The 72,089-nt window shown below is 39.3% G+C and overlaps 1 protein-coding gene across 1 annotated transcript; it reads right to left on the bottom strand.

The window, feature by feature from the left end:
* Positions 1 to 19,628: 19,628 nt before the first annotated feature.
* LOC149192340 (uncharacterized) lies at positions 19,629 to 68,502 on the bottom strand. The gene is given in 4 exon segments (XM_089404552.1): positions 19,629 to 20,551; positions 20,554 to 23,076; positions 25,345 to 25,395; positions 68,319 to 68,502. Coding segments are annotated over 4 exon segments (2,769 nt in total). The 5' UTR covers positions 68,380 to 68,502; the 3' UTR covers positions 19,629 to 20,417.
* Between the last annotated feature and the right edge of the window lie 3,587 nt (positions 68,503 to 72,089).

Genomic DNA, 72,089 nt, shown 5'->3' with positions numbered 1-72,089 from the left:
CAAGGAACTCCAGGTATGAAAGTAATGCAACTGCCAGTCAATCTAAATATATCCTTATTTCTGCCCTTTCTAGTTCTTCCCCTTCGGATTCGTATGATAGTTGGATGGTAGATAGAGGGGGTTCTTCTCCAGATATAAGGAAGTCCTCTCAAATCTAGTTGAGGGGGAGACAAGTTTGAAGATCATTCTTGGGGACAACTCTACATATCCAGTGAAGGGCTTTCATTTTGTCAAATTTAATTTGGACTCTGGGGAATCCGTTCTTCATGAAGTAACGTATGTTCCGGAACTCAAGAAGAATTTGGTATTAATTTCTACCTTATGAGACAAAAGGATGACAATATCCTTCATAAGAGGAAAAGGACTCACCTGACCTTCGAATTCTCGAATGAGGGATGCTTTTACTTTGGGATCTAAAGTTGAAGGACTCTATAGAATCATTGGAAGACCTCTGCCAGCAACAGTCCACGACTCTAATCACCAAAGTGAATTGTGGCAATGAAGATCAGCACATTATGAAGCTCTACTAAAATTGAAGAAGTTAGTCTTTGGGATTCCTAATGTTCAAGCTAGACAAGATAGTGTATGTTCAGGATGTGTAAGTGGAAAGAAGACAAGGGGGCCATTCCCCTCTAGCAAGAACAAGACTAATGACATTCTCCAACTCATCCCTTATGACCTATGTGGACCTATGCTTGTGCATTCTCTTGGTGGTCATCTCTACTACATAACTTTTATTGATGATTACTCCAGGATGACATGGATATACTACTTGAAGCATAAGGATGAGGCCTTTGATATGTTCAAAGACTCCAAGGCATTGATCGAAAATCAAACACGAAAGAAAATCAAGGTCTTTGGGTCTGACAATGGTGGAGAATATACATCAAATGAGTTCGTTGACTTTTGCAAGCAAGCTAGGATTAAGAAGGAAATTATTGTGCCCTATAATCTCGAACAAAATGGAGTGGTTGAAAGAAAGAATAGGTCCATTGTGAAAGTTGCCTGAGCTATGCTCCATGATCAAAAGTTGTCGAAGTTCTTTTGGGGAGAAGCAAAAAATAAAACAGTATATGTTCAAAATTGGGTTCCTCATCAAGCTTTGGACAACAAGACTCCCGAAGAAGTATTCGCACACGTCAAAATTGGGTTCCTCATCAAGCTTTGGACAACAAGACTCCCGAAGAAGTATTCGCACACGTGAAGCCCGACATTGGACATCCATGTGCCGAAGGACAAGAGGAGAAAACTAGAAGCCACTAGAAAGAAAGGTACATTTGTTGGATACTGTGAAAATTCTAAAACTTTTAGAATATATATATTTGGTTAAAGGAAGATTGAGTTTAGAAGGGATGTAACTTTTGATGAAGATGTTGCCCTTGGAAAAGAAAGGGACCTTCCTATGCCTCCTCTTCCCGAGAAGAAGGATGATGATTTGGATCTCCCAGAAGGGCCTTCTATTTTGGAATCTAAGAAGGGAATTGTTGATGATCCCATGGAACATATGGACCCTTTGGATCCTCCTCCAAGTGATCTTGCTGCTAGGAAGAGGCAACTATGGCTTCGAGATACATTACAGGATGCTAAGAGACATATCCCCTCCAAAGGAAACTTTAGAGAAAGCAAGAAGCCATGTCGGTACCAGGGATATGTTGTAGCCATGAGTACGACCATTCAAGTTGATCCCTCCACCTTTGAAGAAGCTATGAGAGAACAAGTTTGAAAGGATGTCATGGTCGAAGATTATGAATCATGTATGAAAAATGATGCATGGGATGTTGTTCCAACACTGAAAGGAAAATCTGAGGTGACTTCAAAATGACTATATAAAATCAAACATAGGGTTGATGGAAGCATTGAGAAGTAAAAAGCAAAGTTTGGCTTGAGGTTTCTCCCAAAAAGAGGGAGAAGACTATGATGACATATTTTCTCTCATTGCTTGCTACACTATTATTTGTTCTATTGTTGCCCTTGTTGCTAATCAAGGATGGACTCTTCACCAGATGGATGTGAAGACAACATTTCTTCATGGCATACTACATGAAGAAGTATATGTTGAGCAACCTCAAGGATTTGAAGTGAAAGACAGGAAGACTCACTTCTACAGGTTGAAGAAAGCTTATATGGCTTGAAGCAAGGCCTCAACGCTCGGTATGCCTGCATTGATAGTTACCTGGTGAAGATTGGATTCACAAGAAATAGGGTTGACCCAAACCTCTATTTCAAAGTGGTCCAAGGTATGCCTTTGATTTTGGTTTTATATGTTGACGATCTATTCTTAACAGGTAGTGAGCCTCTCATGTTCAAGTGTAAGAGGGAGTTGACTTTTGAATTCGAGATGAAGGATCTTGGACTCATGCACTGCTTCCTAGGCCTTGAGGTGTGGCAAGGTATGCCTTTGATTTTGGTTTTATATGTTGACGATCTATTCTTAACAGGTAGTGAGCCTCTCATGTTCAAGTGTAAGAGGGAATTGACTTTTGAATTCGAGATGAAGGATCTTGGACTCATGCACTGCTTCCTAGGCCTTGAGGTGTGGCAAAGGCCTGGTGAAATTTTCCTGTCACAAGGAAAATATGTTGTGAAGTTGTTAGAAAGATTCAAGATGGTAGAATGCAAATCCCTAGCCACACCCATGGAGATGAATTTCAAGAAGTTATGCGGAGAAGTTGTTGGACCCGATCTAGCGAATCCTTCCGAGTATAGACAGTTGATTGGGGCTCTGATGTTCCTCATGAACACCCGTTTGGACATATGCTTTGCAGTGAACACTTGAGTCAATTCATGACCGAGCCTCTACATGCACATCGGGTCGTTGTCAAACATGTGTTGAGGTATCTTCATGGGACGATCAATCTTGGTTTGAGGTACTCTGTCGGAGATGTAAGACTTCATGGATATATTGATGTTGACTGGGGCGGAAATGTTATTGATAGAAAGAGCACTTCTAGGTGCTACTTTAATTTTGGGTCTACCATGATATCTTGGATGAGCAACAAGCATAAGTCTGTAGCTTTGATGAGTACGGCTAAGGCAGAATACATTGTTGCCAGTATGGCTAGTTGCGAGGTAGTTTGGTTGAGAAGCTCTTTAGAGAGTTGTTTGAGTAAGTCTTGGATACGACCACGGTTTATTGCGACAACAAGAGTGGGATCCGATTGGTAGAGAATTTTGTACTTCCTGACAAGTCCAACCACATTGAAATCAAATATCACTACATTCGAGACATGGCGCAGAGAGGAGACTCCATCATATATTGACTTACGAGCAGATAGCATACATACTCACCAAGGCTTTGCCGAAAGGAAAGGTCTTGGTCTTCAAAGCACAGCGTGCACTGATGGATGTGACCCTCCCAGGTAGGGGTCCAGGTTAATCAAGGACATTGAGCTATGCTCTTCCCCCTTGTCTAAGCCCCCATGGTGAGGAATTGAGTCGGAGAGCTCTTGGGGTTGAGGGATCTCTAGAAAATAGGATAGATTGTGATCCTTACCTTTCTGTAAGTTGTATCCCACGTAATATTGAGCAATAAGATGAAGTGTGATCCTTACCTCTCGGTAAGTTGTATCCTACCTATTGTCTCTCTTTGGTTGTGACAAAGTATACTCCAGTTGGCATCTAGTCTTCTCACCCATCTAGCCAATGGGTGTTGGAAACTTAAGTTAGGCATGATCCTTACCATTTATGGTAAGTGGCATCCCACTCAAGCTAAAGATGCAGGTGTTCTACCACCGACTCTTGAGGGTCAAGTTGGGAAGATCAACAGACAATAGGATAGAGTTTGATCCTTACCTCACGGTAAGTAGTATCCTACATATTGTCACAGGTCAACGAGATAGAGTGTGATCCTTGCCTCACACTAAGTGGTATCCTGCGCATTGTCCTTGGATAGTGGATGTTAGCCTCAACTCCCCCTGATGTCAAATTATTCTTCTTTTAGATTCGAGAGTGTTTAGCAAATGTGCAGTGACAAGCAGAGATGAGCGGAGATGATATTTTGGACGACAGGACATCCGAGATGAGATACATGATGCAGTCATAAATTTCTCCCTCGCTACGAGCGAGTATTAATTTGGCAGCACAGGGATAAATTCCCTTCATTGGACCATATTACTCATTCAGAGAGACCTAAAATTTCCCCTAGAAACACTCAATTTGGTTAAGGAAAAATGTATTTTTAATGTAAAAACCCTGTTAAAATTGGAAACTACGGCGAAACTCCATGTGGGTCGTCTTATTTATGGCAGCTGATATTTTTCTTGGATTCCTCTCGTCGAGAGGTGTAGGATTTATCTAAAGATCATTCGATTATGACATGTATTCATGGAGATATTAATTTATTTGTGTTATGTGACAAATCGTCAAGGTCCGCTAACAACCAAATTACCCCAACCTATCCTCTACGTTTTATTATAAATAGAAGAGGACTTCAAGTCATTTTGTACACACTCATCTCTTGTGATCTCTATCTTCATTTGTTTGGGTTTTGGTGAAAGAGAGATCTAGAGGGAGTGCCCTAGCCAAAGTCATGGAGGAATCTTATACATTGCCATGAAAGAGTCTTATACGCTGCCTTAAAGATCCCTAATCACAGTCATGAAGGAGACTTATACGCTATCCAAGTAATATTGCCCTAGCCACAGTCAAATGAATGAATTCTAGGAGCAGAGATCATGCCCTAGCCGCAATCCTAAAGTGCCCTAGCTGCAGGTCTACAAGAGACCCTAATCCGTTGTAAGGAGAAGCCCTAAACACAGCTAAAGAAGAGACTTCTATCCGATGTTCTAAGAGGACTAAATCCGCAGTCTATTAGACCCTAATACGCAGCTTCAGGAGGAGACATAATCTGTTTTCAAGAGAGTCACATACGCAGTTTAGAAAGGCTTCTATTTTTTGTCATAAAAAGGCCTTACACAGCTCACCTAGCCACAATTTGGGAGGCCCTAAAAGGAGGCCTAAAACTGCAATTAGAAGAGCCCTAATCTCAGCTTGAAAGGGACCCTAAGTAACAGCTAGCAGGTTGGACCTAGCTACAGAAAAGTAGTTATAATACAGCGTGAAGGATCTTTGTTAATGCCACGTAGCTGTAGGTGACAGCGTGGCTGTTTGGGCATGTTAATGTTGTTCTTGAGCACGATTTGAAGAGAAGAAGAAGCCGCTGAAAGGAGGAGCAATGGACAGTAGTTTAAGAGTTGATTGGGTCAATGTTTGAAGGGATCAAAGTTACAATCCACTGTTGGGCTAGGCGATAGCTAGAAGTTGGAGACCCTTTTAGGAGTTGTGTTCCTAAGGTAAGTAGTCCTATAATGCAGTGTTTCATTGGAGAACTGTATGAAGGCTAGTCACTGTTTATATGTGGACTGTGGGGTGTATTGTAGCTGTTGTAGCAAACTGAGTTTGTGCTCTAACCAGTGATCAGGTTTGCCAAGATATGCTTCAGTCCTTACAGTGTATATAAGTTCCCAAATGGGCAGCCTTATCATGATCAGTGAAGCAGCAAAGGAAGGAGAGCCTTATGGAAGGAAAGCTTCAATGTTTTGGGGTAATTGGTTAAGTTGTTCTAGGCCTATCATCTGCTGCATATCTTCGGTCTTTGCCATTAGATCTGCAGCCTCATTGTGTCATCTTCATGGTGAACATCTCTGATGTCTAATCTCCTATTTAGAAAGTCAAGTATTGACTTCAAATCATTGTACTCTATCTCTCTCCCTACTGAACTATTGAAGAATATAAGAAGAATTGATCAAGGGTTTCCCCACATTGGGGTTTGTCCCTGGCTGGTGCCACAACTTGTGTCCTCTTCTTAGCTTGTCTTTTGATGTTTATGTTTATGTTCTATCTGCACTTTACTATCATGGTAATGTGATTGCTAATCTGAACATTGTCATTGGGCAAATATGAAAAATTGAAGTAAATTGCTCTAAGCATAGAACATACCAAAAATTAACACGGTATCAAAGTTGAGGTGAAGACAAAGCCCAAGCAAGAGTGAAAACCGAAGACAGTTGGACAAGGTCAAAGGCTCAATGGGTTCCTCATCCCACTTCCCAGCTGAATTGGAAGAGCAAAAAGTGTTGGATTACGTGAAGGGTAAAATCCTCGAGCCTCCATCAAATGCACCAGCGGCTCCAAAGATCAAATACACCAAGGGTGAATTCGAAGCGAAAAACATTATCGGAGATTCCATTGACAAGTGTCTGGTGGCCTACCTAAAGGTCACTTCAATGGAAAGTCTGGATCTAAGGGTGGAAGGAAGGGCAGATGCCTTGCTTGCAATAAGTTTGGCCATTATGCGAGAGAGTGTCCAAAGAGAAGGGACACATCACATGACGATAATCATTCTAATGGCAACTTCAATCGAAGGAATGATCGGTACAATGGCAAAGGAAAAAGGAATGCAAGACATCAAGGAAATGGTCGAACCTCCAAGAAAGCAAGGAACTCTCGGTATGAAGAATCAAATGTTATTTCTGATAAGCAAAAAGGAGTATTATCTTATATCATCCCTCTCCTCTACCTCTCCTCCGGACTCGTTGGGAAATTGGCTTATTGATAGTGGTGCCTCAAGGCACTTCACCGGGTACAAGGAAGTGCTCTCTAATCTAATAGAGAAGGAAACAATCTTGGAGATTATTCTTGGAGACGATGCCACCTATCTCGTAAAGGGTGTAGGGAATGTTACTCTTCAATCGGAGCGGGGTAACTCAATTCATTTGCAAGAAGTTCTTTATGTACCTGATCTCAAGAAGAACCTGGTGTCCATTTCGACAATGGAAGACAAAGGTTACAAGGTGGCATTCATCGATGGAAAGGTACGTGTTTGGAAAAGGAATTTTAAAGATGCTTTTACTCTTGGGTTCAGGATTGGCAATTTGTATCAAGTTGCAGGAAGTCCATTGGGGACCATGTCGTGTGACACATCTCTTCTATGGCACCGGAGGTCTGCCCATCTTCAATGTAAGGCCCTACCCGATGTGAGACAGATGGTGACAGGGATGCCTGAATTCAAAGAAGAGCATGAAGGTACATGTCTGAGATGTACTAAAGGAAAACTTACAAGGGGACCATTCCCCTCATGTAATAGCAAGACCACAGATGTGGAACAACCCGAGGGGTTTGAGATTCATGATCGGGAATCTCATGTATGCAGGTTGAAGAAAGCTTTCTATAGTTTGAAGCAAGCACCCCAGGCTTGCTATGAGAGGATTGATAGCTATCTGATGAAGCTGAGATTCACTATGAGTAAATCCAATCCAAATCATTGCTTTAAGGTTGTGGATGATAGACCTCTCATGCTGGTACCTTATGAGGACGACCTCTTTCTGATAGGTACAGACCCTCTCATTTGAAAAAGCAAGAGGGAGTTGGATTCCGAATTTGGAATGGTGGACTGCAAACCTGTGACTACCTTGATGGAGCTTAGCTTTAAGAAATTATGCGGTAGTGTTATCGGACCTGAATTAGGAAATGTCTCTGAGTTTCGTCAACTCATAGTCTTAGTGAACTCCTATCCAGATATATGTTTTGCAGTTAGCATGATGAGCCAACATATGTCTAAGCCTCTTCACTCACATTAGATTGGTGCCAAGAATCTTCTGAGATATCTTCGGGGCACAATCACTCATGTACTGAGATACACTGCTGGCGCTGTGACGCTGCAGTGTTATTCTGACGTTGATTGGGCAAGCAATATGGAGGACCGTAAGAGCACTTCTGAGTGTTGTTTCTCCTTGGGTTCTGCTTTGATATCCTGGATGAGCAGGAAACATAAGTCGGTTGCTTTGAGCACTGCTAAGGCCGGATACATAGTTGCAAATATGGTCTCGTGTGAAGTTGTCTGGTTGGGGAAGCTCTTCAATAAGTTGTTTGGACACGTGTTGGATACTACCATGATCCTCTGTGACAACCAGAGTGGGATTCCATTGTTGAGGAATCTCGTGTTCTATTATCGCTCCAAGCATATAGACATTCGGTACCACTTTATCGGGGATATGGTACAACGAGGAGCAATAAGGCTTCATCACATTGGGATTGATGTGCAGGGCGCCGATATTCAGATGAAGCCCTGGGAAAAATCAAATTCTTGACTTTTCAAGAATGACTAGGAGTCGTGGAGAGACCCTCCCCTGAGGGTCATGTATGATATATCGAGCTCTGGGAACTCCAAGGGGCATGGGGTACTTCTTGGAGTCATAAGCAACCATAGAGTGAGTGGTTCAGTGTTCCCCTAGTGGTTTGCTATGTAGGCAAGATGAATGGTTCATCCTTCTCCTGCTAAGGCACTATCATAGGGTGAGTGGTTCAGCCTTGCCCTAGTGATTTGTTGTGTACAGGGTGAGTGGTTTAGCCTTCTCTTGGGATACCCCATGTAGACATCCTACCCATGAAGTCTGGGACTCATGGGAAGTGCCTCTCATCTGGCCAATGAGTAGGGAAATGAGGATAGGGACCATAGTACTACCGATGGACGCATCGTGTACTACCGTACTACCTATGCTAGGATGATATTGATCTAGGATCAATTGGAACTGACTTTGGGTCAGTAAGAGTGGTATGAGACACTCTCTTTATTTGGAACTGATTTCGGATCAATAAGAGTGGTATGAGACACTCTCTTTATTTGGAACAGATTTCGGATCAGTAAGAGTGGTATGAAACACTCTCTTTATTTGGAATTGATTTCGAATCAGTCATAGTGGTATGAAACACTCTTTATTTGGCACTGATTTCGGATCAGTCAAAGTGGTATGAGACACTCTTTATTTGGAACTCATTTCAGATCAGTAGGAGTGGTATGACACACTCTCTTTATTGGAACTGACTTCAGGTCAGTAAGAGTGGTAAGAGACACTCTCTTTTATCTGGGACTGACTTCGAATCAGTAGAGAATGGTATGATACATTCTCGATCACTCCTTCATAGTTCAGCAGAGTAGAGCAGTGCAGGGCACCGCATTGATGGCAGAGATAATACGGACTCGCAGATGGATTAGCAAATGGAGTTCTCCCTAGTTGAGAGGGAGTGTTAAAATTGGAAACTAGGGCCAAACTCCATGTGGGTCTTCTTATTTATGGCAGCTGATATTTTTCTTGGATTCCTCTCATCAAGAGGTGTAGGATTGATCTAAAGATCATTCGATTCCGACATGTATTCATGGAGATATGAATTTATTTGTGTTATGTGACAATTCGTCAAAGTCAACCTGCAACCAAATTACCCCAACCTACCCTCTACGTTTTATTATAAATAGAAGAGAACTTAAAGTCATTTTTTACACGCTCATCTCTTGTGATCTCTCTCTTCATTTTTTTGGGTTTTGGTGAAAGAGAGATCTAGAGGGAGTGCCCTAACCACAGTCATGGAGGAATCTTATACGCTGCCATGAAGGAATCTTATATGCTGCCCTAAAGAGCCCTAATCACAGTTATGAAGGAGACTTATACGTTGTCCAAGTAATGTTGCCCTAGTCGCAATCAAATGAAGGAAATCTAGCCGCAAAGATCATGCCCTAGCCGCAGTCCTAAAGTGCCCTAGCCGCAGGTCTAGAAGAGACCCTAATCCGCTGTAAGGAGAAGCCCTAAACGCAGCTAAAGAAGAGACTTCTATCCGTTGTTCTAAGAGGACTAAATCTGCAGTCTATTAGACCCTAATACGCAGCTTCAGGAGGAGACATAATTTGTTGTCAAGAGAGTCACATACACAGTTTAGAAAGGCTTCTATTTGTTGTCATAAAAAGGCCTTACACAACTCACCTAGCCGCAATTTGTGAGGCCCTAAGAGGAGGCCTAAAACCGCAGTTAGAAGAGCCCTAATCTCAGCTTGAAAGGGACCCTAAGTAACAGCTAGAAGGTTGGACCTAGCCGCAGCAAAGTAGTTATACTACAGCGTGAAGGATCTGTGTTAATGCCACGTAGTTGTAGGTGACAGCGTGGTTGTTTGGGCATGTTAATGTTGTTCTTGAGCACGATTTGAAGAGCAGAAGAAGTCGCTGAAAGGAGGAGCAATGGACTGTAGTTTAAGAGTTGATTGGGTCACTGTTTGAAGGGATCAAAGTTACAGTCCACTGTTGGGCTAGGCCGCAGGTCATAGCCAACGGTTGGAGACCTTTTTAGGAGTTGCGTTCATAAGGTAAGCAGTCCTATAATGCAGTGTTTCATTGGAGGACTGTATGAAGGCTAGTCATTGTCTATAGGTGGATTGTGGGGTGCATTGTAGGTGTTGTAGCACACTGAGTTTGTGCCCTAACCAATAATCAGGTTTGCCAAGATATGCTTCAGTCCTTACAGTGTATACAAGTTGCCAGATGGGCAGCCTTGTCATGATCAATGAAGCAGCAAAGGAAGGAGAGTCTTATGGAAGGAAAGCTTCAGTGTTTTGGGGTAATTGGTTGCGTTGTTCTAAGCCTATCATCTGTTGCATATCTTCAGTGGTTGTCATCAGATCTACAACCTCATTATGTCATCTTCATGGTGAAGATCTCTCATCTCTGATCTCGTATTTAGCAAGTCAAGTATTGACTTCAAATCATTGTACTCTATCTCTCTCTCTACTGAACTATTAAAGAATATAAGAAGAATTGATCAAGGGTTTCCCCACATTGGGGTTTGTCCCTGGCTGGTGCCACATCTTGTGTCCTCTTGTCTTGGCTTGTCTTCTGTTGTTTATGTTTATGTTCTATTTGCGCTTTACTATCATGTTGATGTGATTGCTGATCTGAACATAGTGATTGGGCTAATATGAAAAATTGAAGTAAATTGCTCTAAGCATAGAACATACCAAAAACTAACGAACCCACAATGGCACAATTGTCCAGGTCGGCCTAGAAACAAAATTGGCACCTCTCCCACACAAATAAAAGTCAAGTCTCATCTCATTTGACATCACATCAACTCAACACATCTTCTCTCTCCACATCTGATTGGTTCGTACAAGTTTGAGGTAGCATCTTCTCTTCACACGTGCGAGGGTCTTTGGGCGGCTCTAAAATTTTTGTGTTGACTTTTTGTGCAAGAAACTTTGACCAACGTTGACCTTGGTATTTTTGTCATGGTTTGACTTCGTTTTTGCTTGGGAAAACTTTGTTCTGCTAAGCCGCATTGATTGGCACAAAAACAAAGCATATATGGGCACTTTGACCTGCGTTGACCGCAAGCTCGATTGCAGACTTTGATCGCAGGGACTCTCTCTCCATTGACCAAGCTTGACTGCTTTGTTTGGGACTGTTTTGACCTCCATTTGACAAGCAAAAGAGGTCGAGTCTGCGACCATTTGATCGAGCTTCATTGGAAGAGTTGATCGTTGGCTTTATGGATTGTTTAGGGCTCATTTTATTGTTGTTGACTTGGACAGAATTGCAGATTTCAAGCATTGGCCATAATTGACTTATTTAGGCTCATCATTGGTTAGATATTGGAACTTTGTCTATTTGGATAGTCAATGGTTGACTTGATTAGTTGTTGGATCTTTGTACTCTCTCTACTGAACATTTTAACAATCTAATAAGAAGAAGAATTTGAAAAGGGTTTTCCCCTAGTCTTTGACCAAATATTGTGTCTCCTATTGCTCTTGATTGTCTTCTATTGTTTACTGCATTTATTGTTCTGTCTGCAATTACTGGATATTGCATTGGAAGATTGAATTGTTTTGAAAGATTTCTAATTGAGAAAGATGTTGATTTTTGGGTAGCATCAGATGTGCTCTCGCTCCGAAATTTTGAAGTAGGGCTAGAACACATGAGATCTCCAAGATCCAGAAATTGTTTGGTGAAATTCCACTCGGATTGTATTTATTAAAATAATTAATATTTTTAATGGGGTTCCTAACTCTAAACTTAGGAAAATTAAAATATTAATGGGTATTTACTATTAATGAAAATATGGGTGAGAAGCTTCTAAGAGACGAGGATCAAGTCTAATTTAATCTTAGTCGTTGATTAGAGATTAGATCATGGCCGTTGATTTCTCAACAGAAAAAAGTATAAATGGAGACTTGGGGTCAGTTGGAGAATACACACGGAAAGATTGAGAAAATCGATTTTCTGAGGTGAGAAGTTCTCAGGAGGAAAATCGATTGGAGAGATCTTGCAGCTGAGGAGCAGGGATAGTTCAGGAATATAGACAGAGAGGCGGAGAGAAGCTTGTGAACGCAGCGCAGTAGCTAGGAGAGTTGACACTAGGCTAGTCTGGGCCCACGCAGCCTTGATGCAGAGCCAGAAGGGCCAGCACAGATGGAGAAGTTGCCTTCCATGCAGAGAATCGGAACTGTTGGAACAGCGGGGAAAGTTGATGCAGTGGGCAGAAGAGCTGACACGGAGCCTCAAAGAGCTCCACGCAAGCCCACGCAGTGACTACGAAGGGGTAGCGTAGTTGTAGCCAGTGACAGCCAATTTTGTTGTCGGATCAGCCGGAATCTGCCAGGTAAAGTGAGGTAAAACTCACTCAGGTTTTCCGCCATTGTATTTCTTTGTCACTGGTTTGTCGAGAGGGCAACAGCGTTTGTATTCAGAATTACTGCTTAATAATAGAAAACCCTCAGAGCTGTTGCACCAGTTTTCTTTGCATTGGGATTTTTCGGGGACGTTTAGTCCAAAAATAAGTGTGTCCTTTGTGTGATTGTCTCATTTATTTTTCAGTACTTGATTTGTATATTGGTGTAGGCTATAGTGTATTTGCATTAATATTTTCTGAATAATTTTGAATATAACTTGTTAAACTAAAGAACACAAGTAGGTAATGCAAATCAGTTTACTAAAGTAGGATTTCTGACTTGTTCAATTCAGAAATTTTCACATGGTATCAAAGTGATTGCAAATCAAGGAGCACTGAAGCCATCATAGAAAGGACAGAGGAAAATTTGTGCTGAAGAAGTTGCCCTAAGAGAGCGCAGTTTCAGGCCACGAGAGCAGAGGAGGGGTGACGCAGTCACCAAGGGAGGCTCACACAGACCCTATGTAAGCCTGATTGGGTGAGGTTATTGCTACAAAGGGCAGCGCGATGATTACCGGGCTAGCGCAGAGACTGTTGAGTCTCGTTTTTCCAGTTGTCGAGGCTAGAGCTACAGTGCAGACTTCATCTGGAGTTGATGGTGGGGTGTTGATTTTTGTAGGTGCAGAACAGTACCTAGTGGGGCAGAAGCAAAGTAGAGGGAACCAATTCCTCAGAAGATTTCTTGCCAAGAAATCTAGACCTAGCTCTGAGCAGCAGCAAAGAGAGATCAGAGAGGAGTGATTCGACAGTGGTTGATCCATGAAGGAAATCGAAATTCAGAGGGAGCTTGTTCCTTAGAGGATTTCTAGCGCCAAAGAAATCAAGATCCGAGTTTTGTTGGGGCAGCAGGGAAAGAGGGAGAAGAGAACCAGTTTGACATTCTTTTGAGCAAAGATGGTCGTTAACGAACTGAGGGATCAAGACAGGTTGGATGGAGGATCCAACTTCGTCATCTAGAAGGCCAGGATCCTGGTAGTTTTTGGACAAAAATCGCATCAAGGAATATGCCTTGAAGACGGTTGTTGTTCTGATTGATGTTGATCCTCTTAAGAAGAACGAGGAGGCTCAAGCAAAAGCAAAGTGCATGATCTTGGACAGGGTCAAGGATCATGTGATCCCACATATTGCTGAGAAAGATACAGCAAGGGAAATGTGGGAGGCCTTGACCACTTTGTACGAGGGAACTTCCGTTCAACGGAAGATGTTTCTTGAGAGTCAATTGAGACAGTTTCAGATGCATAAGCGAGAAGAAATCAATCCCTACCTTCTCATATTGTAAGGGATCCGTGACCAGCTAACTTCCGTAGGGGCTACACCAGATCCTGAATTTATGGTTAGGAATGCCCTGAATGCAGTCACCAAAGACCGGGAAAACTTTGTCCAAAGCATCTTGGGCAAGTCTTCTCTTCCCAGTTGGGAGGAGATGGGGGCAGCTCTTCGATAAGAAGAGATCAGACGATTGACCAAGGCAGGAAGTAGCAGCAAAGGGATCATAGTCAAGGAGGAAGAGGAGGATGCATCTCTCACATCAGTGGGACAACGAGGGCAACAGAAGAGAAAGAAAAACGACATATCCAAAGTCAGATGCTTTAGATGTGGAGAAATTAGTCATTTCGCCACACAATGCCCTCAAAAGAAGGGCAAAGAAGAGAAATCGAACTCAAAGGTTGCTCCAGCGCAAGCTAACAAAGAGCGTGATGATGATGATTGCGCCATGAGTACTCATGCACCTCTAGAGAAGATGTGGGGTGTACTGTAGTCGGGGGGACTACAGTGAAGGGGTAGGATCCTTGAGGTGACCAAACTCTTGGATCACATACGGCTACGGGAGCCCTTAATGATAGTAGCATAATGACGCAAGTCAATTGGTGCAAGGGATGATGGAGCGACAGTCGCAGAGCTAGAGTGCCAAAGTCTAAAGCAGCACAGTAGAGTGTTGCAGCAGTGTGGGAGGCACAAAGCAGATACAACAGTGGTGCAGTAGCATCAGAGAGCCAGCACATATTAGCAGCAGAGGTAGCTTCAGCATCAAGGGGCATCCAGACTGACCAGCATGTCAGCTTTGGTTGGCTCTTTCAATTGGTTACTTCTCAGCAACAGAGTTGCAGTGCAGCGGTTAACAGTGGCAGTGCTATGGGCAGCATGATACAACATATTGAGAGGGAGTTGCAATACAGAAGCAACAGTGACAGTGGCAGTGTCATGGGCAGCAGGACAAATTTCAGCAGCATAGTGGATGAAGGGCAGCAGGTCGAGCATCAGTAGCGTAGAGGATCAATGTCGTGGATCAGTGTGATACTTCTGCTGAGAAGTATTGCTAGAGCCCATTCCTCACTAATAGGGAGTGTTGATTTTTGGGGAGCATTGGATGTGCTTTAACTCCGAAATTTTGAGGGAATGCTAGAACACATGAGATCTCCAAGACCCAGAAATCGTTTGGAGAAATTCCACCCATATTGTATTTTATCAAAATAATTAATATTTTTATTGGGGTTCCTAAGTCTAAACTAAGGAGAATTAAAATATTAATTGATATTAATTAAAATATGGGTGAGAAGCTTCTAAGAGACAAAAATCAAGTCTAATTTAATCTTAGTTGTTGATTAGAGATTAGATCACGACCGTTGATTTCTCAACAGGAAAAGTATAAATGGAGGCTTGGGGTCAATTGGAGAATACACAGAGAGATTGAGGAAATCGGTTTTCTGGGGTGAGAAGTTCTCAGGAGGAAAATCGATTGGGAGAATCTTGCAGCTGAGGGGCAGGAATAGTTTGGGAATACAGACAAAGAGGCAAAGAGAAGCTTATGGAGGCAGCACAGTAGCCAGTAGAGCTGACTTTGGGTCAATCTGAGCCCACACAGCCTTGACGCAAAGCCAGAAGGGCCAACGCAGAGGAAGAAAGTTGCCTTCCACGCAGAGGGCCGGAACAGTCGGGAACGTTGACGCAGTGGGCAAAAGAGTTGACGCGAAGCCTCAGAGAGCTCCACGCAGGCCCACACAGTCACTGTGAAGGGGCAGCGCAATTGTAGCCAGTGACAGCCAGTTTTGTTGCCGGAATCTGCCGGGTGAAGTGAGGTAAAACTCACTCAGGTTTTCCGCCATTGTATTTCTTTGTCACTGGCTTGCCGAGAGGGCAACCAGCGTTTGTATTCAGAACTACTGCTTAACAATAGAAAACCCTCAAAACTACTACACCGGTTTTCCCTCATTGGGTTTTTCCAAGGACGTTTAGTCCAAAAATAAGTGTCCTTTGTGTGATTGTCTCATTTATTTTTCAGTACTCGATTTGTATATTGGTGTAGACTACAGTGTATTTGCATTAATATTTTTTGAATAATTCTGAAAATAACTTGTTAAACTAAAGAACGCAAGTAGGTAATGCAAATCAATTTACTACAGTAGGATTTCTGACTTGTTCGATTCAGAAATTTTCACAAAAGATAATTGGGCTAAAAGTGATTGTTATAGCATAGAAAAATGGAAATTTAACACTTGTGTTTGGCTATCTCTTCTTGGTCTCATTTTCATTATTGTTTACTATTGAAGATTTTCCATTAGTAATTGCTTAAAAATGAGTGTGATACAAGATATTCTAATAATAAAATTATTGGAAGTAATTACCTATTACTGGAAATCTAGATAATTCAACAATATAAATGGAGGACAACCTTATTTACTTATTCATCATCATTCATTATCACATGTTTCTTTCTTTGGAAGTGCGCACTAGCTCTGTCTCTTTTCTACTTTGCCACTATGTGATCCTATGGTGTGAATTGCTCTTTGAGGATTTTTGCTTGAAATGAGTTTCTTGGGATTATTGAAGAGATTCTTGTGGAGATTTTGTAAGTTTATTGCTCATTTTCTATCTTTTGCATGATATAATGTGTAGATTAGGGTTTCTACATGTGCCATGGTTAAAATTGTTGCATTTATCTTGAAATCTTGATTCCTTATGACATGCAAGATTGTTTTCCTTGAATCCTTCAAGATAACTCGTGTTGTGCATCTCTTGAATTTAAAATCTCTTTGTTAAAGAAGCTCAGGTTTGTAAAAAGAGGCTTTATCCTCTCACCCTCTTCATCAAGGCCACCCCTAACAAATTTTCCCAAGGCAACTCTGTTGCCCATTTTAATCAAGGCACTGGTCTAGGTGTTGGTGATCAATCTCTCTACTTTAACTATTTTCTCTCCTCTCTAAAATTCTAGATACCTAGGGTTAGGGTTTCTTTGAAATATTGCCAAAAGTAATTTCGATTGATGTGTTATTTCCCTTTAAATAAAAATGCATTAAATAACTGATAAAAAGAAAAACCCGACATTTATTGCATTTTAAAACCCTATTTCTAGGGTTGACATCATCATTAAAAACCTATTTCTAGGGTTGATCTCTAGAAAAATCTCATTGTCTGCCTCTACCAAAACATGCAAGTCTTCATTGTCCAATGGGTCTGGCTTCAGATCTAGCCTCTGTAATCGACTATCCTTGCCAGATTCTATCCCTCTTATGAATATCTTAGCTCCGCTTTCTTGCTCCATTCTTGAATGTGTATTACCACGGGGTCCAATGCAACAATAACATTTCCAGTCTGAAGTCCCTTTTTGATAATAAAGAGCTTCATACTTAGTTCCTGGACTTCAGGATCTGCACCAGTTAACTCCATAAAATCTGGTAGTTTTATTTATGCTAGCTTTGAAATTTCCGGTTCTTTTGTAGCCCATCTTGATCTCTTCTTCTTACCACTACATTCACCTTCATTTGTTACTCCTCCCTCCTCGCGCATAGTATCCTATTTGCTGCACCTCCTTTTGCCAGAGCTTCCACCACCTTAATGTCTCCGAGTTGCCTCTCCACAATTGTGCTGATTTGCTGCTTCATTACACAATTCTGAAGCATATGCACTCTCTAAATCTCCTTTTCCATTATTGACATCTCTGAAACATTTTCTTATCTTTGTGGGTGTTTCCAATGCATGAGGTGCAGCTTGATTGAAGGATTGCCAGTTTCCCGTAGACTGGCTATGTCTTCACTCTTCGAATGATAGTTCTGTTGCTGTTTTTCTGAACCATCATCCAAATGGGATGGATATTCTTCCATGTTTCTTCATTTCAGTCATAGCTTTTGGAACTGTGATGCTGCATATTTCAGTTAATGGCATCTAATTAATGAGAAAAAACGAATTTTCTCCAATATCAGCAAAGCAGAAAATATAAGATGCAAACCGGTCTTGTCTAATAAAAGATTGGGTGTGCACATACTTTTTCTAGTCAAAGGAAAAATCATTGCACTCTGGCTCAAAGCCGCTAAAAAATATAACACTGAAAAAAAACTTTACCTGCGATATAAATCCAAACTTTCAACAACCCAACAATAGTGCTATGAGAATAACAGGGAGGAGACAAAGGGGCAGGGGAGAAATGACCAATGCAAAACAATTACAAACATCCTTACAGAACATGATTAGGCAATACTAAAGCTCTGCCTGGTTTTATCCTTTAGAGTCATTGGCTAACCAGAAATAAACTGATTTTCAAGAACAAAACCATCCCTATTCGTCAAGAAGCCCAAAAGATAAGAATTTCTTTCAAGGAAGCTGGAAATCTTCCTCAATAAAATCCCAAAAGGTCATCAGAGAAGTTCACATAAATCAGAAGTTTTCTTCGGGTTACTTCAATGGGGGCTAGCCAAGGAACCCCAGGTATCTGTGCTGCAGGGGCTCTCCTTTTTCTCAATTCCCGTAATTATTTCCACTGGAAATTAAGTGTTGGCCATGCTTCCAATAATAGATTTAAATTCTCTGCTCTTTGGCTGCTTTTAAAACAAGCAGTAGACAGACGATTGGAGAAGCTCAAAGTCTTGCGAGATTCCAAAATGATCATAGACTGGGCCAACAGGAACTGTAGAATCCAAAATATAGCGTCATATCCTATTATGAGCAGAGTCACAGAGGGAATAAGTCCATTTTTAGAACTCCCTTTTGGCCACGTCTACAGAGAATTAAATTCCAAGGCTAATAAGCTGTCAATAGATGCCCTTTCATTGCAGGAAATCACCCTCATTGAGCAGGAATTTAAAGACAATGTGCGGATCTCAGAACTGACAAAGTCATCTTTTAATTATTTCTGATATAGGGGGCCGGACTAAGGACACAGGTCATCATTTTTCTGATTTACAGAATCTCCGAAGGCTGTTTGTAACAAAAGATTGTACTTATTGAGCTGTAAAGGGCTACCCTGTTTGTTCTATTATGCTTAATGATGGCAGAAGACTGTAACTATGTCAAACAAGATTTTTGAAGGGAGGCTTCTGGCTACCAGTTTTGGGCTGTAGTTGTTTGGCCAATTCTATGTATATTCTGGTTTATTTTTTTTTTAGAAAAAAAAAGGTGCTCATAAGTCCCATATAGTTGTACAAACAAACTATGATTAAAAAAAGGGTGCGACTAACAAAAATTTGCATGCATAATCTGCCTAAGTTATTAACGTAAGTTTTCAGGAATTTCTCTTGGAAAAGCAGATAAACAGCAGAAGAAGAAGAATTGCAAGCAAAACAATTGGATCAATCATTCTGAAAAAAAAATCAATGAATTCGGTCAACCATCAAACTTAGTTTCAATCAATCAATAAAATGTTTTACTCAAAATAGAAACCTAATACTTTTGACAATGCCTTATGGCTAAAGGAAAAACTTTAATTGTAGGGGATGTGAGCCTAAAAATCTACACCAAATCCGCTAAAATTTTGATATGTTAGCCTAATATCTCCTCCTCCTAGCAAATCAGGTTTCATTGAATGTGGATTTGTCTAGAAAAAGCTATGGATGCGTGATCACCATTCCTAAAAGTGACAATCCAAGAATCTACTCGTTATAACACCACTTGGTATGACCCAAGTTATCTAAAACAGCCAGAGAAGAACTATGCCAAATATAGGTGAGAAGCACAGCTCCAACAATGATGAGTTGCACAACCCCAGAGAAATAAGAAAATAACTCTAAATAACCCATATAGATAGCAGTTTGAAAAAATCACAGCATTTGTGCGACTAATAATGTATACTAATTTATCAGTGATTAATTGGCCAACCTACATGATTTATGTATTAGGTTCAGCTCAAAACAGCATGTTCTTCTAACTCCACAGTAAACAATAAGATAAAATTATCTTTGTTGAAACAATTTCTTAAAACAAAGCATTTTGAGACCGGGATGAACACTTAGTCACATGACAAGTGGACACAGGTCATGGAGGACACATGGATACGAGCATCCAACACATGACTCGTCAACCCCAGAAATAGGATACATCACACAGAAGACATGTTTGGACTCTCAAAAAGGTGATGAGATTCCCATTGTAACCATTATGCATTTCAAGAAACTGGCCAATTATCTCAGGTTACAAAATAGGATCAACATATTATTCATAAGTAGCACAGATATTCACCTTCAAGAAGAGAGAATAAAAAGGGAATGAAAAGGCAATGGACAGCTGAGTGCCAAGACACTCAATGTTGTAATTCCAGAAACATGAATTCAACATGATACAAAGCAACTCTGTGCGTATATTATAACTGCAGAAACATCAGAACAACTTTGTTGGTAAGTAGTGTAGTTCCAAGATGTATTGAATGTAACTGGAGGAATCTTTCCAAACACTGCCAAGTATCTGGCCTTCATCAATAACCTTAGATGCCGTTTTCTCTAGTACCTCAAAGGTGTTGCTGAACTTCCCTTGGAACAAAGTGCGTATCCTGGTTGAACTAAATCACGGCTTTCTTATCAACAATTTGCTCGCAAAAATTCAGAAGCAGACAGTGAAGGTAATTTACTTTGTAAAAATTCAATCAGAGATTAATTACTTCTGTTTGATATAGATTCTCAAATTTTAGTCTTCGAATGAAATATTATATATCCCTAAAATGTTCTCATGTCACAGCCCCATTTCAGATATAAAGCTTTCGTATTCCAATTCCACAGATTTCTTCTCATGTCCAGAAGGAAAAAGGTTAGAAGGCCATGGAGTAGTACCCAAACCTCTCATTAATGAAGCTTGTGATCGTGACTGGAATATGCACTGCCCGATGGAACTGATGGAGGTGCATAGTATGTAGAAATCCTGGATTGGTTTGGAGAAAAATGGATCATGGCATCAGCTGAATGGGCATTTATTTTTGACATCACGGAATCATGGACATTGCCTAACACTGGTTGAGATCTAGGTGGCCCATGCATGCCACTAGATGATTCTGCTGAACAGAGTGGTATCTCATATAGATCATATGCACGATGTGAAGTAGCTGGCAGACTGTTGAAAGTACCTCCTTGCAAAGGATTGACTCTATGGTGTGGCATGCCAGAACCATTGTTATTAGAATAAAGGTTATAAGGAGATGATGATACAGGCCTAGTTGAAGGATTCCATGATATGTGTGCATAATCACCCTTGCTTATATCTGGTCCTATTCCAGCACTTCCCTTTTCTGTGTGTTCGAAACCTCCAGCTAACCATGACCAATAATTGTCTCTAAGACCCAGTGGTTGAGTAACCTGTCTTGCAATCCCAGACCCACTCTTTTCCAAAGAAACCTTATTTATCTCTGGTGCTCTTCCATCTTTCCCACTTTCTGGGTGTTGCAAGCCTCCAGTTAACCATGACATATAATTGTCTGTAAGACCCAGTGATTGAGTGGACTGCCATGGAAGCCCAGACCCACTCTTTTCAATAGATACCTTCCTTATCTCAGGTCCTACTCCAGTATTTACCTCTTCTGGGCGTTCCAAGCCTCCAGATAACCATGTCATATAATTGTCTGTAAGCCCCAGTGGCTGAGTGGACTGTCTTGGAATCCCAGACACACTCTTTTCCACAGACACTTCACTCTTTTCCACAAACACTTTCCCAGATACTATTCCAGGATTTACACTTTCTGGGTGTTCCAAGCCTCCAGCTAACCATGCCATATAACTGTCTGTAAAACCTATTGGTTGAGAGGACTGGATTGGAACCTCAGACCCCCTCTTTTCTGTCGATACCCTCATTACCTCAGGTCCTATTCGAGCATTTCCATTTTGTGGGTGTTCCAGTCCTCCAGTTTGATCTAAAGATGACATATAATTGCCTGTGGGACCCTGTGGTTGAATGGACTGTCTTGGAAACCCAGACCCACTCCTTCCCATTGATGCTGCCAATTTCCCTGTTCCAAGTTCAAAGCATAAATCATGGTCATTAGTAATATCCACTTGTGTGCCCTGTGATGATACCTTATCTAGACTTTTCTTCCTCACTGGACAACCGGCTAGCACATGACCTTCCTGCCCACAAAATCCACAAATATAAATTTTGGCAATGCCTCTAATTTTTGCCAATTCCAATAGTTGAGCCCGTTTGAGTTCATTGCTTCCTTCTTCTACAGGCACAAGCAATTTTTCAACCATAGTGCAAGCCTTCTCCAGAGCAGTCTCATCATCTGCCTCTACAAGAACATGCAAATCTTCATAATCTGATGGCTCTGGCTTTAGATCTTTCTTCCCTGGTCCTTCCTTTCTGGATCCTCTCCCTCTTAGTAATATCTTAGCCCCAGTTTCTTGCTCCATTCTTTTCAGGTTATTACCACGGGGCCCTATGATAAGCCCAATGAAGTTGTACCCAGGGTATTCCTTAACAGGTACGTAAATTTTTTTGTGTGGCTTTTTTTTGTCTGGCTTTTCTTTGTGTGGCTCAACAATGACAGTTTTCTTAGAATCTGCAGGTAGCTTTAAGGCAGGGTTTTTTGCATTCAAACTTGCAATTGTCATATCTCTTTCCCGTATGAGCTTTTCTCTGGCTCTAACCTCTCTTGTATTGATTCTCATCCCCAAATTATTATATATAGGATCTGGGGACGGAGATCTTTTCCCATTGCTTGACGCAACAATAACATTTCCAGTCCGAAGTCTCCAGTTGATCATGTAGAGCTTCAGATTTAGTTCCTGCACTTCAGGATCTAAACCACTTAACTCCTTCATAAAATCTGGAAGTTTGCTTTGCCCTAGCATTGACATTTTTGGTTCCTCTGTATCCCATCTTGATCTCTTCTTCTTACCACTTAACTCCATAACATCTGGGAGTTTTGTTTGCCCTAGCATTGAAATTTTAGGTTCTTCTGTAGCCCATCTTGATTTCTTCTTCTTACCACTACATTCACCTTCATTTGTTACTAGTCCCTCTTCGGGCATAGAATTCCATCTGCTGTGCCTTTTTTTACCAGAGCTTCCACCACTTTCATGCATCTGAGTTGCCTGTCCGTAATTTTGCCGGTTTGCTGCTTCATCAGAGGACAATAAAGAGCCTGCACTCTCTAAAGCTCCTTTTCCATTATTGACATTTTCTGGAACATTTTCTGCCTTTGATTTACTTGACGGTGTTTCCAACGCATGAGGTGAAGCTTGATTGAAGGATGGGCATTTGTTCTGCAGACTGGCAATGTCTTCACTCTCATCAGAATAACTGCTCTGTTGCTGCTTTTCTGAACCATCATCTGAATGGGAAGGACTTATTCCTCCGTCTTGGTCCATTTCGGTCATAGCTTTTGGAACTGTGGCGCTGCCTACTTCAGTCAAAGGCATCCAATGAATGAGGAAATCAAATTTTATCCAAAATGAGCAACCAGAAAATATAATAAAAGAAAGAAAGTATTAGATGCAAGCCACAATCACGTCTGATAAAAGATTGGGTGTGCACAGACATTTTCTAGTTTAGTGAAATAGCATTGGACTTGGCCTCAAAGGCACTAAAAAATATAGTGGCGAAAAAGAATTTTACCTGTTATAAAAAGCCAAACTTTCAATGACCCAACAATAGTGCAGTGGGAATCAAAAGGAGGAGTCAACAGAGATGGGAGGAAATGATCAATGCAAAACAATTACAAACATCCTCATATGTAGAACAGGATTAAGCAATATTAAAACTCCACCCTGTTTTGCACTTTGGGGTTGTTCACTAACCATGAATAAAACAAATTTAAAGGAAAAAATCATCCCTATTTGTCAAGCAGCCCACAAGATAAGCATTTCTTTTCAAAGAAGCTGGAAACCACCCTCAATAAAAGCCCAAAGGGTCATCAGAGAAGTTCACATAAATCAGGAGTTTGCTTGGGGTTACTTTGATGAGGGTAGGCAAGGAACCCCAGGTATCTGTGTTGCAGGAGCTCTCCTTTTTCTCAATTCTCATAATTATTCCGCTGGAAATTATGTGCTGGTGATGCTTCCAATGATAGAGCTGAATTTTATAGTCAATTGATGCTTTTAAAAGATTCAGTAGACAGAGGTTTGGAAAAACTCCAAGTCTTGGGAGATTCCAAAATAATCATAGATTAGGCCAACAGGAACTGTAGAATCCAAAATATAGCCTCATCTCCTATTATGAGCAGGGTCACAGAGGCAAGAAGTCAGTTTTCAGAAGACTCGTTTAGCCACATCTACAGAGAATTAAATTCCAAGGCTGATAAGCTGTCAAAAGATTATCATTTTTCTGATGTTTACAGAATCTCTTAAAGTTGTTTGTAACAGAAGATTGATCTTATTGAGCTGTAAACTGTTATCCTACTTGATCTTTTTTGCTTAGTGATGGTGGAAGACTGTAACCATGTTGATCAGGACTGTGTGTGGAGGCTTATGGCCCTCTTTTTGGCTGTAGCATTCAGGCTAAGTTTATGTATATTCTGATTATTTTCTTCTTTGGCAAACAAAAAAACAGGATTAGGCACTGATACGTCTCTCATGCAGCTGTACAAACCAGTGTTTTAAAAACCGGCCGGTCTGAACCGGTAACCGGTCAAACCGGCCGGTTAGCAAGCCCACCAGGTCAAACCGGCAGAAAAAACCCGGTTTGACCCACCATTTCGCGTAAAAATTGCCATAACTGGCCAGTTAGCTGCCACGGCTGCGGAGGACCCACGCAGCACTTTTTCCAATTTTTAGGCTAATTTGGAGGGAAAGTAAGGGTTCTTTCCCTCCAAAAACACCCTCTCATTTGTCTCACACGTCTCATTTGGAGTATTTGTGAGTTTGATTGGGAGCTGTTGAGTTTTTGCTGAAGTAATGGAACAGCAGAGAGTTTAAGCTAAGTAGTAGTCGTCATGCCTCCAAAAGCCAAGGATACTGCATGGGCTCATTGTGATATGATTGATGGCAAAATGATCTGCAAATATTGCCAAAAATCTATTAGGTATTAAGAGGTTCAAGCAACACTTGGCTGGGATAGGAGGCCATGTAAAGCCATGCAGAGCACCAAATGAAGTAATAGGGTAGAATACCTTCAGAAGTTTGAGACTCAAGTCATTGAACCAATAGAGAAGTTTGTGACTCAAGCAGTTGCAAAGTTTGGGAGTTGAGACTCAACCAACTAAGTTTGATCATGATGACCCATGAGAAGTTTCAAGTGATAAAGTTGATCACTATTAGCCCACTGGCCCCATAGTTTGTAAGCTTTGTTTTTGCACTCTAGAGGCCATTTAGAGCCTCATTGCTTATGTATTTTGTCAATGATATCATATATGTATTGCACTCGGTGTCATTTTGATATATTCACCTTTACATGGCATATAAATGAGCAAACTTTGCATATTTTGTCTCTATTGGCTTGGTATCATGGTTTTAAATCTTAAAAATAGTTTTTTCATTAAAAATTAATTATTTAATGTATTTTTTTAAAACCGGTTCGTTTAGACCTGACCAGTCTTGGTTCCAATTCAAAACCCGGTTCATTAGGTGGACTGGTCTGGTCACCGGTTCCAGTTTTTAAAACATTGGTACAAACACGTATTAACATTGATCAAAAAAGGGGTATGACTAACAAAAAGTTTACATGCATAATGTACCTCTGTTATGGACATAAGTTTCCAGGAATTTCTCTCGGAAAAGAAGAATAACTGCAAGCAGAACAATTGGATTAATCAATAAAATGCTTATCTTATGACACCCTGAAATATATTTCCAGTGAATTAGGTCAATTTAATTTTCATCGATCAATTAAAATTTTTAGCCAAATTATAGACACCTAATATTTTTGACAATTCTTGACAACAAGATAAAAACCTAAATTGTATGAAATACACACAAATTCTGCTAAAATTTTGATATGTTAGCCTGATATCTGCTCCTTCCAGCAAATCAGGTTACACTTAATTTAGATTTGTCTATAAAATATTTTGGATGTGTGAACAAACAAAGGATTTTGAGGCCCTGATTAACACCAGAGAGTTTTATGCCTATTTATCTGATCTCTGATGAAAGAAGTGCAAATCTTCCTTTTGGTTATCAACTTTTGTGATGACTGAATTAACCCGAGATTCCAAATTCATATATCTGAAATACATTATGTGCTCGTGTCAGCTACTGTTTCTTAATCGATCCATGTTAAGACAAAAGCATGGATGCATGTTGGGACTACTCGCAATGAATGAAAAAAATTCAGAAGTTTGAAAGTACATTACCTCTACAAATCTAGAATGCAAAAATATAATAGATCAATTGTAGAACAAAATAATCCCCTTGAATTTTCAGCAATTGTTGATAAAGCCAGGGCACTCTTTGTGAAAATTTAATAGACAATAAACACCCTGCAGACCCAAACATAAAATCTAAATAGAAAACTTATACACACCTAAAAATAATATCCAATCATTCCTGTGTAGGAAGTAGAAAAAATAATGAAAACATAAGCTATAGACAACACACACAAAGAGAGAAAATGAATAATCAGGAATCAGAAAAGTTAAAATTGACCCAGAACCAAATGCTAGGCCCACATCGGGAGTCAAAACTCCTTTATCAAGCAAAACAGTATCCATTACCAGAAGCTAATTCAGCTTAAGTTTGGACTCTCAAAAAGAAGGTGGTGAGATCCCTATTGTAACCACTATATTTTTTAAGAACTGCCCATTTCAGGTTACTAAACAAGATCAGTATATTACTCATAAGAAGCATGGATACTCACCTAAAAGGAGAGAAAATAAGAGGGAACAAAATGGCAATGGACAGCAAAGTGTGAAAAGAAAACAAGACTCTCAATGTTGTAATTCCAAAAATTCTATTTCAACACTGTCCAAAGCAACTTTGTAATGTACAGTAACTGCAGGAACATCAGAACAGTTTTGTTAGTGAGTTGTGCAGTTCCAGGATGAAATTGGAATAATCTTTTTACACCCTGCAAAGTGGGTGGCCTTCAACAACAACCTTAAGGCTTAAATGTCATTTTCTCCAGTCCCTCGGAGATCTTGTTAAGTTTCCAATAGTTCACAGATATGTACACTGGTTGAACTAAATCACAGCTTTTCTATCAATATTTTGCTCACAAAATTTATAAGTATCCAGTGAAGGCAATCTACCTCATACACAGATCTGAAAGTAATGACTTCTCTTTGATAGAGAAACTCAACTTCCTAGGAAGGGTAGATAGAGGAGGAGATGAAGGCAGATGATGAGGAGGCGGGGGGGGGGATGATGAGGAGGCAAAGAGGGAGAGGGAGGTGAACGAGGGAGGGGAGAGGGGGAAAGGAGAGGAGGTAAGGGAAAGGATGAGAGGAGGAACAGTGGGAGGTGGAGAAGAGAAGAGCAGGAGAGAGAAGAGGGGGTGGAGAGAGGTGGAAGGGTAGGAAGGGAGAGGGAGGATGATGAGGAGGCAAGGAGGGAGAGGGAGGTGAACGAGGGAGGGGAGAAGGGGAAATGAGAGGAGGTAAGGGAAAGGATGAGAGGAGGAACAGGGGGAGGTGGGGAAGAGAAGAGCAGGAGAGAGAAGAGGGGGTGGAGAGAGGTGGAAGGGTAGGAAGGGTAAAATGTGGAGGGAAAGAAGAGTTAGGAATACGAGTGAGAGGAGTCAGATGAGAGGAGGGGAGGAAGGTGAGGGGAATGCGAGTTTGTGTGGAAGCGGCAGGGACGCAGGGTAGGAGAGGAAGGGAAGGTGAAGGTGAAGGGTAGAACAAGGGCAGGGACGCAGGATAGGAGAGGAAGGGAAGGTGAAGGTGAAGGGTAGAACAAGGGGAGGGGTTAGGGATAGCATAAGAAAGAAGGGGAGGCAGAGTTGGGGTGCAGGTAGGATGAAAGGAGAAGAAAGGTAAAATAAGGAGGGAAGGGAGAGTTGGGAGGAGTGAAAGAAAAAGAGGGCAGTCAGATGGGGGCAGTGAAGGTAAGGGAAAATGAGGTGGGGGTGGTGGAGGTAAAGGAAATGTCAGTGAGAAGAAAAGGGGGATGAAGGGGAAGGTAATCAAGGAAGTAAAAGGGGGATATGATTCCACAAGATAGGGTGCAAAGGGGCTAGGCCATATTCTAATATTGTATTAAACCCATCTTGGAATTAGTAGGAAAAGGTGATTATGTGAGCTTCTTGGTGGAGCCACATGGTGCTTCGAGAGTATACATATGTTAACCATATCTTTTGGTTGTTAAGTCATTTTTTATCATTCTTGCTCCTTATTCATACTGATTCTTGTTTTGGCATGTAAAAAGAAAAGTTGGCTGAGAAAGAGTCTAAGCTTATTGATTGTATGAGATTGTTGGTTATAACAATGGTGGCAAAATGATGCCTACAAGCATGAGAATGATGGTAGTTGGGGAGAACTGTCCACAGTTGAGATTCCCTTGAGTTTCTAGATTTGAGATTTCCTAGCTCGTAGCACTAGCGCCTTGGATAAAAAGTGGAACAGCCTTGCACCAGAGCCTTGGAAAGAAGTGGAACAGCCTAAGGGGCTGAATTAAAGAGAAGGGGGTTCCTTAATTTGGGTTGTGCAGGCTGAGGGAGAAAGAGAGATAGTAAACTGGGATCGTTGAGGTTGAGAAAACTTTGAGAATTTGATAGTTGATTGATGTGTGAGACTTAAAGTCAGCGTAGCCTACCGTCCTTGTGGACTCATAGCCTCAGCTCAAGGGTGACCCACTACTGAGAGAGGTGGAGCAATGAGGTCTATGGTTTGGTGAATGTTCAACGGCTGCAGTGTGTCAGTGTAATTGTCTCTTAAAGATAAGCTCTATATTCATTGTACTATGATTTCATCTATGTTAATCACTTTTTAATGTTGTATTTTGCTTGAGTTTATGATTAATTCATTTTTATAGGGTTATGTGTGAGCCTATGACTATTAATATGGTTCTTGATAGTTGCATGCGCTTGCATCATGCTTCGTGTTTTTTTAATAATATTGGTATCAAAAGTTTCAAATTCAAACCAAGAACTTGAATTCTTGAGGGTACACATTGCATTGGGTAGGTTGTGTGTGTCTACAGTAGCACAGGCCAAGACAGAGAGTACCTTGGTAGGCAAAGACAATTTTGAAACTTTTGAAAAATTTTGGAGTTTTCGTAGATTGACATCAGTGACGATGTGGAGGGTGACAGCATCATTTACGTGGTGATGATGTGGACTGTCCACATTGGCAAGACCACAAAGGCATGTGCACAAGAGGTGGGCCACACTGATATCAATTCCACGACCACAAGGTAATGTACATGACCTTGGGGAAGTGGTAGTGCAAATGTTGCCATTGAACCTATAACCAATGAGAAGACACCATGTGGAGGAATGGCAATTTTCAATTTATGAGACCTTGGTGATTTATTACTCCCCTACTCCTCAAAGTCTCATGATGAATCATGACCATTGATCTCTACTCCATCTTTATTGTCCAATCAAGCACATGCTAAGTTTGAATTATTTAACCTAGGAACATCTAGGTGGCCCATAAAGGATTCCTGTCATAGATCTAGATCAAGGATGAGAAAGATGCATGCCAAGGGAAAAGGTATGGGATGGGACACCGCGCTAATAGTATGGGCTAATGAGATGGTGCCATGTGGTGGCTCGATACCAGTGGGGCATGCCAGGCGAAAAGGTGCGGGATAGGACACCCCACTAATAGTATGGGCTAATGAGATGATGCCATGTGGTAGCTCGGTACTAGTGGGGCCCCAAATGTAATAAATATAATATTGAAGAACAAAGGCAAGGAAAGAGAAGTAAGACGAGGGGTAAGAAGGATGATGAGGCAAGGCTAGGGTGGCAAAAAGAGGGGCGTGGCATAACCTTAGAGTGCCAAGGTTCCATATTAGCAACCACATTAATGGGATTGCCACATCAATAGATGCTACCCTATGTTTTATTAAAAGAAGGGGAAGAATTGTCTGGAGCCAAATTTTTATTTTGGATATAACATGAGCATATTAACTAAAAAACCAATAAAAATTTATGTGTATATCCATAGTGGAGAGAGCTACAGAAATGCCATTGAACTAGTGATTTTTGAAGAATAAGGTGCTACTCTTTAACAGAGCCCTTGCTGCTAATAAGGATTAAAATGCGTCACAAAAGCAAACATGAAAAAACCCAATGGAGTTTTTGGCTAGATTCCAAGGGGTTTGAAAGAGGCATCCAAAAACATGTGAAAATCCACTACTCCATGCAACTTTTGGGGAGCATTTTAGGATTTTCAGAGGAAAAGGGGCGCTAGACCACCAAACTAAAAATATTCATTTACTCAACATTTTACCTACTCATCAATCTAGACTAATTGCCCTTCATAGAGATTTTCCATTTTTGCTTAGTTTGGTAGATAGTTTCATTAAAAATTACAAAGTTTAGAGAAAAGTGCAAAAAGAACAAAATTGACAATTCAATATTGATATAAAATTTGACTGAAGCATCAAATTTTCAATCTAAAAGTTGTTGTGTACTCACAATCCTGAATATTACCAATGCATAATACAAAAGTTTTCTTAGCTCCTAAAATATGTTCTTCTGCAAATGAAAAAATATGGCCTTTGAACCAGATTGCGCCAGTGAGAAAAATGCACCAGTTGGATAAAAATGATAATTTTACAAAACCACAACTTTCAGCCCAAAGATCAAAGTGAAGCATAGGTATAGTCATTGGAAAGCTAATCCATTAGAGATTAATCCTAACGGCTTAGAACTTGTAAAAGTGTTACACGAATCTTCCTAAATTGAGAAGAAAAAGGCCCTATACCTCTAATTGACAAAACTTTATAGCATGCAATGATTGTTTGCACATTTTGTAGAATTAGGGTGTGTATGAAGAAGAAGTCGAGATCAAGATTGCCAATCAAAGATATGGAGGATTTACAAAGAGCCTACAACCATGAAAGAGAAGCTAAAGGCCTAAACATCAATTTAGGTGATGAGGAACCAAGATTTAATGGACTTAGAAGCAAGGTGGAACCAATAGAGCTGCTAGAAACTATGAGGAGCCTAAGGATGGAAGTGTAGAGCAACAGCACTAATAATGGAAGAATAATAAGAGCACGAGAGGAGCAAAATCAAATAAACACTCAATTGTTGCAAAGTCAACAACAACTGCAAAGTCAAAATCAACTGCAAAGTCAAATAAAGAATGGACCAAGTTAAAAACATGAGGAAGGAAGACCTCATGCAAGGAGGGGAAACTACGTAGGATCTAGGTACTCTAGAAGTGCTACTGGAGCTCAAAGATGATACGACTCACCTACTCATTCAACAAAGACCTTTTGTGCATTTGATGAGTCAAGGAGCAATCCAAAAGTGTCCCATGTTAGGCATCAACGAAGATATGAACCTGACACCCTGCCAGGTGAGCTTAGGAAACTTAAGCCAGCAACCTTTGATGGTAAAAACAAAAGGAAAGATGATGTTAACACTTGGTTGCTTTGGAACAAAAACATATTTTCAATTACATAGTTATTCGTCTAACCTAGAAGCCAGGATTGCCATATTATACCATTTGCAAGAAAAAGCCTCTATGTAGTGGGACCAACTGAATCAACTTAAGCACATTGACAAGAAAATGATTTCTTGGAAGCAGTTCAAGAAATATTTCCAGCAACAGTTTGTTTCAAAGCATTGCTATGACATATAGATAAAACTGAAACTTTGGTAGAGACTATTAGAAAATCCAAATACTTGTATGAGCAAGACGAAGGTAGAGAAACTTTTCAGAAGTCTTGGAAGGGTATGAAGGAAATATGAACAAAAAAAGAGAGGATTAAAACCTCATTTCAATATAAACATTCCAAATACATATCAGCAAAAGCAGCTAACTTAAAATGAATCCAAAATCAGACTCGTTGGGAAAAAGGGGAAGGCCACCAATCAAATGTTGGGGATGCTAAGTATAGCACATGTACAAATATTGCTCTTATAGAAAAGACAAATGAGGACTCTACACAACATTCAAGAGGCTACTATAGTGCAAGGCATTGGAACAAATATTCCAAGGACACGTAATGTCCCAGATTTTGAGTGCGGAAATTACTACGAAGTCTTACCCAATTTTGATGATATTAATAAAAGGGAGCAAACTTTATTTTATTTAAAAAAAGGTAAGGAAAATATTACTTTGGTGGCAAAATATTATTTTATTTGGAAAGGGCGGCAAATATTATTTAATCAAAATGGCAGCAAAAGTCACTTAGTGGAGAAAGTGGAGAATGGACCCCACCAATAAAATAATATTAAAAAAGGGGAGAATCTAGAAGTTTGGGAGGCTCAAATAGAAATTATAAAAAGAGGGAGGACTCATTTTGCTATTCATTCTATTCCATCATAACTTATTGTCATTGGAAGAGACTCAAACGAGTTTCTATCTGAGAGTTTCAAGCGGAATCCTCTCTCCCCAGCTTCGGTGGATTTCTTGCCACCCTAGTTAGATCTCTCCCTTCTTCGGCGGATGCTAAGTGCCACCCTATTTTGGTTGATTGTTTGTTTGTTCGTTTTCTAGAGTCCTAATCATAATTCGTTACAGGGAAGCCCCAGCATTGTGGTTACGATTTGATTGCAGGACTAGAGAAGCTACAAAGGCCGAGTTTCCCCAAGCAGTGAGCCATACTCTCTGTGGTATTAAAGAGGTCAAAGTTTCTTCCTCAACGAGTCAAGTTGCACTTAAGTGAATAGATTTCACCTTCTCTCTAGCTAAGTTCATCACTTCCTTGGAGTACGAACTGTTCTGGATTGTGGACTGAGCAGCAGACATAAGAAAGAACAAGTTTCTCTGGGTTGAGGAGGACTGAAAACAAGTTATTGCTGGCTGTGTATCTTCCCTTCAAGCTGGATGCTTTGTGCCTGGGATAGCGTATTTATTTCCCTTAAGTGGTGTCTCTAAGGGAGAAAATCGTGGGCATTCTCCTATCAGTCCTGGAGCAATGCATTAATGATCACATTATTCTTCTGAATGGGTCAAAATTCCACCAATAAACAACTGTACTTTCTGTTGGGGACGAGTATTGACAACCTGACTTGTTTCATTACCATAGCTAACCCTGTGCAAATCGTGTTTTGGGCATTCCTGTGGCAGAGAATTTATCCATGCAAATATATCAGGTTCTATCTTTCTGGTACACTGCATTTTTCTGTCAGATTTGAAGACTATTAATGAAGGGCTGTCATATATTTTCTGGGTCTGCAAGATAATGGTTTTGGGTGACAACGTACTAGCCAGTCTATCCTGTGATTATGTATGCCAATAATTTATTTTGTCTCTGAGTTCAATAGAAGATACAGTGCTTAGTTTGAAGTCTGGTTTCTATTTTTCTCCAGTGTATTGCATATGAACAGTAAAAATTAAACTCATTTCTACAGCAGTGTTTTCATGGAGTGTTTGATAAAATACTACACAGAAAAGACATACTAAACTCAGTACCATTTTAGCATTTCCTACTTGGAAATATTACAGGACATATGCAGTGCTAAAAAATCGATAGGCGGAACATCAATCCCATGTGATTGAGTTGAAGGTAATATTATAAGTTAGGTTGTTGCTATTTTAATTGATCAGGTGTAGACCATAGTTAAGTTGATCCTAAAATAGTGGATAAATTTCATTTGATGAAAAGCCAACATGAAAGATCATGGTTGATTAAGCTAGCCATTCAGACCAAAAGAAGGATCAATGAGATTGTGAGAGGGTATCCAATATATCTAAATGGAGTGAATAGAAATGTCGATCAAAATACCATAGCATTGGGGTGATATGATACCATTATTGGAATGGATTGGTTGAACAAGCATTATGCTATCTTAGATTGCCAGAACAAGACTTGTCTTGATGAAGAAGGAAAGTAAAGCTCTAATCAAGGTATTCCAAGATCCATTTCTACAAGGGAAATGTAGTTGAAGAGATTTTTCAAGAAAGGACGTCAATTGTATGCAGCGCATGTGGAAGAAACAAACAAGACTAAAGGGCCAAGTCTTGAGAATTAATTAATGTTGTAGAAGACTAAAGGGCCAAGTCCTCAAAGCTTGTTGATGCAAAAGGCTTGATCTCTTTTTCAGTTTCGAATATCTTCTCGTCTCGGCATTGTCGTCTTCGCTGATCCCAGTTGATATGATCTTCTAAGTGAAACAAAATTGTCGCACTGAGAAGGGATCAGACCATCCTAGATTAATCTTTTGTGGAGTACTCTGATCACTGGAATTTTGTAACGAATCGTCATCATAGGACTGGATTGAGGTTACATCAATATTCTTTGGAACATCAGTTTGTTGTTTTTGTTCTGAATGGTCCCGATACGTAGCATGGTTGAGTTGTCTACTCTCATGATTCGGATGTCAATAGGGAACTTTTTTGGTTTGACTTTCCCTTATTAAGTGTGTGGAAATTTTTTGATTTACTTCAGGTGACGATGTTGTTGAGTTGGTTACAGAACCTTCACTTGGGATGTTTATCATCTGAACTGCAACATCTAAGTGTGTCTTTTCTTCAACTGACTTGTCTTCTTCTTGAGTTGTCATATTCACTGGATCGATGTTCGTTTTTTCTTCAACTTGAATTTCTACATTTGAAGATTTCGACGCTTCCTTTTCAACAAGTTGTTGCCCCTTGTTTTCCAACAACTTCTTATCCTTCTTAAGCTTCTTAATTTGCGTTAGTAATTTTTCACTATGGTCTCTAAGTCGAGAAACTTCCTCATTCTTGTCAACGGTGATTTTGTCAACTTCCTTTTGCATATTTTGTATCGCTTTTTTACTTTCTTGAAGAATTACTTTTGAGATTTCTTGTATGCCTTCTGGCATCATTGAAACTGACTTCAAGGTAACATCTTGTAGTGTTATTTTTTTCTTTTTGAGGGAAAATGTCAAAAACATCTTTTTTGTATTTAGAATAAAGGACCCTAGAATTTCCATCCAGGGTGAGCCCAAAACAATGTCACTATCGTCAAAAATTAGGTTTTCACAGTGAATTGTGAGGTAAAAGTATAATCTCCAATACTTAGGTGTAGATTGTTTCTGTCGTATTGTTTGTCACGTGTGTCAACAAAATTTGTTCCAACTATATTTGATTCAGGAATCACTAATTGGTTAGCACATTTAGGACTAACATAATTACTTCTTTCAGTAGGACTGATAGAGATTATGATATCTCTTCTTGCAAGTGATCCTTTGATTTTAAATAGTGTATCAACACACTTACTAAAAGTTTTAGGAAATCTTCCCTCTTTCATTTCCGACTTCGACTCAATTTCTTTCTCGTCAGCAATTATCTTCGTTTTTTCTTTTGTCAAGATGAACTTAAGTGCCTTGTATCTTTTATTAAATAATCCCTTTACTTTTGAAGTTTGATATCCTTATTTTTAAATAATTTTACTATTCTTTTTATACCCCTTTGAACTATATTATTCCTTCACACTTCAAACCTTAGTATAAAATTGTTTACTAATGTTCCCTTTTAAGAAAAATCTTTCTACCTTATAACTTCACACTTAAAAATCACCTTCTTTTTTCCTCTATAATAATACCTTCTTCCTTCCTTTTATTTTTTCAAATAAACACCCTTTTTTTAATATATATATATATATATATATATTTTTTTTATTTTTTATTTTTCTAAGTTAAGACTAATCTAAGTACCCACGGGGGATTTGAACCAGTGACCTATCGCAAGGAGTGCCTTAACAAGACACCCATTCACCGTCAATCCAAAGCCCCGTGGGCTTATATATATATATATATATATATATATATATATATATATATTATTACACTCTCCTCTTTTAATTTTTTAATGCTTTTAATATAATAGATTTTTATTAAAACTTTAATCTTATAAGTTATATGTAATATTATTTTCTTTTATCTTGGCTCTTTATATTCTTTGGCCCTTTACTATAAATAAAATCTTTGAATAACCTTTCACTTTATAATATTGACGTCAATTAAATTCACTTTTTAATAACTCACCTTTTTTTCATGAACATAAAATAGATTTTTATATTCTTTACAAACCTTGATTTGTTACCAAGGGTCGTGATGCTCCCAATGATGACATTTGATGAGTAAGAAAACGCGCAGAATGGTTGGCAGGAAAAAACTTGAAGGCCGATGACAATGGTATACACAGTGAACAGGGTGCAGGGAACAAGGTCACGTCGAGCGACTATGGTGATAGGGGAAATGACGGCACAGAAAATAACTAAGAGGATTGTCGGGAGTTGGATGAGAGGTCTATCGGATTCGTAGACAGGGGAGTGGCGATGATAATGGAAAACCTAGCCACGATGTTGGGTATGTTATGACAGATGCTAAACAAGGCGGCTATGTGGAGACAATAGGACGTTGTTGCAGGGTCAGGTCGTGATCTGTCAAGAAATATGTGTAAGGAATGTGTTCTAGTGGGGATCATCAGGTTGCGTACACAAGTCGATTTTAATTTTTGTTTGTTTCTATATTTTCTTGTAATAATTTTTGTGTTATTTATTTATTTATTATTTTTATTTTTATTTTGCTTCTATTCTTTTTTCACTGTTTTTTTATTTTTTTTTATAATTTTTATTATTTTTTTTTAATATTCTTTTAAATGGCCAAGGGCCAACTAGTGAATTGGAGACCCTCCAAAAGTTTGTAGCGAAACACTTCAACAACAACGAAGTTGACGAATTTCGATGGCCAAGGACCTGGATCAGAGAACGAGCTCTGTGCATCAATGAAGCAGCCAAGGGATCGAACTGCTCCGATACCAAATGAAGCAAACAAAGTTCCTTCTTCAGATTAATTACTCCAGAAAACTTGGAATATAAAGATATCCATGAGGATACCAATATTATATATTAAATGTATGAATGAGAATGATGTTACAATGAGAGTGAGAGGCCTACTTATATACTAGGTAGGCGCCTCTTCATAGAGAGTCATGTCTCATTTAGACATGCCCCTTCAACCTAATTACTAATTAACTAATCATTATTACAATTATCCTCATTTATTTACATTTATATTATTTATATATATTTTATATAACAATGTCAGAGCCTATGAACCTACAGTGAACTTTTCATCAGCTGATAGAAGGGACCAGCAAGCAAACATCTCCCATTTCAATGAACAACAAGCCTAAAACCTTAGTCAGAAACCCAAAAAATTATTGGTTGAGGAAGGAAGGTTGCCTAGTAACAAATCTAATCATTTTATTTGGTTGTGAGGGTCATGGCGACTGGTTTGAGGGTGTAGGACAGATTGAGTGGCGCTGATAAGTTTGGCCCCTCGAAGGAGAAAATGATGTTATTGCTTCAAGAAGTTGAAGTGTGGGACATAGTGGAGAGTCCTGTGCAACCTTCTACTGATGCAGCTTAGTTGGTGGAATTCAACAAGAAGAATCTATGAAGGCAAGGAGAACCATTCTTGATGCCATCAAGGACCACCTATTCCCTCATGTGACAGGAATGAAGGTTGCCTACAAGATGTGAGATTCCCTCACATTACACCAAAGCTCGAATGAGAACGGGAAGATGGCGTTGAGACAAATGCTAAGAAACACCAAGACGACCAAGACTGACAATGTGACCTCATACCTCACCAAGATCACACATGTCAGAGATGAGTTGGTTGTCGTGGGAGAGGTTATCCCTGAGGACCAATTGGTCAAGATCGCATAAGATCATTTCACCGAGCAATGGGATGGATTCATATATGGCATTGTGGCCAGGGAGCATTTTCCAGACTAGAGGAGGATGTGGGATGACTTCATCCAGGAGCACTACCAAAAGTGGCAGCGAACGTGGTGGGGGAGGTGAGAAGGAGAATGTTGCCTTGCAACAAAGGGCAAGAAGGCGGCCAAGAAGGGGTCTTCTAGTAGAGCCAAGCAGAAGAAGGGGAAGCAGAAGGCAAAGAAGAAGGACATTAGAAAAGTGAAAAGTTTGGCTTGTGGGAGGTTGGGTCACTATGTTGTTCAGTCTCCCAACCAAAAGGGCAAGAAGAAGGGAGTTGTAGCTACAACAGAGGTGGATAAGTTCACTTCCAGATTTGACACAGAGTTTGCCTTAGTGGTGAGTCTTGCCACTCATGTCACGTCTTCCGCTATCTGGTTTGTAGACAGTGGAGCATCCTAAAATATGACTGAAGTGAGAGAGCACTTCACGAGTCTAATAAAGGATGATATTGACTTGGAGGTTGTGCTTGGAGATAACTCCAAGGTCAGTGAAGCAAGAGTGGGAAAATATCATTTTAGAGGGAGTCATTACCTCCTCTGAAAGTGACGAATGTTCTTTAGGTTCCAAGGCTGAAGAAGAACTTGATTTCAATCTCTAGTATTAAGGATAGAGTGTATGTAATCTTGTTCTGAGGAGGGCAGGTGCTCATATATCCCGAGGGATCTAGTGTCGAGTCAGCTAGAGTGATTGGCGTCTGCAGTGAGAGGCTATACAAGTTTATGTTTCGACCCACTAGAACCTCGGTGGCGCAAACAAGCGGCAGTGAGTTATGCAAAATATGGCACAAGAGGATGGCCCACTTGCACCATGGAGCATTCAGGATGTTGAGGAAGATGGTTACAGGTTTACACAAGTTCAGCACACCAAGACACCTTTCCCAAGCAATGACAGTAGGGTGGCAGGTATCCTATACTTGGTACACTCTGATGTTTGTGGTCCTATGTTTCATGTATCATTGAGAAGATGCGAGTACTATGTGACCTTCATTGATGACCATTCAAGGAAGACTTAGATTTTCTTTCTAAAGACCAAGAATGAAATAATAAATAAACTCCAAATTGCATTAATAGAAAGAGAATGTAAAACACATAAACAACATTATAGTATAAATAGTCTAGGTAAGGGAAAACATGATGATTCATTTCTTATATATTCATATTCAATATAATAAAATGGTATAAATAAATGGGCAAATGCGAAGAAACAAGGCCATAAGAAAACCACTAATCGTGAGTTTGGTACCATCTAAACTGCTATCGTGTTTTCTAACTATGACAATGAACTACACAATGTTTTATCATGGAATGCATGACAATGCCAACAGGCAAGGTTGCTCAAATAGGTACTAGCATGACCAAATTTTCTCTACCATGTTCATGTTATCACATAGGACTATGCGACTTGAGTAATAGCATGTCTTGCAACACAAAGTTGTCTCCCACTTTGCAATAACCCAAGGAGTTGTTCATTGTAAAGCATGGCCAACTTCAATTTATCCATGCAATGCACACTTCTAAAATAATGGCCAATTATGTGGAACAATACATAAGCAAATGGATGTTGAACTCTTAGACGTGACTCTAAAAATTTTTAGAATTAGTCAGCCTATTTACTCCTTCTGGATCACAACTATGGCACATAAGTGATCCAAATTTAGTTGAGAACAAAATGAAAGACATATAATATCACAAAGAGAAGACAAGATATAACAAGATTATTTCTAGTTGACTAGTTTCTCTCGAGTCAAAATCAACTAAGACATTATGTGTACCTTATTTGCTTCGAGATTGGTTCAATGTGCCATTGGTTGGATGACATAACTTTTACATTAATCTTCATTCTCAGGTCTTCTAGAAAATATCCTATGCTAATCGACGAGAATTCTACTTGTTTATCGATCTTCCTTTTATTGAGTCAAACATTCCTTTAGTCATTCCCACACAACCCTATCAACTTCTTGCCTTAGCTAGTCGAATCTCATGGATCTATTGTGTTTGTGTCCAACATATTTAATCTACTTACAAACCTTTATTCTTTATTAAGGCAAGCTATGTTTGTAGCTATGTTGCGTGAAACTACTAGGAACCCGGCATTTCGAGCCGCACCCGTACCTGAAACTCAACCGAAACTCGACCATCATGTAATCACCTATGAGAGTTAATATAGACTTGGTTTTCCTTCTAAATTGTCCTCTATATGTCTTATTTCCCTTTTTTCACGCAGTTGACGATTTTTCGAATTATGCATCCCCAATGCGAAGATTTTGATCCCCAAAATCTAACAATGAGAGATGAGGAAACAGTTCGGTGATTTTTTTCTCTCGTGCCATTTTTCTCCCTTTGGTGTTGATCCTTTGAATCCAATCTTCCATAATTCAATTTTCCCTCTTCAAGTATCCAAGATGTTCTTCTTAAACACTACATCTTCATCCACTTCTTACAATGTTGTTGGTGCCACACCTTCGATTATAGGAAGCACTTGTCCCTGTTCTTCCTCATCTAACATGGATGGTTAAAACAAGCATAAATTCTCTACACTTTTCACCGAATATATATCGGTGAAAAGTGTAGAGAATTTATGCTTGTTTTAACCATCCATGTTAGATGAGGAAGAACAGGGACAATATATATATATATATATTGAATGCATTATCACTAACAAGTTGAACAATTCAAATGGCTCATACCTCAAAGGATTTAACATTTTTGCTTCCCTTCATTAATAAAATAAAGTTGAAACTTGTCCACATCTTGCAATTCTTATTCATATTTGTTTCAGAAACATAGATAACATCCAAAAGGTGGAAAATATCCATAGCAAGCTTCAAAAGCAGATTTTTAGGTGGAACCATCTTATAAGAGTTTGAATATAGACCAATTGTTCATCACAATTCTTTAATGTTTCTTATGGTAGCCTCTCTACAATTGCACCAAAGTCCTATTGACAACTTTGGTTTGTCCATTAGTTTACAAATGTAACACAATTGATTTCAATTTAGAATCCATTCTTTCCCGTAAGGTTGTCCACAACTTATCCAAACATACTGCATCTTAATCGGACACAATTGAAAGAGACAATCTAAAAAGTAATCAATACATTTGAGAATAACAATCTGGTTTATTCATGGCCCTTAATGTTCTTCGTGCAAAAGGCATGAGCACAAACCTCTTGCTAAAACGGTTCACAACCTCATATAAGTAAACATGGCCTCACCCAAACATTGGTAATTCTCATAAGTAATCCACAGAACTTTCATGTGATCCATTGGGAACTATTGTTGGCATGTTTAGCCCAACCTTCATATTGCTTCGTTTATTGGTGCTACAAAGAACATAACCTTGTATATGCTCAGAAACCTACTCTTGCATCTTAGGCCAATATGCATACTTTTATAGATTCAACATGGTCTTTCCAACTCCAAAATGTCCAGCAACTCTAAAAGTATGAGCTTCTCTTATCAAAAAAATTCTTCTCTCCTGTGATATGCACAACTTATTGATTTTGTAAATTAACCCTTTTTCTAGATGATATTCTTCTTATGAATCAACCACTACCATCTACACCAATTATTGAAAATAATTCCAAATCAATGTCACTCACATACTCTTCTCCCCTAACTTTATTGTTACAAGTTTCAAGCTACATTATCATCCTTACAACTACAATTTTATGTTTGGGCACCTTCACATGTGACCTGCAACTTTGTTTGTGATAGCATTCCTTCATTTGACTACTAGTTGGAATTGTTTCAAAATCCCATCCATTTATAGTATCTAGCTTGTTGCAACATAGTTATAAACTCTAGAAATACCAAAGTGCTTGATAGTTAGTGTGAATCAAGGTCTCCTTTCTTAAGAAATGGTGCTTGTAATGAACCTTGGTGGATAAAGATATAAACCCTGATAAATATATAAACCCTTGGCTTCAAAGATAATAAAAAGCAATCACATGAGAATGGACACGAGAATATGGAAAAAGCCCTTAACATAGGGTGACATTGTCAACTACTCCATACAAAAGCCATGCTTGCTAGAATACAATACACAACATCCACATATCTTAATACAATGATATTCATGTGTATACATACCTTTAATGAGTATACCTTGAGGCCTATGTCAACTACCCCTTACTATTATATTATTTCTTCTAAATACCTAGTGGGTCTATTAGACAATTATGGCCACATTACATTAATTGCCCCCTTGGCTACCTCCCTGGGTACCTTATACTCCCTATGTACATTACATTCCATCCCTCTTCGCATGTTCCATCCTCGAAACATGATTAGACACCATATAATGTGATATTCTAAGCAATATAGTCAATTGGTACTAAGCATGAGCATCCATCTATCCCAGTGAAATGTGGATATAGGCTCTAACTACTTCCTTACTACCTTGATTTTGGTTTTCACTTTGGTCCATGTTGTCAATGCGCTACCTCTAATATCTCAATGTGTTGCTTTTAGTACTTCATGTGCCTCTTTACGACATGCCTTTTTGGTTCCATCTTGGTACATGGTAAGTTTGTTAATGTTCACAATCTCATCGTGGTGCTAGTGGCAATATGCAACAAATTTAGCTATTAGGTCTTTGCTATTTGACTCTTCAACATGTGGTTATTTTGAAGAATGCAATTTTGTACATTATTTTTCATCTTTATGCCCTAGTTGGGGATTTCCTTCTTGTGTTGATGTAGGTCCCACTTTTAATTCAACCTCAAACTTATGTCAATAGGTATTGCAATTTGTTTCCTTGTAAGGACTTCTTCATGTGTGCTTTGGGCCCATCTTGTTTAATACGAGAGACATCCCGCAACGTGCCTTTATTTTTCTTACACCAAAACTTCATAAACCTCTTTTGCACATTAATATTCATTGTACTAATTGATTCCATCAAAAGATATCTAAGGACAATATCCAGATCATCCACATATATAGTATAGAATTTGAATGTGCAGTAAAGCGTCCAGATTTCCCCCTCGGCTCTCCCCCTGAGCACTACTCTATTTTTTCTTCCTTCGCATGAGAGTGTTATGAATGATAGACCTAGTGTACCATGATCTAGTCCCTCGCTCTTGTATGCACCCACCTGCACTTAGAGTCAAAGATTTTCCATGTGCTACTCTAATATCTCCATGCATTGCTTTTAGTCCTCCATGTGCCTCTTTACCACATGACTTTTTGGTTCCATATTCGTGCACGACAAGCTTGTTAATGTTCACAATCTCAACTTGATGAACTTGGTCTCTCATGGTGGTGCTAGTGGCAATATGCAACAAATTTAGCTATTAGGTCTTTGCTATTTGACTCTTCAACATGTGGCTCTTTTGAAGAATGCAATTTTGTATATTTATTTTCATCTTTATGCCCTTGTCGAAGCTTTTCTTCTTGTGTTGATGTAGGTCCTACATCTAATTCAACCTCAAACTTATGTCAATAGGTATTGCAATTTGTTTCATTGTAAGCAATTCTTCAAGTCAATAGGACTTGTTGGGGCTAATTTGTTTCCTTGTAGGGACTTCTTCATGTCAATAGGACTTGTTGGGGCTTTTCTTCTTGTGTTAATGTAGGTTCTACTTCTAAACTTATGTCGATAGGTATTGCAAATTGTTTCCTTGTAAGGACTTCTTCATGTGGTACCTTTGGCCCATCATGTTTAATAAGAGAGATATCCCGCAACGAGCTTTTATTTTTCTTCTATCAAAGCTTCATAAACCTCTTTTGCACATTAATATTAATTGTACCAATTGATTCCATCAAAAGATATCTAAGGATAATCCAAATCACTCATAGAATCTGAATGTGCAGTAAAGCGTCCCAAATCTCCCCTATTGGAAAATGCAACATGTCAGCTTATTAATCCTGCTTTTCCTTAACTTTAATACTTGCTTGTGAACTTTTATTATTCTTCTTGTGTTTCTTTATTAGATCCTTGTCATCAAACAAATATCAAAAGCAAAATAGTAAAGACAGTGGACACAAATATTAGGCTCCAAGCCATGGCAAAACCCCTCCAAGGGGAAAACCCAAAAAACTCTTCTCTTTTTATAGAATTTGCTTCAAATGAGACAGTAAAGACCCAAACCCTAGACCAAGTCCTCCTCCAAGTACCAAGTCAGCCCTTCCAAGACAATCAGATCACCACAGCTCAATCCTGTATCAACCAGCTTCTAGCTACAACTTTGACCACAGCTTCGACCCTGCAACTTCAACCGAGTATCTGCTACAAAAAACCTAATCCAACTTCTTCAAGAGATCCTTCTTTGAATAAGATAGATCCTCACAGGGTCGATGAGGTCAAGACAAAATATTCCTTCTCCCAGAAACTTGATACTGCAACTCGGACCTACAATTTCGGCCTCCTTTTTAGTTGCAGAAACCCTAGAATTTCACACGTGTAAGAGAGATAGAGCCCAAAACCAAGTTTTTCCTTGACTTGTACTTTGGAGGTTTCCAGGAACTTCTAAACTCAAAATAAATTCTTTTACAAGATATATTTTGCCTGGAAGGGTCTTATAAACATGATGTTGACGCTCTTGACTCGTGAAAATATTATCCTATGACCTAATAAACCCTAGAAGCATGAAGAACATGCTTTTACCTAGAAGACCATCAATAAAGAGCATGAAACCCATGTTTTAAAATAATAACTTTCTTTCTACTTTTGTTTGTTACATAAGCTATACATATTGAAATGAGTACAACAACAATTATGAAGACCGAAGCTAGTTACATTTCCAACATCCCCTCCCCTCTCCTCCCAGGCACAACCTTATTTTTCTTCCTTCACAATCGAGTGTTAGGAAAGATAGACCTAGTTTACCATGACCAAGTCTTTGGCTCCTATATGCACTCAAAGTCGAAGATTTTCCATGTGCTACTCTAATATCTCCATGCATTGCTTTTAGTCTTCCATGTGCCTCTATACTACATGCCTTTTTGGTTCCATGTTGGTGCACGATAAGTTTGTTAATGTTCACAATCTCACCTTCATGAACTTGGTCTCTCATGGTGGTGTTGGTAGCAATATGCGATGAATTTAGCTATTAGGTCTTTGTTATTTGACTCTTCAACAGGTGGTTCTTTTTAAGAATGCAATTTTGTATATTCTTTTTCATCTTTATGCCCTTGTTATGCCCTTGTTAGGGCTTTTCTTCTTGTGTTTATGTAGGTCCTACTTCTAATTCAACATCAAACTTATGTCAATAGGTATTCCAAATTGTTTCCTTGTAAGGACTTCTTCATGTGGTGCTTTGAGTGCATCTTGTTTAATAAGAGAGACATCCGGCAGCATGCTTTTATTTTTCTTATACCAAAGCTTCATAAACCTCTTTTGCACATAAAAATCTACCGTACCAATTGATTCCATCAAGAGATATCTAACCATAATATCGAGATCATCCATATATATAGCATAGAATCTAAATGTGCGATAAAGTCTTCAAATCTTCCCCCTGCTCTCCCCCAAGGCACTACTCGATTTTTTCTTCCTTTGCAATCGAGTGTTAGGAAAGATAGACCTAGTGTACAATGACCTAGTCCCCGGCTCATGTATGCACCCGCCTGCACTCAAAGTCGAAGATTTTCCACGTGTTAGCATATAGACATTATGTTTTTACTTTTAATATGTTTTCTCTCATATTTCCCCCCACCCTATCTCTTGTTCTATATATAACAGACCCTTTGGTACTCCAGCTTGTATCAACATCATTATACTCAGCAATCCCATTAATCTGCATTTGTTATCATTTGTTGTACATTAATATAATTATCACCCTCAGCTAGTGTGCTTTGAATATGATTTGTGGGAACTTGCAATCTTTTAGCCAAGCCAACATTGATGAAATTATGCCTAGGACTAGGGCTAATAGAATACATCCATGAACCATGAATCTGAACCTGAACACATCCATAACCTTCTCCTATTGAATACATCCATGAACCTGTAATAAAGAGTTGTTACATTAAAATAAACCCTTATGTCTCTCTTGAGCCCTCTTCTCAACATGAGACTACAAGTCTATCTAAAAGTAATTAATCATATGCCTCATTTAAAAGTGCCAACACATCATTTGGAAGTGCATCCCACCATATACTAGCATCATCATGTAAACATTGATATAAAGAGATCCTCCATGTGATTAGAGTTTTTTCTTACAACTCCTAATGATTCTTCAATAGCAGGACCATAATCTTTTCATGTAAAATGAATCTTCCTTGCAACAATCCTAAAAGAGAACTAGGGTTTTGAAGAAAAGACTTACTTTTCAACAAAGCTCCTTTGTGTGGCTAGGGTTTTGATGCGACAAATTTGAAATGACCACAACCCTCTCAAAATTTATTAGAATCTCTATTATGACACCAATTATGAGATGCCATGACCATTTTGCATCTACCCATGCTACCTTAATGGAAATCTTGGCGCTCTATCAAAAGATATCTGCTTTATAATATATGCAACCCTTACCGAAGAAAACCTACAAATAACTAATTTTAAATCAGCAATAACTTCACTTCCCAAACTTTGATTTGGATGACTTTTTGGGGGAACTCTCGGTATTTTTAAAGAGGAATTTTGATATATGGCTAGATTCTTTAGATTTCACACACAAATATTCAGAACTATGTATGAATGTCATCGTCCTATTTCCCCTCAAAAATTTCTACAAAAAGAAAATAGAATAAAAAAATAAACAAACAAAAAAATCTTGCTCAAAAAAGAGCTCTAATACCACTTATAGTAAACCTTGATAAATAAAAGATAAGCCCTTATCCCATGAATAAACCCTTGCTTCACAAATACCATAATCCATTCACGCCATAAAGAGCACAAGAATATAGAGAGAACTCTTAGGGTAGGGTAACACCATCAAATGTCCCTCATGGAAGGAATCATTCTACAAGCCATGCCTGCTACATTACAAGAAACAAAATCCAACATATCTTAATATGATATTAATTATGTGTATATACTTTCTAATTATTATAAGTTGGGGTCTATGCCAACTACCCCTTATTATTATATTATCCCTTCTACTACATAGTAGGCCTATTCCATAATTATGGCCAAATTACATTAATCATCCCCCTTGGGTACCTCCCTAGGTATATTACAATGCTTACATTTCTTCATTTGCTTATACAAGATCATAGATATCTTTATCTTATGTAGGGAAATTCACTACAACATCATGAAAAAACTTGAAATTGTAGCACCCAAGTCTTATTCCTTGAATATCCAAGGACTATTCCCATGGCATGCCCACTTTCTCAAACTCAAATGGCTGCAACAAACAGAGCACTTCTAAGACTTGTGGCTAACTAATTTTTCTCTTCAAATCACCAGAATATCTTATTCTGTTTTTTGTTGAAAAAGGCTAGTAATTTTTTATTAAAAAGAAACAAAATTACATTTCAAAGATGCCAATGGAGTCGACATCCCATACTCCATGAAGGACACAAAAATTTGCTTATGCATTAATCCTTACCAAAAAGAGAAACCCTCCAAAAAATCAAGTATTTGATCCTTAATTATATATATATATATATATATTGATCCTTAATTATATATATATATATATATATATGGTTCATTCGCGTTGCATAAATTACACCCCTACCTTAGATAACCCGTCAACCTATTTCCTATATATATATATATATATATATATATATATATATATATATATATATATATATATATATGAAAGGAGATTTGTGTAATTTCCTGTGATAAATTTAAAACTTCTTCAAGCACCAACTAGAGGATAATATTCCTCGGTGCATATCGTTGTTTTAATCATTTAATCGTGAGAAGAGAGTCCCCAAAATTCTGCAATTGCTAACGCCAACAAAAGCTCTCCCTATTTACGATAACAACTTGAAGTGCTGTAGCAATTGCCAAAAATGAAGCAAGGAATTTTAGTAAATATCGTGCTTCTCCCATGAAACCTCTTAAGTAAGGTAATGAACGAATCAACCATTTGTTGATATTGGGTTTGATTTATGTAGGATTACCTTCAATTCTCCTCTGCCAATCATGTGCCAATGATAAACCAAACACTATCTGGCACATTCACACTTCTTAAGATTAATTAATAGTTGAGTCTTCTTAAGTGTGTCTAGAACTTGTTTCAAATGTGAGATATGCTCTTCCTAAATAGAGTTGAATATCAATATTTCATCCAAGTAAATTATTGGCAATGAGTCCATAAATGAGCACAACATTTAAGTCATCAAACATATAATTGTCGTAGGCATGTTACATAATCTGAAAAACAAAATAAACCACTTGTCCTTAATGTTGTTTTCTATATGTCTTCCTCTCTCACTCATGCTTGGTGATAGTCTACAGAAATCTTCCAACTTCCATCCCTCTAAGACACAATGATGATAGGTGGCACACCAAGTGATGCACTCAGATTGATCACTCCTTGCCCCAAGAGTTTTTGAACTATTTCTTCACTTCATCGAACTCCAATATGGACTATGAATACAATCCTATATTGGGCAATGGAGATTTTGTAAACAACTCAATCTCATGTTCAATCTCCCTTTTATGTGGCAATCCTTGGGGTCCTTGAAATGTTTTCTTCTAGGCATTGATCGATTGTTTTTCTTGTTGTTGCATCCTTCCAAAGTTGCTTTGTCCTCAACAAAGAGAGAAATTGTAGCCAATATCTAGAATTGGAGAATATCCAACTTTCGGGTTGGGGTCCTTGAAATGTTTTCTTCTAGGCATTGATCGATTGTTTTTCTTGTTGTTGCATCCTTCCAAAGTTGCTTTGTCCTCAACAAAGAGAGAAATTGTAGCCAATATCTAGAATTGGAGAATATCCAACTTTCGGGTAAGTCTAATACATTGTCTCTTAATCTATCATGGAACGCACTATTGTTCAAATGATGGAAGTAGTCAAATTTCTTATGGAATAAAATCACAAGGTTATCTATAGTGGTAGGACTATCTCTCTATCCAAGAATTTGAATTTATGTTGAGGGGTTGTGAGAAGGGATTCCCCTGATGTCTAGTCATGCGAGTCTTCATTTTGTTGATAAGGAAAATCCACTTGGTGTAGGGAATAGTAAAGTTACCTTAGAAACTGTGAAAAATCGATAAAAATATCACCTATTGCAATCAACCAGTAATTATCCAACGTATTTAATTCTAAGCAAAATTATTTTATTGCAAATACTAAATAAAAACACAAATGTAATATTCACCAAAATATAAACTACAGAAAACCAATCACAAAAAGGACACAAAAATTTTTGGACAAAACATCCCTGGGAAAAACCCAAAGAAAACAAGTTCTTCATATCTAAGGGTTTTATTATCATCTTTAGCAAATTATACAATTGATAAATATTACAATATTGCTTGCCAAACCCTAGCAAAGCTCCGACAAAATATTTCTTCACCTCCATGAGTCGATCTGACCCTTAGAAGGCTCACGGCGTCCCTCTGCAACTTGACACGGCCTCACACTGGCAAACATGGTTTGTACGGCCTCACATGTGAGACTCTTGGACCCTCTAATGCTCATGGCTTGGACAGAATTAGCCTCTCAACTCTTCTAGCAACTCGTACAGCCCTCTTAGCAATCTCGTACAGCTTCCTCCTTGCAGATACGGCCTCCACAAGGAATCTCAACCTCTCTTAGAGAAAACACAACCCTCCTGGAACCCTCACGACCTTAATAACTCAGCCTCCTTGTCTGCAGAATAACTATGGGAGAATTCCTCAGATCTTGAAAATTGGAAGAACATTGATGAAAGAAAACCCCGGAAAATTTTCACTACTTCAACTGTCGTTGAAACCCTCGCCGGTGTCAAACCCCAATAACCATGATCATGATCTACAAGATTGCCCATTGATTTCCTTTATAATCTCTTGTTAAGAAATCAATGGCCAAGATCTAGATCTGAAATGACCTAATCAATGGCTAAGATCACTTATAAACTTTTCTAAAAGTCTCTAGAGAAAAATCGACCATGTCTCAATTATTACTAATAAATTAAACTATTTCCCTAAGTTAAAACTGATTAATTGATTTAATTACGACATTTGCATTCAAAAGAGTAACTTGGGCTTGGATATTTTATGCTCTTGTGTTCCTAGCCTCACTTACACCACCTGAGGCTAGAACACCTTTACGAGCTACATCAACCAACAAAAACCTTTGTTGTGGGGAGGGTTTTACCTCTTATACCCAGAGCAGGGGTCATCCCCACTAGTTTTACCAACTATTGAGGGTCTAGATCCTAGTTGCCCAAAAGACCTAGGCCCTATGACTATAGAGAGGAAGTCAACTTTGAAACTAGCTCAAGAGCATGTAATTAAGAAGCAAATCAATGTAAACAAAGGTTGATCACAAGGGCACTTAGAGCAAGCTTAAACCCCTCTTTTGTGTCCTAATGAAAGTACTTTCAATTAATATGAGAGGCTTAGGGAAGAAAGCCAAGAGATTAGCCATCAAGTGTTTGTTGGAGTTAGACAAATAGGATATAGTTCAAATACAAGAAACAATAAGAAAGGGAGACCAGTTAATTTTTTAACTCAAAAAGTCTTTGGGGGGGCGGTACTTTCTTCTTTTAGATTCAGAAGGGTTTTCAATGGGTTTGATCACTAGTTGGAATCATAATGTATCACGTACTAATCATTTATCTATTCACTCAGGGCTTTGCACAGAGGTATAAAGTAAAACCTTGTGCTTGACTCTAACCTTACTAAATGCATAAGGGCTTTGAGTGTAAGCAACTTTACTAGGGAAAATTTGTTTGTGTTTGAGTGTTTTAAAGTTGATTACTCATTATTAAGGGGAACTTATATCTTACATTGAAAAGAAGGGAGATGTGGGGGTCCAATGCTAGAGTGGATAGATTAGTTGGATTTTTCCATGACTTGTTTAATATGGCAAGTGTTTTGGACATTGAGCCTATTAACTTGAAGCAATAATAGATCGAGGATAGATTGTGTTTCCAAGAGGATTGATAAATTTTTTATCAATATGGACTTTCTATAGGTGTAAATGTATTGGTCATGGGTAAGATCCAATAGATACTCAAATCCCTTCCTAGTTTTGGAAATGGATAAAAATGATCAAAAGCTAGGAGATCCTTTCAAGTTTAATCCAAGATGAGCAACTGAGGAGGAATTTCAAGATTTGGTGAAGATAAATTGGTCAAAGTATGATCCTTCACAGGAGGGCACGCTACTTGTGAACAATTTGTAATAGCTTTGAAAAGGGTCAAGCAGAAGGTGGTAGACTAGGTAGGTTAAAGACAAAGATAAGGGATGGTTGATGAAAAAAACTAGAGAAGAACCTGGAATAACTTTTTCATACTAATCTAGGATGTCAGCGTAGTGATGAGGATAAGTTCATTTTGAAGGATTTGGAGTTGAAAAAGGCAAAGTTACTTGTGAATAGGGAAAGGGCATTAGAGACTCAAATGTAGGGCTATCTAGTTTGATTTGGGGAATGAAAACCCATTTTTTTTTTAATTTACCAATCATAAAAAAGTGTTAATATAATATTGGAACTAACCAACAAGGGAGGAAGGTTGGCAACTTTCCAAATGCTAATTTAGGACTACAACATTTTGAAGTGTTTAAAGAACTAGACAAAGCAAACATAGAAAAAAATTCTGAAAATGGCATCTTATTTTCCTAGATTGGTTGGAGAAAAGGAAAATGAAAGGTTGTATGGGCAATCACAAGGAAGGAACTTCTTTATGTTCTTAATCCTTTAAGAAAGATAGAAGTCCATGCCTAAACAATTGAACAGTGGAATTATAGATTGAGTTTTTGCCCTGTTAGGTGGGAAGCTACTCAAAGTGGTTAAAGAAGTTAGAACTTTTAGGAGAGAACTTGTATTTCCACTTTTATTGCTCACCTCCCAAAAGAGGATTGTCCTAAGAATTTTGATGGCTTTAGGCCTATCTCCCTCTGCAATTGCATTTACAAAATTATTTTCAAGGCCACTGATGTTAGATTAAAGACTATCCTCTCATAAGTAATCTTGGACTAAAGATTGTTTTCTCACAGGTAATCTTGGACTGAAGACTATCCTCTCATAAGATTGGACTGACGACTATCCTCTCAAAGTATTCTCACCTGAATAGTTATGGTTCCTAGAAGGGAGCAAGATATACGAGGCTATAGGATCAGCACAAAAACGATTGCACACTATCAAAACCTCATGTATTCCAACAACAATGATCATGTTAGATCTTTCTAAAGCATGTGATATGATCTCATGGTTGGACCTCCACTTGCTCTTAATTCACATAAGGCTCTCCCTTCCTTTGGTCAAGTGGATTGTGGGATGTGTGATTATTGCCTCCTTTGCAATATTGATTAATGGATCAGCATCAAATTTCTTTAAGCCTTCATGGGGACTTAGGCAAGGATTCCAATTCTCACCCTAAATATTTCTTTTAATAGCAAAGGCATTGAGTAGAGCCATTAGTGAAGCTAGGAGAATGAGGAGAATCAAAGGTGTGAGAATAGGAAGATCTGAAACACACATATTTATTGTTCATATATATTCTATTGTTTTGTTTTGGATCAAAAAGGAAGGGCCAATGTTTCAAGAACATTTTACAACTTTACAATATGGCTACGAGTATAGAAGTAAATGAGAATAAGTTTCCAATTTATGTAGTGGTTAGGAAGGTGTTCATAATTTGGGTATTGGATGATTGTTCCCTTATCAACCTTGAAAATGTAACTAGAGTCAGTCTTCATAATGTAATAAATTTTTTATCATTGGCATATTTATTATTATTATTTATTTTTGGTCAAAGCATGTTCTTCATGCTTATAAGAGTCAAAATGAATTTATTTTGAGTCAAAGAAAATGTACTTGAGTCATGTCCCATTTGGACATTTATAATAAAAAGATTTTTGAATTTTTATTGAGTAAAAGTCCACCAAAGTGTACAATTCAGCCCTCCTTGGGAACAAGTCAGCGTAGGCTTCCAAGAGCCACCTATTCAACCTCTTGGACAGATACATTTCGAGGACAATTCTATTACTTTGGAGCACATTCACTCATCATCATCATACATATCTTTTGCACCTAACTAATGAAGAAAAGGAGGAAGAAGAAGGGAAGGAAGAGCTCGCATATGTGGATGAATTTCAGTGAAGAAAGGTTGAAGTTTTGATCTAGTTGCAGGCTCGAAATTTCAGGAAGTGGAACAATTTGACCAAATTTTATGCGATTTGACCTATGTTGACTTTGAGTGTGGAGATGACTTGGAGGAGGGTTGAACTTGAAGTTTTGGTGGCAGTTTTGAGACTGGTCTTGGTTGTGGATAACTTGTTTTGATCTGATTCTATAAGAGAAGGATTGTTGTTGGATTTTCCCCCGTCTTGGAGCCGAATTTTTGGTGTCTCTTGTCTCGTGTGCATTATTTTCTCTATATTTTGCTAATGATAACATAATTAGCAAATAAAAAATAAGAAAAGAATGAATATCAATCACAAGTAATTACGATGAAAAGAAATTATATCATCTATAAGAATTTCAACAATGAACACTTGGACACGTCAAAAGAGGTTAAAATTTAAATATTCGAGCTTTACTCTTAAGGGTAATTGCGATGGAAAGATAGAATGGTAGTAGATGTTAAAAATTAAAAAACACCTCTTTTTGGTCCAACAATTGGCTCTCAAGGGGAGGTAGCTTGGTTCTGATAAAGTTAGTACTAGAAGTGGTTCCAATATATATGCACACCCTAACCCATATACACAAAGGTACTTTTGAAAATATTAGAAAATTTTGTTTTAATTCTTTGTGGCAAGGGAGTAGTGATTACAAAGGGAATCATCTAGTTAAGTGTTAGAGGATTGCAATGCCAAAAGCCCTAGGGGATAGGTATTGAAAAACATACATTTACTTAGTAAATCTTTGGTAGAGATATCATTATGGAATCTCAACACAATCGAGAGCATATGGAAAAATTTTCTTACCTCTATGGGAAAGGTCCCAATAAAATCGCGATAACATCGGGAACTTGCGATTTTTTCAACTCGCCGATTTTATCGACCGAGTTTTCACAATTTTTTCAAAAATGAAAAACTCAGAATTTAATCATAAAACTCGGGATAAAATCAAGAGTTTATCCAAAAACTCGTGAGTGAGGTGTCCGTCAGCGTATAAGTAAGGAAAAGGTTGATTTTTCCACTCATTTTGCACTCTAACCTTTGCGATTCATGCTTGTGGAAAGCAGAGTTGTTTGTCACTGCCCAAGAGGAGGAGATTTACCCAATTGTGGTGAGACAACTTCATAAAATCCCTGACGTGGGAGCCATCTCATTGGACCATATTGACACCACTACATGGAGGGTTGAGACTAAGAGACCTCTCATGGACCTGATCCCTGAGGTTACAGGTGGATCTGGAGGTACCAGTTGCAAGGGGGGGAGAGGTAGAGGAGGAGAAGGAGTAGGAATACGAGGTGGAGCAAGAGGAGGAGGAGGAGGTGACACTGTCTAGGATGGGCAGCAACAAAGGACAGAGGCGACCTCTTATTTTTGCTTCTAGAGGATGACAGAGTCTGTTTGTAGCCCCAAGGGCAAGGCCTTCTTCCTCTAGAGGAAAAGGCAAAGCCATTCCTTATTCCCATAAGAGGGGCAAAGGAACTCAATGACTAATTAGTTTATGACACGTACATGACTCATGATGATGCATCATTATATACATTTATTACATTTTTTGTTGATATTTTGACTCTTGAGACTGAGTCGCAACTCAGGATTCAGGACTTGATTCACTATTGATATATACATCTTATATATTAGCTTATTTTCGTGTTTATGTGGCAATGCATTTATCTGATGTTGTGGATACTTTAGATGCTTAAAAAAAATTAAAAAATTGTACTTTTTACATTTTGTTGAGTTTTTGCCATTTTTTTCAAAAGCCTCCCGAATTTAACGACTTTTTCAATTTTCAGACCCTTGTCGATTTATTCCCAAGGTCGACTTTGTCCACTTTGATTCTTACACAGAAATACACTTCTCCATAAACTCTCTTTGACTAGATCGAAAGGAAAGGAAGAGGATACTAAATGTATCCAACTAGAGGAAGGGAATGACACTCAGTCATACGTTCTTATTTGACATGGAGAGCGCGAGATCGATCACAAGAGTGTAGTAGATGAAATAATAGGGTGTGGTAGACATATTCCTTCCTAACGAATTCATACATCACCTACAAGTAATTGTAAAATGTACACTTAATTCAATTGACAGCCAAGATGGCACATCCTTGTGGTCTCAATGCTAGAGAAAGTTGGTCAATCTAGGTCTAGGAGGAAATTCGACTCAAAAATGGGATCACCATTTAGCAGAACTCAAGAAGACACATAAGATTGAACAATTTCCAAGATGAATTATTGTGGGCTTTGAATCTATCAAGGGGAAATTATACCCCTAGTATTAGATACTCAATTCCTTCTAGATTGAGACCGGGTGATGACAAATGGTGGTGGTAGAAAGCTTGGAAAGTTAAATACCCTACCATGTGTAAGTTGTTTATGTAGCTTGTTTTGAACATAAAGTTTTAACATGAGAAACCCTCTAAAAAAGAAATACAGCAAGTCCAAATATATGTTTACTTTGCAGACATAGAGAGCTGTTAATTTCAGGTATGTTCTATGCTTAAAGCAATTTATTTCAATTTTCACAGTTAGCTCCATATCTTTTCCAGATTAGCAATCACATCAGCATTAAAGTAAATTGCAGATAGAACATAAACATAAATCGCAGAAGACAAGCCAAAACAAGAGAACACAAGATGTGGCGCTAGCCAGGGACAAACCCCAATGTGGGGAAACCATTCATCAATTCTTCTTATATGTTCTTCAATAGTTCAGCAGAGAGAGAGAGAGATAGTACGTTTACAACAAAAGTCAACACTTTGACTTATCTAGATAAGAGCATAGATCATCTCTAAGAAGATTATACATGAGATCAGTTGAAGACATGTTGCTTCAACTAATTCTCCAAGGTGACTCCTTCACCTATTGTTGTGCTACATTTCATCATCATGTTGCACCTCACCACGCTGCACCATGTTGCACCCATCATCACTATGTTGCATCTCATCACGCTTCATTAATCATGACTGTACCCATCACTGTACTGCATTATGTGCCATTGCTACACCATGTTGCCATCCTGACCTATGTGTTGGTTGCACCTTGCTTGCTTGTTGTCCCTTGCTTGCTTGTTGTCCCTAGCATGCTTGTTGTCCTTAGCATGCTTGTTGTTGCATGCTAGTTGTCCCTTGCATGCTACTTGTAACATTGCATGCTTGGTGTATTTGCTGATAAGTACCATACAACTGTCCCAATGTTTGTTAGTTGTCCCTTGCATGCTGCTCTCCTTCGGAGACAGATGCTCCGGCTGTTTCAGCAGTTACGGCTGTTCCCGGCAGTCCCCGGCTTTTCCAGCAGTTTCGGCTTTTCCGGCTTTTCTGGCAGTTCCAGCATTTCCGGCTTTTCCAGCTTTTCCCGGCTTTTCCAGCTTTTCCCGGCTTTTCCGACTTTTCTAGCAGTTCCGGCTTTTCCAGCATCTCCGGCTTTTCCCTGCAGTTCCAGCTTTTCTCGGCAGTTCCCGCTTTTCTAGCAGTTCCGGCTTTTCCAGCATTTCCGGCTTTTCCCGGCAATTCCAGCTTTTCCCGGCAGTTCCGGCAGTTCAGGCTTTCCCGACAATTCCGGCTTTTCTGGCAGTTCCGGCTTTTCCAGCAGTTCCGGCTTTTCCGACTTTTCTGGCAGTTCCGACATTTCTAGCTTTTCCAACTTTTCCGGCAGTTCCAGCTTTTCCGGATTTTCCGGCTTTTCCGGATTTCCTGGTAGTTCTGGCTTTTCTGGCAGTTCCGGCAGGTCCAGCTTTTCCTGCTTTTCCGGCAATTCCGGCTTTCTGCCCTCTGGATCAGGGCAACATTATTCCTTAGGTTCTCTCCTCCTACTAAAACCCAAAGACAAGTAGAGAGAGGAAGAGATCCCAAGTGTGTTGAAATGACTTGAAGGCCACCTCTATTTATACTAAAACGTTGAGCACAAGTGGGGTTTATTTGGTTGCTGGCCGACCTTGACGAATTGTCCCATAACACAAATAAATTCATATCTCCATGAATACTTATCGGAATCGGATGATCTTTAGATCAATCCTACACCTCTCGATGAGAGGGATCCAAGAAAAATATCAGCTTCCATTAATAAGATGACCCACATGGAGTTTGGCCCTAGTTGCCAATTTTAACACTCCCTCTCAACTAGGGAGAACTCCATCCGCTGATCCATATGTCTAACTGTACTATCTTTGCCATCAATGCCCTGCACTGCTCTGCTCTACTCTACTCTACTCTACTTTGATCTGCTGAGCTCTGCCCTGCTCTGCTCTACTTTGCTCTGCTCTGCTGAACCATGAAGAATAAGAATTGGTCGAGAATGTCTCATACCATTCTCTACTGACCCCAAGTCAGTTTCATCTGAAGAGAGTATGTCGCATCACTCTTACTGACCCGAAGTCAGTTTTATTGATCCCAGATCAATATCACAAGAGAGTGTCTCAAACCACTCATATTGATCCCAGATCAATGTCACAAGAGAGTGTCTCAAAGCACTCATACTGATCCCAGATCAATGGAGGTCATCCTAGCATAGGGAGTACGGTAGATACAACGATGCGTCCATCGATAGTACTACTATGGTCCCTATCCTCATTTCCCTGCTAATTGATCAGATGAGAGGTACTTCCCATCAGTCCCAGACTGCATGGGTAGGATGCCTCGACAGGAGAACTAATCATCCTGTCCACAGGAGAACGAATCATCCTGTCAGTGGATGCCACGGAGAACTAATCATCCTAGCCCACAGGAGAACTAATCATCTTGTTCCATAGTCGCCACAGAGAACAAATCATCCTAGCCCACAGGGGAACTAATCATCCTGTTCCACAGTTGCCACAAGAGAACTAATCATCCCGGCCCACAAAAGAACTAATCATCCTGTTCATAGCGCACCACCAAGGGAGGGTGAGTCGCCCTGTGGTCATATGTTGCTCCAGTGAGTACCCCAAGCCCCCCAGAGCTCCCAAAGCTCAATGCATGCAACATGCACGACCCTTATAAGAAGGTCTCTCAACGACTCCAAGTCGTTCGGGAAAGTCACAAATTTGACCTTTCCCGAGGCTTTGACAAAATGTCTACGACCTATACATCAGTCTCAATGCCATGAAGCCTCCTCGCTCATCGACTTACCATATCCCAGATAAGGCAGTATCTGATGTCTATCTGCTGGAGCAATCATCGAATACGGGATTCCTCAATAATCGAATCCCCCCTCTGGTTGTCACAGAGAATCACAGTGGTATTCATCATGTGTACAAACAACTCACTTAAGAGCTTCTGCAACCATGCAGCTTCACATGAGATCATACTCGTAGCTATGTATTCGGTCTCGGCGGTGCTTATAGCAACCGACTTCTGCTTCCTGCTCATCCATGATATCGAAGCAGAATCCAAAGAGAACCAGCACTAAGAAGTGCTCTAGTGATCCTCCACATTGCCTGCCCAGTTAGCATTCGAATAATCATGCAGTTTCATATTTCCGACAGTGTATCTCAATCCATGAGAGATTGTGCCCCGAAGATATCTCGGAAGATTCTTAGCACCAATCCAGTGAGGCTCAACCAAATATGAGCTCACCATGCTAACTACAAAACATATGTCCGGACGGAAGTTCACCACGAACATCAACGCGAATGAGTTTATGAAACTCAGAGGCATTTCCCAAATCTGGTCCAACATCACTACCATATAACTTCTGAAAGTTAAAATCCTCAAGGTAGTCACAAGCTTGCAGTTTATCATTCCACATCCGGAATCCAACTCCCTCTTACTTCTGCAACTGAGAGGGTCTACACCTGTCAGAAATACGTTGTCCTCATAAGGTGCCAGCATGAGAGGTCTATCATCCACAACCTTCAGGTAATGGTTTGGATCGGTTTCACTCCTAGTGAATCTCAGCTTCATCAGACAGTTATCAATCCTCTCATACTACGCCCGGGGTGTTTTGCCTGAAGCCATAAAGGGTTTTCCTCCACCTGTATACATGAGATTCCCAATCATGAATCTCAAACTCCTCGGGTTGTTCCAAACCTGCGGACCTGCTGCATGAGGGGAATGGTCCCCTTATAAGAGTTTCCTTCGGTACATCTCAGACATGTACCTTCATGCTCTACTTGAATTCAAGCATCCCTATCACCATCTGACTCACATCGGGTAGGGCCCCATAGGTAGACCTCTGGTGTTATAGATGCGATATGTCAATTGACATGATCCCCAATGGACCATCTTGCAACTTGATACAAATTGCCAACCCTGAACCCATGAGAAAAAGCATCTTTGAAAATTCTATTTTTTAACACGTACCTTTCGATCGATGAATGCCATCCTGTAACCTTTGACTTCCATTGCCGAAATGGACACCAGGTTCTTCTTGCGATCAGGTACATAAAAGAGATTCTATAAATGAAACGAGTTACCCTCATTCAATTGAGGGGTAACATTCCCTGCACCCTTTCCGGGATAAGTGGCATCGACTCCAAGTATAATCCCATGATTGTTTCCATCTCTACCAAATTAGAGAGTGCACCCTACTCCCTCTTACTTCTGCAAATGAGAGGGTTTGCACTTGTCAGAAATAGGTTGTCCTCATAAGGTGCCAATATGAGAGGTCCATCATCCATAACCTTTAGGTAATGGTTTGGATCGGTTTCACTCCTAGTGAATCTCAGCTTCATCAGACAGCTATCAATCCTCTCATACTACGCCCAGGGTGTTTTGCTTCAAGCCATAGAGGACTTTCTTCCACCTGTATACATGAGATTCCCGATCATGAATCTCAAACTCCTTGGGTTGTTCCAAACCTGTGGACCTGTTGCATGAGGGGAATGGTCCCCTTATAAGATTTTCCTTCGGTACATCTCAGACATGTACCTTCATGCTCTACTTGAATTCAGGCATCCCTATCACCATCTGACTCACATCGGGTAGGGCCCCATAGGGAGACCTTCGGTGTTATAGATGCAATATGTCAATTGACATGATCCCTAAAGGACCATCCTGCAACTTGATACAAATTGCCAACCCTAAACCCATGAGAAAAAGCATCTTTGAAAATTCTATTTTTTAACACGTACCTTTACATCGATGAATGCCACCCTGTAACCTTTGACTTCCATTGCCGAAATGGACACCAGGTTCTTCTTGCGATCAGGTACATAAAAGAGATTCTATAAATGAAACGAGTTACCCTCATTCAATTGAGGGGTAACATTCCCTACACCCTTTCTGGGATAGGTGGCATCAACTCCAAGTATAATCTCACAATTGTTTCCATATCTACCAGCTTAGAGAGTGCACCCTACTATCTGATGAAGTGCCTTGAAGCACTACAATCAATAAGCCAGATTCCCAAAGAATCTGAAGGAGAGGGCCAATACAAGATAACGCTTCTTTATCTTATCAAAAACAACATTTGATTCTTCATACCTGGGGTTCCTTGCTTTCTTTGAAGAGTCGGTCATTTCCTTGATGACCTGCATTACCTATCATTTCTTTGATCATTGAAGATGTCCCTGGAATGATTGTTATCTTCATCAAGAGATGTGTCTCTGCCATTCGGACACTCCTTCACATAATGACCAAACTTATTGCAACCAAGGCATCTACCTTTCCTTCCACCCTTAGATTTGGACTTCCTAATGAAGTGATCTTTAGGTAGGCCATCAGAAACTCTGTTGCGCCATTCTGATAATATTCTCTGCTTTGACATCACCCTCGGTGAATTTGAAGAGGGATGAGGAATCCACTAATCCTTTTGTCCTTTCCCAACTATCTTCGGTGATTGCTCTCACTCTTGCTTGGACATTGTCTTCATCTCAACTCCGATACCATGTTAATTTTAGGTATGTTTTATGCTTAGAGCAATTTATTTCAATTTTCACAGTTAGCTCCATATCTTTTCCAGATTAGCAGTCACATCAGCATTAAAGTAAACTACAGATAGAACATAAACATAGATCGCAGAAGACAAGCCAAGACAAGAGGACACAAGATGTGGTGCTAGCCAAGGACAAACTCCAATGTGGGGAAACCCTTGATCAATTCTTCTTATATGTTCTTCAATAGTTTAGGAGAGAGAGAGAGAGATATTATGTTTACAACAGAAGTCAACACTTTGACTTATCTAGATAAAAGCATAGATCATCTCTAAGAAGATTATACATGAGATCAGTTGAAGACATGCTACTTCAACTAATTCTCCAAGGTGACTCCTTCACCTATCGTTGTGCTGCATTTCATCATCATGCTGCACCTCACCACGTTGCACCATGCTGCACCCATCATCACTATGCTGCGTCTCATCACGCTTCATTAATCATGACTGTACCCATCATTGTACTGCATTATGTGCCATTGTTGCACCATGTTGCCATCCTTACCTATGTGTTGGTTGCACCTTGCTTGCTTGTTGTCCCTTGCTCTCTTGTTGTCCATAGCATGCTTGTTGTCCTTAGCATGCTTGTTGTTGCATGCTAGTTGTCCCTTGCATGCTAGCTGTAACATTGCATGCTTGGTGTATTTGCTGCTAAGTACCATACAGCTGTCCCAATGTTAGTTAGTTGTCCCTTGCATGCTGCTCTCCTTCGAAGACAGATGCTCCGGCTGTTTCGGCAGTTCTGGCAGTTCCGGCTGTTCCCCGCAGTTCCAATTGTTCCCGGCAGTCCCGGCAGTTCCGGCTTTTCCGACAGTTCCGGCTTTTCCAACAGTGCCGGCATTTCCGGCTTTTCCTGGCAGTTCCGGCTTTTCCCGGCAGTTCCGGCTTGTCCGGATTTTTTGGCTTTTCTGTCTTTTCCGACATTTCCGGCTTTTCCCAGCAGTTCTAGCTTTTCCAGCAGTTCCGTCTTTTTCGGCAGTTCCGACTTTTCCAACAGTTCCAGTTTTTCTAGCAGTTCCGGCAGTTCTGAGATTTCTGGCTTTTCCAGCTTTTCTGGCAGTTCTGGCTTTTCCAGCAGTTCCGGCTTTTCCGGATTTTCCGGCTTTTCCGGCTTTTTCAGCAGCTCCGACTTTTTCCGGCAGTTCCGGCTTTCCAGCTTTTTCGGCAGTTTCAACTTTTCCGACAGTTCCGGCTTTCTGCCCTCTGGATCAGGGCAACGTTATTCCTTAGGATCTCTCCTCCTACTAAAACCCAAAGACAAGTAGAGAGAGGAAGAGATCCCAAGTGTGTTGAAATGACTTGAAGGCCACCTCTATTTATACTAGAACGTTGAGCACAAGTGGGGTTTATTTGGTTGCTGGCAAACCTTGACGAATTGTCCCATAACACAAATAAATTCATATCTCCATGAATACTTATCGGAATAGGATGATCTTTAGATCAATCCTACATCTCTCGATGAGAGGGATCCAAGAAAAATATCAGCTTCCATTAATAAGATGACCCACATGGAGTTTGACCCTAGTTGCCAATTTTAACAAGAGCAGACACTTCACATTTGTTTTTGCATTGTAATTTTTATCAAAAAGCCTGGGTTGAGGTTGTGGAGCATTTGTGTATTTAGAACCATTTGAAATGTGAATCCTTAGATACATGTCCTAATGTTTGGATTACTTAGCAAAATCTAAATTGCTTTAGGGCCATTGCATTTTGGTTTTGTGGGGAATATGTCTAGCTAGAAACTCTATTTTGTTTGAAGAGAATATGATGCCTACTTTTCAAGTAGTAGACCAAGTTAATGCTTTATTTGCATATTATAAAGTTATTTCAAAGGTTAAACCACACAATGCTATTGGAGGTACAGGTGGACAAATTTTTAGCTTAGAGAATCGAGATATTTCAATGCAGCTTGTCAACGTGAAAATTCCTTGAAATGCAGCAACTGGAATTAACTCTCCTAACTAATTAGCAGTTTATTAATTTTCTTATTAATATCGAATTAATCACACTGTAATTTCTTCACCAAATAAAATAAACGTTGTGGAAAATAAATACAGGAAACTGCGCAATATGCTAGCACACACACATAAAAATGACACCCTTGTTTTTGGACAAAAGTTCCCATAAAAACCCAATGTGGGCAAACCGGTGCAGTAGCTGAGGGTTTTTTTTATTATGCAGCAGTGAGAAATTTTGAGGACAATTGGATGCCCAAAACTGGTGATCCTCTACAAGATAAACTAGCCACAAAAATTAGTGAGACAAATTTGTCTAACCTGACAATAATCCTGCTTTGCAACTAGCACAAACAAGCCTCGCGAAAGCCCCTGCGTCAGCCTCTACATCACACCTGCGCAAGGCCTCAAACACTTTGCCTGGAAGCTACTTTTGATCAAGTCGTTTGCCCAACTCAACCTTAGAGAATGACTTGCTGGCCCTCTCCAAAAATTCTCCCAATCTCTAACAACTAAATCAACCCTTTGTATGGCCAAATCGAACTCTGCCACAAAAGTTTTTGCGCACTCCCTGTGCAACCTCAGTTAGGAAACTTGGCCCTCCTGTAGCTGACTCTCCAGAACTGGAAAACTTCCTCCGAACTCACCGTCTCTGCCCCTCTGACTCTATGTCCCCTCTCTGGCTCGAACTCTTCCAGCAAAATGTTGCTCTCTGAAAAATAGAATTGCCCAAGGAAACTCGCTCTCCAAGTGTGTCTCTCCATCTACCCATTGACCTCTTCTTATAATTTTTAGTTGGGACTGCAACGGCCAAGATTAAAACTTAATCGATGGCTAAGATCATCTCCACAATCGGGTAAATCTCCTCCTCAGACCTAGTTTCTCAAAGTGGGAGTTTCTAGATAATTCAAACCTTTCTCAATTAATTACTATTAATTAACCATTTTTCCTAAGTTAGACTTAGGAAAAATTTATGTGATGGTCAATTAATTTAATTGAGTTATCTCTAGGAGGAATTTCCAGAAACGATTTCTGGGTATTGGAGAACCCTTGTGTTTTAGCCTCTCCACCAAGTTTCGAGACTAAAACACCTATGATGCTACAAAAACTAACACTCCCTCTTAGCAAGGAAGGTGTTCTAGTGTTGCATTGTTGCTACAACACCTTGTCTCTGCATCATCTTCCATACACGCTGTTGATGTCTAGCAACTGTGACTGCCTGCCACTGCCCATCAACTACTGCACAACTTTCATGTTGCATCTGTGTTGTTGCTGACACTGCATTGTACAACCTGTAATGTTGCCAACTCTACACCTGCACTGCAACCCAACTAACACTCCTTCTCAACTGTTATTGCTGCATCCAAAATACTTGAATCAACTGTTTCTGTGCTGCAATTGTCTCTTGAGTCTCTAACTGCTACTAGCTTCTACTCTGTCTACTGGGAAATTTGCGTTTTTGCTCTGTGCTCCTCAATATCTCACTGCCACTGTCACTCTGGAATTGATTGCACCAACTGACACTGATCCTCCTGCTACTGAACATTGTGAGCCCCTGTAGCAAGGTAATGATCCATGAGGAAACACCATCTAACGCTTACCTTGATAGACCCTACCCAATCCTCTGCACAACATTGGGACTAAAATTCTACATCGCCCCACCTCACTCCTAGAGGTATAGCCGCAAACATGGAAAAATCTTCCTTTAGCCTAGAGGAAAGTTTATCTATCTCTGTGGATATTGCTGCTTGATCCTGCTTCTCCTTCTTGTCCTTCTTTCTCTGAGGACACTGAGTACTGTAGTGGCCAAACTCGCCACACCTGAAGCACTTGATCTTTGACAAATCCTTTTTTTTCTTCTTATCTCCCGGTGAGCCTTGTCCCTGACTGGGACCTTTTGCTTTCCTTTTGATGCAAGGGCCACATTTTCTTCCTCCTGTGCACCCTTTGATCGCTTGCTGCTATTGTTGTTGATGGAGCTCTTTATTAGAGCTCGCCTCATCTACTCTTGAGCATCCAATCCCACCCAGGCAACGTATCTCGTCCCAAAATGCTCTAGATGAAATTCTCCCAATCCTCGGTGACACTTTTGAGGGCTAACCTCACCATTTCTATAGGTGGAGGCATCTCTCCTACAGCTGTTAGCTCATCCCGAATATCCTGAAGTCTGGTGAGAAAGGGATCAATGCCTTCACCCCTCTTCATGCTAGCATTCCTCAGCCTTTCCTTTAAGAACATCTTTCATTGCTCTAAAGGATTTTGGTACAACCTTGAGAGAGCATCCCGCATCTCTTTGGCGGTATTCTTGCCTGATATATGTGAAACTATATGGTCTCGGACTCCATCCAAGATCATCCGCTTCGCCTTGGCCATCTCCTTCTTGAATTATTTTCGCTAATCAACATTAGTAGGTTTTGCCACACACTTTTTTGCATAGATTTTTAGGCCAAGCTTGTCCAGTAGGAATAACATCCTGGCCTTCCATATGATATAGTTGGATGCTCCTTCCAACCTGTCCTGATCTCTAAGCCTGACTGTGGCCATCTCTTCAAAAACTGGACTTGGGGTGGAAATCTTCCTGCCGCTACTGCCTACTACAATTGGAATATTGGATTTTTGGGAAACCCTCTGTGAGAAATATCCATTTGTGTGCAATTACACTTCCTCCCGTCACTTATTTCGCTACTGCAAACAACTACAAAACCCTATGTGCCCAAACAAGAAATTTGCTTTACGAAAACCTAAGTTGTTGTTGCTCCCTTTACCTATTGGAATCGCTATTCTGGACAAGTCGAACTTTCTGCCACCTTCAACTGAAAAATCAAACCCTTGCCCAGCAATTCACCCTACTTGTCTAGGCACTGCACAACCTCTGAAAATTTCGGCCTGTTACTCCATCTAAACAGCGAAATTTCATCTCTTCTGCTTTTGAGCCTCCTATCTATCAAATACGCTCTAATACCATGTGAAAATTCCTTGAAATGCAGCAACTGGAATTAATTCTCCTAACTGATTAGCAGTTTATTATTTTTCTTATTAATATCGAATTAATCACACTACAATTTCTTCACCAAATAAAATCAACATTGCGAAAAAAAGAAAAATTAAATTGAGAAATGTGTTAGCACACACAAAAATGAGACTGTTGTTTTTGGACAAAAGTCCTCGAAAAAGACGAATGTGGGAAAACTGGTGCAGCAACTGAAGGTTTTTATTATTATGCAACAGTGAGAAATTTTGAGTACAACTAGATGCCCAAAATTAACGATCCTCTACAAAATAAACTGGCCACAAAAATGAGTAAGACAAATTTGTCTCACTTAATAATAATCCAGCTCCACAACTAGCACAAACAAGCCCCACAAAATCCCCTGCATCAGCCTTTGCATCACACTTGCATAGGTCCTCAAACACTCTTCTTGGAAGCTACTTCTAATCAAGTCATCTGCTCAACTCAGCCTCTAAGAATGACTCACTGGCCCTCTCTAGAAATTCTCCTAGTCTTTAGCAACTGAATCGACCCTCTATCTAGCCAAATCGAACTCTGCCTCTGAAGCTTTTGCGCAGTCCCTGCGCAACCTCACTTACAAAACTCGACCCTCCTATAGCTAACTCTCCAGAACTGGAAAACTTTCTCCAAACTCATTCTCTGCCCCTCTAACTCTACGTCCCCTTTATGGCTTGAACTCTTCCGGCAAAATGTTGCTCTCCAAAAAATCGAACTGCCCAAGGAAACTCGCTCTCCAAGTGTGTCTCGACTCTCTCCATCTACCCATCAACTTCTTCTTGTAATCTCTAATTGGGACTCCAACGGCTAAGATTAAAACTTAATCGATGGCTAAGATCATCTCCAAGTCGATCCGTGTGAGTTTCTAGATAATTCACACATTTCTCAATTAATTATTATTAATAAACCATTTTTCCCAAGTAAGACTTAGGAAAAATTTAAATAATGGTCAATTAATTTAATTGAGCTATCTCTAGGTGGAATTTCCAAAAACAATTTCTGGGTATTGGAGAACTCTTGTGTTTTAGCCTCTCCACCAACTTTCAAGACTAGAACACCTTCGATGCTAACACCTCCGATGCTACAAAAACTAACCGTCAAGGCCCAAATTGTATTAATGAGATTTGCTTCATTCTATATCTTCCAGAGACACATAGATTTCAGGTCAAAGGTAATATGGGAAGAGGAATAAAAAAGCTGGGGGAAATTCAAGGCCTTATATACAACTTACTGAAATCTGCTTTGGACAGAAGGATTGATAAGCTTCAGGTCATGAGTGAATCTTCTATGGTCAATCAACTGGACGAAAGGAAGCCTTCAAATTCAACATAATTCTCTTCTTCCACTAGCACATCCATTAAGGCTAATAACTAATCAGTTTCTTTGCATCATCTTCACTCATATTTATAGAGAGCACAACAAGAACGCAGATAAGCGCTCAAAGGAAGAACTTCAACTACATGAGCATTACGGTTCCTTGGAAGAAATACAAGATGGTCATATAGTAGTCTTACAGCAATTTTCATTTAATGATTTCTCAATGAACTAGATGATCCTTTTTAGACTGCACCTAGACCTGCGTATAGTATTTTTGTTTATCTCTAATAAAAATACAGTTTTCTTGGAAAATACAAAAACACTTAATAGCTATGATCAAAAAACATGGTGAGAATAACAAAAATTTAAATGCAAAATGTGCCTATACTATTGACATAAGCTTACAGGAATCTATAAGAAAAACAGATAAACAGCAGAAGAAAAATAACTGCAAGCAGAGCAGTTCATCTCTTTTCATAGCAACAGAAAAAGAAATTGACATCTCTAATGTCCATCACAAACCCTCAGCGGTCAACCCTGAGCAGAAGAAGTGTAACAAAACAATAGCTATTGTCATTTGTACAGAAAGATGACAAATTACAGAGAATACACCCAGAAACTAAATCCATGAAAGAGAAGCTGTAAAGAATTGAGGAGAAAGACATGTGTAACAATTTACAGCCATACCCATATCCTAATTTAACATAGTAGCTTTCAAGACATCCAGCACTAATTCGCCACAAGAAATTTTCTTACCACAGGACAGAAATATACCAAATGGATGATTCTTGTTTTTTGTATATACAGAACAAATATGTCCTTATGTTCTTCGTCTGGAATACAAATTTTCATCAAACCTGGTCTATGAACAAAAAAGAACCCAGATTTTGGTTCACAACAAGACCAGACGAATATATCTGTCAGTACACGTGACCTTGATCTGTTAGGAAAAGCATACACAGAGGCACAGTACAACAGCGTATTTCCATAGAATTTCCACTGTAGTCAGATTCAGAAATCAAGGAGCTCAGAAAAACTTAAGCTAAATGCCAATGACTGTCTCAAATCCTCTCCGTTGAATACACTTATCACGTACGCCTGTATGGGTCAGGCCTGCCCCCTCTCGCAGGCATGCCAAAGTGTACTGGTGGGCTTTTGCTGCACACCTCACGCTGCCTTCTTTCTGGTGATTTTGTTGAATCAATCGAGGAGGGTGATTTAGAGAGTGCCTGGGGTCACGGTGACTACTATGAATAAAATCACAAGTGAAAAGGACAAGTGTGGTCGCCCACGAAGACTATGTTAGGTTTAAAAAGCTTTACGAAAAGGGCAAAAACAATACATACAGCTACTGTAATTACATAAGAAGCGAGGGCACATCGACGCAGCTATAAAAAAAAATAGGCAATAATGTGCATGTGAAGGCATGTACGTTTTACCCCAGTAAATTAATCAGATGAAATCATCAACACGCCATAACAAAAAGGCTACATAAGAATGCATTCGTGAGCAAAAATGCCCCAGTAAAGTTCAAAATACGTAAGAACGTGCCCAATTCTCATTAGCAACAGAAGCTATAATGTGATTTTTTACCTGAATGAGAATCGATCCGATGGCCATCATTGTTTTTGTATCGGATACTAATATAGACCATTAATCATGAGAGAAACAATTTCTGATGAAATTAACTGAAGTTTCCAGCAATCTTGACCTTATATCAATATCATACGAAAATCCAACAAATTCAGGGCCAAATAAGTCAGATGGGTAAAGAAATGGGTACCTGTGTGTCTCACGATGGGATATTACTTCTTATGCTTCAGACTTCATGTATTCTTTTAGCCACGATAGCGAAAAAGGCAAAATGAAGAATACAATATCGGATAGTCTATCATACTAGCAATTGCACCGGTGCAAAGGAATGCCGTAAGGAGGAGTGGGAATGTGGAAAATAAGAATCAATTAAAATATATACTTAATAATTAAAGTATTTATGGTTTGGTTTGATTAATTTTATTATAATTTTTTTAATTTATTAATGTATTATTTTATTGTGTTTAAATTTAGAGTTTAGTAACAAAATCTTTTTAATAATGAGTTTTAAAGGGCATGTGGCGCAAAATTTATTTAAGTGGACATTAAAATGTGTTAATTATACTAAATATTAAAACAAAGAGGATATCAAAAGGATGATTTAACCTACAAAATAGTCAAATTACCAAATTCAAATGTAATTTTATGTTTATTAAGCATAGTCAAATTACCAAATTCAAATGTAATTTTACATTACTTTCATGTTTATTAATCACCCACTTTTTCATTCTCACTTGGAGGTCTTAAGCACTCACTTTTTCATTCTCACTTGGAAGGAACTTATGTTGATGCCTACATTCTATAGAGTTGTGAGCCTTAAAAGTCACAGGAACATGCAAACAAATATGCAAAACCCTAAATGTCTTTCAATTATGTTCTATTTCAAGATGCAAAAATGACAATATTTATTTTAATAATATTGACTTTCATAAAATATTCAAAGTCCATAACTAATAAAAATAGTGAATTAAAAAGATATAGGTGAAAGCAAAAAAGTAACACCTATTATTTGTCAGTTACCAACCAAAAACAATTTGTTAAATAAAAACTAAACAATCCTATCAAAAGCATAATGTTAATGCAACACACATCACACATTTGAATGCTACCTCATATGGTTATAAACCACATTTAAGCCATGATTTCAATGTTAACTAAAAATGTTATAGGAAATCATGTAAGTCCATTGTTTAAAAAAAAATCGGATCCCTCTCATGGCTAATGATCCTCCAGATTACATTCCACAATAAAATACAAGTGAAAAGTTACATTCCACAATAAAATACAAGTGAAAAGTGGTTATTGATATGCATAGCCATAATCATAATTTTCAAGAAATTGTTTAAATTTCTATGTATGGTAGACACAGTCATTATGTGGCAGCGCCAACCAAGCATCCTAGACATAAGCACATGTCCTGAACAACTAAGACATAAGCACATGTCCTGAACAACTAAGACAAATTCCTTTTCAGTGATGAATACCCAATTCACAAATCTGAAAAACACAGTTATCTGCATCCATTTGAGATTAGCCAAATGAAGATGTGTGCCACATATTCAGTTGATTTTACTACACCTCATTATCTATGAGGAACTGAGGAGAAATTACTTGAGGTGGAAACAAGTTTGCCACACATTTGAACTGTAAATACCCACAAAGAATGTAGTAAAGATATATAAAATTAATAAATGACTTAATTTAATCTAAAAAAAACTAAAATTGAGCACTACCTTAGGTTGTTTGTAGTTGTCCCTTATTGCACCCAATGTACAACCTTTTTTGTTCAATTGCAAGTCGTGTATAACACAAATACAATATCTCGTGTCTGATACTTTATAACTTGTGTAATGTTGCATAATATAATTCTGAAAAATGCACAAAAAAAATATAGGAGAGTTAAGCCTATGACCCATGTAATTTTCATGTTTAGGGAGTGCTTTTAGGGAGCTTTGGGAATGTGTTATTTTGAGGGCCAGCTTTGTCTGTCAGTCCGACAATGTTGATTTTCGGTTGTTTAATGTGTTTGTGTGTGCGATTTTTTGTATTGTGATGGGAAAAAATGCCAAATGTGGTGCCTGGTCTCTTTGTCTATGCTTAGAAACCCTAGAAAGGCTTTGTGTTTGAATCAGTGCGAGTTTTTGCAAGGAATTTGAATGCTAAGAAAAAAATCTGCTTGAATGTGCAAGCGTTGAAGTTCAGCAAAGTTTAGGATTTTGATTTTTGCCTCTCAATTCCAGCTGGATTTTGAAGCTTTTGTTTCCGACATCTAAGGTTAGAATCGTCCATGTGTTGCTACTACGATATTGAAAATATTTTTTCTGGTTATAATGAATACAGCGGCAGTGCCTAGTTGTGCTTCTTCGGCTTCTTCTAGACATTTGGACCCGTGTGCCCAGGAGTTTACACCAAGTCCTTACGCCATGTTTCAACCACCAGAACCACCCCCCCACCAATCTATTATTATTATCTCCTAGACGCACGACCATATGTTTCATCCACGACAGGTGCGTGTTCGATTCCTATGAATCTAGTTGTACCCTTATATAATGCCTCTGATATGGGTATCCCTTATATTGTTGCTTCAATTCAAAAGTCGCTCTAGGTTAATAGACAGGTGCAACACCACCAACAACAACAACAACAGGTTCCCATTGGTTTTCAAGGGAATGTAACCAACCATTGTCTTCCATTGATGCCCCTAATCAGGCCTTACAACTACAATGATCCGGATCTTGGGGGGAGGCCCTCAAGATCTAAAATATTGAAATGGATCTTGGGGGGTTAAGCCCCCAAGATCTAAAAAATTGAAATTGCTAGAAGAAAAAGAGTAGAATGCCCAATAAACAACCACAAATAATTTTTTATTAAAACAGATAATAAATATAAGGACTACATTATGGTGGACAATCTGTCATTTTACAAAATGCAACTTGTTACTTATAGTATTTTTCAGTCACAATACCACGGGTCAATTCCATGGGTGAATGAATACCATGGGTGGATGTCACAATACCATGGGTCAATTCCATGGGTGAATGAATACCATGGGTGGATGTCACAATACCATGGGAAAATACCATGGGTGAATGAATACCATGATTGGATGTCACTTACAATACCATGGGTGGATGCCACTTACAATACCATGGGTAAATTCCATGGGTGGATGAATGGTGGACGAATACCATGGGTTGATGCCATTTTCCATTCGGATCATTCCTCCTTCCTTATGAAGCAATGGTCCCCATTGCGTGAAGTTCCCTCCTGTGAAACCTTTTGTGAATATGAATACCCACTGAAGAAAAGGGTTTTATGTGGTTAACCCATAACCATGTTGAACAAAGATCTGAGGATAGAGATACCCTGTAATGCTTGTGACCAACTGTGATACTGACAGTGTGCGGCCTAGCAAAAGGACTTCGATGAAGTGTGGGTCTGTGGATGACCCATAACCATGATGAACGAAGATCCGAGGATAGAGATACCCTGTAATGCATGTGACCGACTGTGATACTGACAATGTGCAGCCTAGCAAATGGACTTCGATGAAGTGCGGGTTTGTGGATGACCCATAACTATGATGAACGAAGATCTGAGGATAGAGATACCCTATAATGCTTGTGACCAACTGTGATACTAACAGTTTGTGGCCTAGCAAATGGACTTCGATGACAAGGATTTTGTGCGGTTGACCCATAACCGTGATGTTGATTGTTGATGAAGTAGCAAATGCCCACATAGCCTGGGGTGGGAGGGCACATCTCCAAA

Source organism: Pinus tabuliformis, chromosome 2_2 (assembly GCF_031772625.1).
Source record: "Pinus tabuliformis cultivar Carrire ecotype Pingquan chromosome 2_2, CPIR1, whole genome shotgun sequence".
Taxonomy (NCBI): Eukaryota; Viridiplantae; Streptophyta; class Pinopsida; order Pinales; family Pinaceae; genus Pinus; species Pinus tabuliformis.
The sequence above is the reverse complement of the archived record's forward strand: the minus strand, read 5'-3'. Positions and strand labels throughout refer to the sequence as shown.